This window comes from Lupinus angustifolius, chromosome LG11 (assembly GCF_001865875.1).
Source record: "Lupinus angustifolius cultivar Tanjil chromosome LG11, LupAngTanjil_v1.0, whole genome shotgun sequence".
NCBI lineage: Eukaryota > Viridiplantae > Streptophyta > Magnoliopsida > Fabales > Fabaceae > Lupinus > Lupinus angustifolius.
In genome coordinates this window covers 28,158,045-28,221,553 of record NC_032019.1, presented here as the reverse complement: position 1 = coordinate 28,221,553, position 63,509 = coordinate 28,158,045, and the positions used below count along the sequence as shown (strand labels likewise).

Here is a 63,509-nt window from a genome sequence, read left to right as displayed (position 1 = left end):
GATTAACGTTGTTCAAAAATGTAACTGATTCTGTTTTCCAAGTTTTTCACTTTCAGCAACTTTTCAAACAGTTAGGTTAATCGATTAACGTATGCCTTAATCGATTAACAGCATATTTTGATATGTATTTTTAAATACAAAAACTCAAATACGTTATGCACTTAATTCATACATGTTTAACACTTAGTTTATGCCTAGAATGCACATATACATGTATTTGTGTGATGCATGAACATATTATGAATGACATATCTCAAAGATGAAATGATTTAAAAGATTTATGCATATGAGACATGTATTAGGTGACCTAAGCCTTAGACTCAACTTAAACTAGTTTCTAGTCTAAGCCTAGTACCAATCAAAAGACTTAAGAATGTTGATTTGTTGGTGATCTTCAAGCTCTTATTAGCACAAGTTGTCCTCATCAAAACTATGACATATAAAGAGAGCTTTCCAAAGTGTTCCTCTTGACATGCACACTTTCAGCTAACTCTCCCAACGGGCATTTTTTCCGTCCACAAGACTCGAACCCGTGTTCTTGCTTAAAGGGAATCAAGCATGTACCACTTGAACCAACGTCCGTTGGTATTTTCCTTCATTTGTTGAGTAAGATATATCCTTACACTAAATACTTCTTGTTAGTGGAAATATTTAGTAGTATAATATATCATTTTCTTCGTCCTTTATGTACACCTTGGTTTCTTCCCTCAAATTACCAAATCTTACAAAACACACTCTCTCATGATCAATAAATAATAATGGTCACTTTAAAAATGTTATGAGTAAAATATGTAAAGGTTTATACACAATGCATCATTCATCCGTATTATTTGTTTTTAAGAGTTAATGACTATTAAATATGAATACTAGATAATATATTGACGGTGTAAAAAACTTATATTATTTGTCCATACATTTTTTCACAAAAAGGACCTCATACCACTAATTGCCATGAATGAGAGTTTTATTTGATATTCCCCGTGAATTAAACTGTGAAGCTTTACAACTATCAACAAGGAAGCTGAATCATATTGTTCTAATAAATTACTTAGTTCATATCGTTAGAAACCATAAAATGAAGCTGTAAATCAATTGGGTGGCATTTACTAAATTTTCTTTTAACAGATAAGTTGCAAAATAATATATAAAAAGTGATAGCAAGGTTTTTATTTGGACGGCAGGATTGTGGAACTTTATAAGTGATTGGAAGTTAATATCCAAATGATGTGTGTGTATCAAATCCTTTAAATTGCATATTGTTCTTTAGCTGAAGCGACCCATGCAAGATGTTTGGTTAGAAGCAATCAAATAAAAGGGTACAAGAGTAAGTACAATAGAAGTCAAGAAAACTTGTTAACATGATTTAAATAATTGTGCGTATATTTTTTGAAGCGTTGAGCAGCTACCAAGATGTTATTAGAGAATAACGATTACAAGCTCTATTATACTATTGGGTCAAAGGTATCTTAGCACTACGCTAGAATAGCACAACAACAGTGTTTAAAATTGTCATTTAACAACGTTTTTGTGGCGCTTTCTATGTGAGCGTAATATTACATAAGGTTATATTCAATAGCATTTTTGTAGCACCATAGAAAATAGACAATATATCGCCCAGACATTCTATCAAACACATGACGAGCATGTCCAACTACACCACATTTACAATAGATTTGTTAAATCACCAACAACTTCAACTACATTCAACGTTAACAGATTCTAATATTATAAAATAACATATGAGTAATGGGATCTTACACAAATTGTTCATTTTTCTCCTCCAATGTTCACCATAGCCAAAAACCTAGAACACCATAGCTGCATAACTTCACAACAAATAAAGATCACACTATTAGTGAAGAGAGAAATAAAAGAGCTAAAATAAGATAACGATTTACCTTATGCTTGAATAGAGAAACCAAAAATCAATAACTTCACAATAATTGCATAATTTCACAACAAATAAAGATAACACTATTAGTGAAGAGAAAAATAGACGAGTTAAAATAAGATAATGATTTAGCTTATGCTTGAAGAAGAGAACAACCAAAAATCGATAACTTGCTTGAAGAAATAAAAAATGTAACTTATAGAGAAGAAGAAAGGTAAGAGAAATAATAAACAAGCGTTTATTGGAAGAAGTGTTGTTAAATATATGAAGTTTTAATAGCGCTCGCTTCAATAAGTGATATTAAAGATAACACATTTAGTAGCGCTTATCGAAGAAGTGTTGTTAAATATATGAAGTATACCTTTAACAGTGCTTGCTTCAATAAGCGTTGTTAAATATAACACTTTTAACAGCGCTTTCTTCAATAAGCGTTGTTAAAGATAACATCTCGGTTAACCGCGCTTATTGAAGAAGTGTTGTTAAATATATGAAGTATGGTCTTTAACATCACTTTTTTCAATAAGCGTTGTTAAAGAGAACACATTTAACAGCATTTGCTTAAATAAGTGTTGTTAATATCTTCCGCCTTACATTTAAGTGTTCAACACATAAGTGTTGTTGAATGAGCGTTGTTAAATACCAATTTTGGTGTAGTGTAGGTATATTTGGATTGATAAAGCCTTATCTTATCTGAGATTAAGATAGTTTCATTTTACTTGAATTTATCTATAATTTATGTTTATCCAGTTAGTTAGTTAGTTATTATTTGGGTTTATCATGATATTGTAACAATTTCTACTTATATAATAAATTGTTTGGACTAACTCATATTTGAGTTTGACCAATTCTTTACATTCATAAATTTCTACATGATATCAAAGCGGTTTTATCCTCTTTGATCTGTTCAGTCACTATTTCGCTACCGAGAGCCGATTTCATTCATTTTTATCTTTCTTCAACCTAATAATTCTAAATTTCATGCAAAAGTCATCCAAATAAACAAATATCAAAATGCTCCAAAACAACTTTCTTCCTTTATAAATATATGGTAATCATTACAGAGATGATCATTCTGATGTTGATTATACCGATGTGTTCTATTTCCATCGATGTTTATTCTAGTGGTGCATTTTCTCCTATTGAAGAATTATGTCCATAATGACTTATTTTCTCATCGACAATCATTCTTATGGCGATTATATTAATGATTTCTCTTCTCCCCAACAATCATTTCGGTGATGCATTTTTATCAGAGTGGTAAATTATATTAGTTGTGATTGTATTTCACATCGAAATCATTCCAATGTTAATTCTATATGCAGATTGTGGACTTCACAACACCTTTCAACAATTTTTATGGAGTCCATATAATTATTTTATTAATTTCATTTTGAAAGAAATCATTTGTAATAAGCTTACTAAGTTTTAGCTTAAGGGGTGTGTTAGGTATATTTGGATTGATAAAGCAATATCCTATCTAAGATTTAGTTATCAATTTCATTTTATTTGAGTTTATCTATAGTTTATGTTTATCATGTTAGTTATTATTTAGGTCAATATTATCTTATCGTTTATAACAAAAAATTTAGATAATAAATTACTTGGATTAACTCATATTCAAGTTTGACCAATCTTTACTATCAATAAATTTCTACAAGGCCCATACTTGTTTCTAACTTGTGCTTCAAAATAGTGCTAGTTATGATAAAAAAAAAATTGAGTCTAAATATATAACATTGGTTTATCCCCTCCATCATAATCATTGGAAATGTAGGACTTCTTATAATAGTACATTTCATACAAATCACAACAATCTCCATGTTGATTGAAATATCTCGCTCCTAAAACATCTACACAATAATCTCCACCTAAGTGTTCTACCTTTCTCAATGTCAAAATCTCTTTAACAACTCCACATAAAATCTCAACACCCATCAACATAAGTCTTTCTGAGTATCGATACTTGGTGATGTTATCAAGAACTTATATTTTCAAACTTGTAGTAGAGCTTCTCATACCATCATCCAATGGAACACGACGTCTAGCTCTCTATTTCTAGGAAGTCATTCAATATTATGGAAAGCGCCAACCACTACCATTGTTGTCTACACCAAAAAATCATTGTTCAAAAGAACTAATATACTCCACCATAAGGAGTATACCAAGAGTATATACATTGTGTCAATATAAACCAATATGTTTGTATCACACTCTTTCATCCAAGCCAATACTAGTGTCATACAGAACATCTCTACCAATGCATGCATTACACCTTGTTGTTACTTTAAACTTTTATGAGTCTTTAATGATTCATAAGAATCCTTTAATTACGACCTTGATACTATGATATTCACATGCGATAAAAGAAGAGATTGAAGAATACCTGGTTCCATTTTAGTTTTTATTTTACTGCAGTTTCTGGTTGTCTTTGTTTTCACTTCATCGTCTTCCCTTTATGTCTACCTTGATGGTTAGGATCTCACCTTCCTATACTCAGTCACTAATATTTCTCTAATTATCACTATGTACTTCTACTCATAAGAGAGAAAATAAATGACATGATTTTTCTAATACATAAGTGATTTATTTATAGAAAGATTTAGGAGAAGTTATTGGAGAAAATAACTTATCCATTATGAAGGAAATTACACCTGAAGTAAGAGGGGGGAGAGTTAACCAAAATACCCCCACTAATTACCAACCACCATCACATTAGACACTTTGACTCAAATTAGTAACTTCCAAGAACATGAACTACATAGATTATTAAATTAATCTAACAATCTCTTACTTGGTTCATTTAATGAGTTGAGGATTCATAAAATAACTTTAATTGCGCACTTTTATTGAACCTTACAAATCATCGTCCTTAATTGTATTGAAATGGTCGAATCATCGTCCTTATATGAGGTAACCTAATCATTTCCATATAGACAATCACCTCAGCTAACTTTAATTTGAATCTTCATTTACATTTTGAAAAACCATCAAGTTATCTCATTATAACCATACAAGTACATTCTTTGATATGGATAATATAAACTTTAACTACAGAAACAAAACATTCATTTGAATTAAAAAATGTGTCATACAATGATAAGTAAACATTTATACATGTCTATAGACATAAGGTACTATCACATTAACAAGGAATTATCTACAATGTCCATCCTATCAACATAGTCAGTGTAAATATTGGGCGACAATCCTTTAAAAAACAGGTCCCCTACCATCGGATCGGTACAATATACTCTTTAAACACTTTCTATTTTTGCACTTCTTCTTTAAGTGATAGGTAACTTAAAATCCATATCTTTGGTGTATTTGGAATACTTGTCATTCTTAGAAAGGAGACAATTGCAGCTTTACCGCAATAAAACTTTAGTGGCAAGTAGTGACGAACCTAGGATCCAAAGTCAGGGTGTGCAACATGTTGAAAATTCAAATAATAAATATCATCGATTATAAAAAATGAAAATATTAATGTCAAAATTACAAAATTATACAGATTTAGTCAAATAAATTACATATTTCATAGTTAATCTCTGTGTGATTTTAATTTATATTTTGAAACCATTGAATGATCAATTATTATTGAACACTTCTTGCTAAATATATATAAGTCACTAGCAATTATTTGTCCATGCATCTCATATTTATTATGCAATTTATTTTTTACAATTTTCATAGTTGAAAAAACTTTTTCTGCAGTTTTATTACTAACTTCAAAAGAGGATAAACTAATGGGTAAAAAATGTATCTTTCACTTTGAATCAACTTATCTTATAAGATTATTGATTCATTTCAAAGAAGCAAATTCAACACTTTCAATATGTCTTTGTGTTTGTTAAATTTTGTGGATGAGGTTATGAGTATCACTTGTTCTTCTAATTTACTCCTTTTATTTTAATAAATTTCATTGTTGATTAAAAAAAGCAAATTCAAAATTGTTATGCATATTAATATATCAATGATTAAATCTCAATTTGATTATCAAATATCACTAAATTAATCATACAAAGAAGCACATGAGTATTTATCTCAGAAAAACTAGCATAAAGTTTCTTAAGTTACGGATCCATAATATTATAAAATAATTTAACAAGTATGTTTGTAAGGTTACAACTAATATACATATTTTTTAAATCTAGGGTGTGCATTTGCACACCTTCAAGTATACGCAACACCGTCAATGGCGGCAAGCTACACTATTTACAATGTCAAGCCCTAAAGTAAAGTTTCATAGCCACAATGCATGATTTATGGCCTTAAAGTATATTACAAACTCAACCTCCATATGGATGTAACAATTATAGATTGTTTTCTACTTCTCCATGAAATAGCTCCTCCAACCATTAGAAAGACATACCCAAATATAGATTTCTTTGCGTCCAAACATCATGCATAGTCTAAATTTGAATAACCAATCACCTCAATATGATCTGACCTTTTATATGGGAGCATGTGATCCTTAGTGCCTTGTAAATATTGGAGAATCTTCTTGGCAGCCTTCAAGTAGTCCATTCAATGATTACTTCTATATTAGCCTAACATTCCAACAACAAAACTCATATTAGACAAAGTACATGTCTGAGCATAAATTAAACTCTCAACCATTTATGCATAGGGAATATATTTCATTTCCTTACATTCCAAATCATTCTTTGTAAGTTGCTTTTAATTGAATTTGTCCTCTTTCTATACTGAAACATAGATGTGAAGCACTTTTCCATTCTAAATCTCTATAGCATTTAATTCATATATCCTTTCTGAGACAATCTCAATAATTATTGTGATCTATCACAAAATATTTCTATACTATCGTAATAAAATATCTCAACCATATCCTTAATTAATAGAAAGAAACTTTTTTAAGAATATCCCTTATCATTTGCAACAAGAATAATAACACTTTATCATTCAAAATGGGGACAATGTGATTGGAAGCAAATAAAAACCAATCATATCCATTGATTAGTATACAAAATGCCATGATATAGAGTGGTTCCTCACATAGTCACATGTGACAAACAACCCAAATAGGCTTACATTACTACATAAAATACAAAAAACAACATAGCCCCAACATGGAAACTAGAACAGTACAGTAATAAAGACAAGAAATTAACAAGTGGATTTAAGGGTCATATATAATTAGACACGAGTCCCAGTAGCAGGAATAGCTGAACCCTTATGCATTGGGTCTCCAACACCATAGTCATTGTCACGGTATCCTGGACCATATCTGCTGTTGAATAAGCCTGCATGGATCAGCAACAAGTAGAGTAGTTGTGTGAAAGTGAGGATCATTATGAAGGCCTCCACTATCCTTAACCTCCACCCTCTATGCCCTCCTATATTTATCTGCTTGCAAGCCAACCTGTTACATTGCACACAACTTTTGTTACCTTCCATAATGTAACATATCTACTCTATAATAAGTCTGTGAACTTATGATATAACCATATTACTCTAATAATTTTAGAATATTATGAATCAAATTAATAAGTTGTTTTAGCCCAAAATTGAGCTCGAGGTTCTTTTGATTCTGAATGTTGCAATTATTGTCACATTCCTGTTTTGTTTTTTAATTTCAATTCAAGAGCTCTTATTCGTTTCAGCGCCTTTACAAGGCCCCAAAAATGAACAAATGAACAAATTCCTTTTCTTAAGATCATTTACAAAATTTAATTCATTGATAACCCAACATTAACTACTTCAATTTAATAATAAAAAAAACATATGGTACACAAATTTAGAACTTACATAGTTATGATGAAAGATTTAAGGAATGGATTAATAAAAAGGTTAAAATTCAAATATCAAACACTACAAATACTAATATACTAACATTATTATTTATAAAAAATAATAATAAGAAAAATAAAAATAATAATTTCAGAGATAATTATTATAGACCAACTGCTACAGGAAAAAAAAGTAAATATCAATCTGCTAAAAACTTTAGGACTAAAAAGAATAAGTCCCTATGGTATTATTTAGTAGTGAAGGATTTGGAAGAAATGTTAATTCCATTATTTATAAATTTATATAGTATTATGAAAAATGTTATTAAGAAATTATTCAAAATAAAACAAAACATAACAACACAAGGGAAATATGGTACTGATTATAAGTAGCATTGGCAATTAGGGTGACCTTATCCGTTCTGCCCATGTCCACACAATGCTCACCAAAATTAGGGTGGGTATAGGCATGCTCGTTTTTAAATAGGACATGAAATATCATGTCATGCCCGCTCTAAACATGGGCAAGGCGGACTTGCGAGCCGCCTTAAATTAAAAAAAAAAATTTAAAAATGACATAGTACTTGATTACATGGATACAAGTGTGACAGTGTAAAAACACAAAACATAACATCTTGTTTTGCATAAACCGGACATACATTTAATTTATAAGATATTATATTTTGGAAAATTGCTACATTCAAGTGGTGAGAACATGAATTACTGTTGTCATACTTGACCCATCAAATTTCTTATTTTAGTGTTCATTGATGCTCATACGCCGCCCTGTCCACCCATTTGAAATGCCCATGGACAAAAGGGGCATGTTGGGCGAACATTTTAGGGCAGATGGACACAATTTTCATGTCTTGCCCGCCCAAAATGTGCGGATGGGCCCATGGGCTTTGCTCAAATTGCCAATGATAATTATAAGTATGGTTTACCCAAAGGCCAGAGCAGTGACAGCCCAAGCAATGAGTGCTGTGGCCCCTGCAGATGCTAAACTGTCACTCCTCCACATCCTTATGTGATTGCCGCCAATGAATTTGGACACTATGCCCAGAACAGCTGCAAGTATAGAAAATGTCAAGAAGAACATTGTTGCACCGTTTCCTCCAAAACCTGAAAGAGGAACATTATAGGTTCATTTTGCAGTGTTGTTAACTTCATAAAGAAAAAAAAGAAAGAAAAGAAAGCTACATTCCAACAATTTAAATATATCACATCAATACTTCTCCGTTTTATTCCTTAACATACCACATACTAGGAATGTGTTAAGGTTCTTTCTTGTCATACCACTTCACACAATCAAATCATACCACTAGCTAATTTCTTAGTTGAGACACATTAATTCAAAGTTGGATTTGAAGTTACAGAAAATAAGTGACTTTGTGTTACATGAATCAATCAATGCATTGGTATATAATAGTTAAAAAAATCATACAGGTTAAAAGGTACCAAAACATTCTAGAGAATTTTATAAGCATGTAGTAGAAAAATAATAATTATCTTCTAACCAAATTGCATGATAGTCCTAAATAAAACTTATAAGGTAAAATGTTAATGTAAGTTATAATGAAGGGTTTGAGAAAAAACATGTGTCAATGTTAGACGCATTTAGGTGGGGATAGTCCAATAAATAGAAGTCATAAGGTAAAATGTTAATGTGAGATAAGTATATGCCTATATTAGATCCTTCACCCTACCAAAACTATTCCTCCAAGTACTATCCTCTCAAAATATGTTGTTTTCATATATCTTCAACTTTCATTTCTATTATCTAGTAGAACCCAGAAGTAGTATTAGAACTACATTTGGTCCTAGTAGTAGTAGGCATAGTCACTCAATTATTATTCGGCACGTGATCCAATAATAATATCATATTATTCCAAATAAATCTTTTAGTATTATCTTTTACCAATACTAAAAGATTTCTAGCAACCACCTATATTTTTCTAAGTTCTTCATATATGGTCTCACTTAGGTAAAAAGTACAAGCCATTTAATGACAAAAAATGGAAGACATGTGGTCTAGGCTTTTAATTTCTTGAGTACGACCCCAGAAGATTGAGGTGCAATATGGAATTCATATTAGAAGTTTCTAATAAAATGGACAAGGAGACCAACACATAACTCAAGAGCTAGCAAGAGTCCCTCTCTGAAGTCCTCTAAGCTAGCAAGGAGACCAACACACAACTCAAGAGCTAGCAAGACTTCAAGGCCGACAAGCAAATTATTTCAAGAAAGAGCCATGAAATATGTTAGAATTTACATATAATTCTATAAGTATATGGCAAGAAAATTAATAATTATCTTGTATCTAGTTCTGCATTATAATAGAGAAGCTTCGTCTAAAAACTTTTATATTAGTTGATGATAGTTCTATAATTAAGACTTATAAGTTTGGTATAAAGAATGGTGGTAGAGAAAAGTATGCGTCTATACTAAACTCTTCAATCCGGCCACCAAAACTACTCCTTCAATTATTGTTCTATTGAATATATAGTATCTAAGTCTATGATTTATCTCCTCCATCTCCAATATTGAACTATCAATATGGAAGACAGTAAACTACATCTTAAAATATGATAATAAATTTAAAATACAGATATACGATAATGTGCATAAGTAAATTAGATAAAATCACATAAACTTACTGGGGTGATATGTGGTGCCATTGATGAACCTGTTGAGGCACCAACTAGCAAAGCCAAGAACAAGAAAATACATGATCAAGTTAACAAACAGCAAAGGAGCTGCTACATTCCTTCCAACTGTAGCCATATTTCAGTAACTAGCTAGTAATGTTTGGTCTTCACAGATATTTCTAGGGATAAAAGCACAGAATTAATTACAAAGATTTCCACTTCACAATGATTGTTTTCACTCTTTCTGGTGAGGCTCAGAGGCTTGTATTGTAAAGCACTATATAGAGATCTCAGAGGGATGTTAAAGACACGTGTCAAGCAACCAAGTTATGCATGTGTGTTTTCGTGTACAGGTGTTAGGACACTTGTCAAGTGTCACTATCTTTCCACAAATCTCTTGCTCCTCTCTCTTGGTATCTCGAAGTTTAACAAAATGGTGATTTAAATATTCAGATAGTTATAAAAAAGAAGAAAAGAAACACAACGCTTTCCATTTTTTAATAACTGAAATTTAATTTCTGTACGTAAAGAAAATTATTTAAGAACATATTAAACTCCAAAAACTATTGCATCACTATTGAGGGATCTTGCAAGCTAAGATAGGCTAGTTTTTATTTATTTATCTTTATGGATTTGTATGTATCAATATTTATTTGTGTGTGACTTTGTTAAAGGGTGAAGAATAACTACTGGTTGGAAACTTGAGTAGCACATGTTGGAGGAAAAATCATTCTTATCCAATAGGACTTTTATATTTTGAAATCATTCCCTGTCTTACAGTTGAGAGCTTAAGCACTTGTCTCACTGATATTAAATTCAGAAAGTTGTTGTTATTCACGTATTATATCATCAACAGATAAAGTACAATGCTCCAAGTTGGAGCCATTTTCAGACCACTTGAAGGACAAAAGTGGAGAGGGTTAATTCTGAGAAGAAACATTACTGCATTAGTTTAGGCTTTAGGATTTGATGTGATAAAATAAAAGCTTATAATTTCTACATTTAAGACTTTTTTGTTATTAGTAATTTATTGATAAAATTTCTGGCATAAAACATATATATATATATATATATATATATATCTACCTTTCTCAATGTCAAAATCTCTTTAACAACTCCACATAAAATCTCAACACCCATCAACATAAGTCTTTCTGAGTATCGATACTTGGTGATGTTATCAAGAACTTATATTTTCAAACTTGTAGTAGAGCTTCTCATACCATCATCCAATGGAACACGACGTCTAGCTCTCTATTTCTAGGAAGTCATTCAATATTATGGAAAGCGCCAACCACTACCATTGTTGTCTACACCAAAAAATCATTGTTCAAAAGAACTAATATACTCCACCATAAGGAGTATACCAAGAGTATATACATTGTGTCAATATAAACCAATATGTTTGTATCACACTCTTTCATCCAAGCCAATACTAGTGTCATACAGAACATCTCTACCAATGCATGCATTACACCTTGTTGTTACTTTAAACTTTTATGAGTCTTTAATGATTCATAAGAATCCTTTAATTACGACCTTGATACTATGATATTCACATGCGATAAAAGAAGAGATTGAAGAATACCTGGTTCCATTTTAGTTTTTATTTTACTGCAGTTTCTGGTTGTCTTTGTTTTCACTTCATCGTCTTCCCTTTATGTCTACCTTGATGGTTAGGATCTCACCTTCCTATACTCAGTCACTAATATTTCTCTAATTATCACTATGTACTTCTACTCATAAGAGAGAAAATAAATGACATGATTTTTCTAATACATAAGTGATTTATTTATAGAAAGATTTAGGAGAAGTTATTGGAGAAAATAACTTATCCATTATGAAGGAAATTACACCTGAAGTAAGAGGGGGGAGAGTTAACCAAAATACCCCCACTAATTACCAACCACCATCACATTAGACACTTTGACTCAAATTAGTAACTTCCAAGAACATGAACTACATAGATTATTAAATTAATCTAACAATCTCTTACTTGGTTCATTTAATGAGTTGAGGATTCATAAAATAACTTTAATTGCGCACTTTTATTGAACCTTACAAATCATCGTCCTTAATTGTATTGAAATGGTCGAATCATCGTCCTTATATGAGGTAACCTAATCATTTCCATATAGACAATCACCTCAGCTAACTTTAATTTGAATCTTCATTTACATTTTGAAAAACCATCAAGTTATCTCATTATAACCATACAAGTACATTCTTTGATATGGATAATATAAACTTTAACTACAGAAACAAAACATTCATTTGAATTAAAAAATGTGTCATACAATGATAAGTAAACATTTATACATGTCTATAGACATAAGGTACTATCACATTAACAAGGAATTATCTACAATGTCCATCCTATCAACATAGTCAGTGTAAATATTGGGCGACAATCCTTTAAAAAACAGGTCCCCTACCATCGGATCGGTACAATATACTCTTTAAACACTTTCTATTTTTGCACTTCTTCTTTAAGTGATAGGTAACTTAAAATCCATATCTTTGGTGTATTTGGAATACTTGTCATTCTTAGAAAGGAGACAATTGCAGCTTTACCGCAATAAAACTTTAGTGGCAAGTAGTGACGAACCTAGGATCCAAAGTCAGGGTGTGCAACATGTTGAAAATTCAAATAATAAATATCATCGATTATAAAAAATGAAAATATTAATGTCAAAATTACAAAATTATACAGATTTAGTCAAATAAATTACATATTTCATAGTTAATCTCTGTGTGATTTTAATTTATATTTTGAAACCATTGAATGATCAATTATTATTGAACACTTCTTGCTAAATATATATAAGTCACTAGCAATTATTTGTCCATGCATCTCATATTTATTATGCAATTTATTTTTTACAATTTTCATAGTTGAAAAAACTTTTTCTGCAGTTTTATTACTAACTTCAAAAGAGGATAAACTAATGGGTAAAAAATGTATCTTTCACTTTGAATCAACTTATCTTATAAGATTATTGATTCATTTCAAAGAAGCAAATTCAACACTTTCAATATGTCTTTGTGTTTGTTAAATTTTGTGGATGAGGTTATGAGTATCACTTGTTCTTCTAATTTACTCCTTTTATTTTAATAAATTTCATTGTTGATTAAAAAAAGCAAATTCAAAATTGTTATGCATATTAATATATCAATGATTAAATCTCAATTTGATTATCAAATATCACTAAATTAATCATACAAAGAAGCACATGAGTATTTATCTCAGAAAAACTAGCATAAAGTTTCTTAAGTTACGGATCCATAATATTATAAAATAATTTAACAAGTATGTTTGTAAGGTTACAACTAATATACATATTTTTTAAATCTAGGGTGTGCATTTGCACACCTTCAAGTATACGCAACACCGTCAATGGCGGCAAGCTACACTATTTACAATGTCAAGCCCTAAAGTAAAGTTTCATAGCCACAATGCATGATTTATGGCCTTAAAGTATATTACAAACTCAACCTCCATATGGATGTAACAATTATAGATTGTTTTCTACTTCTCCATGAAATAGCTCCTCCAACCATTAGAAAGACATACCCAAATATAGATTTCTTTGCGTCCAAACATCATGCATAGTCTAAATTTGAATAACCAATCACCTCAATATGATCTGACCTTTTATATGGGAGCATGTGATCCTTAGTGCCTTGTAAATATTGGAGAATCTTCTTGGCAGCCTTCAAGTAGTCCATTCAATGATTACTTCTATATTAGCCTAACATTCCAACAACAAAACTCATATTAGACAAAGTACATGTCTGAGCATAAATTAAACTCTCAACCATTTATGCATAGGGAATATATTTCATTTCCTTACATTCCAAATCATTCTTTGTAAGTTGCTTTTAATTGAATTTGTCCTCTTTCTATACTGAAACATAGATGTGAAGCACTTTTCCATTCTAAATCTCTATAGCATTTAATTCATATATCCTTTCTGAGACAATCTCAATAATTATTGTGATCTATCACAAAATATTTCTATACTATCGTAATAAAATATCTCAACCATATCCTTAATTAATAGAAAGAAACTTTTTTAAGAATATCCCTTATCATTTGCAACAAGAATAATAACACTTTATCATTCAAAATGGGGACAATGTGATTGGAAGCAAATAAAAACCAATCATATCCATTGATTAGTATACAAAATGCCATGATATAGAGTGGTTCCTCACATAGTCACATGTGACAAACAACCCAAATAGGCTTACATTACTACATAAAATACAAAAAACAACATAGCCCCAACATGGAAACTAGAACAGTACAGTAATAAAGACAAGAAATTAACAAGTGGATTTAAGGGTCATATATAATTAGACACGAGTCCCAGTAGCAGGAATAGCTGAACCCTTATGCATTGGGTCTCCAACACCATAGTCATTGTCACGGTATCCTGGACCATATCTGCTGTTGAATAAGCCTGCATGGATCAGCAACAAGTAGAGTAGTTGTGTGAAAGTGAGGATCATTATGAAGGCCTCCACTATCCTTAACCTCCACCCTCTATGCCCTCCTATATTTATCTGCTTGCAAGCCAACCTGTTACATTGCACACAACTTTTGTTACCTTCCATAATGTAACATATCTACTCTATAATAAGTCTGTGAACTTATGATATAACCATATTACTCTAATAATTTTAGAATATTATGAATCAAATTAATAAGTTGTTTTAGCCCAAAATTGAGCTCGAGGTTCTTTTGATTCTGAATGTTGCAATTATTGTCACATTCCTGTTTTGTTTTTTAATTTCAATTCAAGAGCTCTTATTCGTTTCAGCGCCTTTACAAGGCCCCAAAAATGAACAAATGAACAAATTCCTTTTCTTAAGATCATTTACAAAATTTAATTCATTGATAACCCAACATTAACTACTTCAATTTAATAATAAAAAAAACATATGGTACACAAATTTAGAACTTACATAGTTATGATGAAAGATTTAAGGAATGGATTAATAAAAAGGTTAAAATTCAAATATCAAACACTACAAATACTAATATACTAACATTATTATTTATAAAAAATAATAATAAGAAAAATAAAAATAATAATTTCAGAGATAATTATTATAGACCAACTGCTACAGGAAAAAAAAGTAAATATCAATCTGCTAAAAACTTTAGGACTAAAAAGAATAAGTCCCTATGGTATTATTTAGTAGTGAAGGATTTGGAAGAAATGTTAATTCCATTATTTATAAATTTATATAGTATTATGAAAAATGTTATTAAGAAATTATTCAAAATAAAACAAAACATAACAACACAAGGGAAATATGGTACTGATTATAAGTAGCATTGGCAATTAGGGTGACCTTATCCGTTCTGCCCATGTCCACACAATGCTCACCAAAATTAGGGTGGGTATAGGCATGCTCGTTTTTAAATAGGACATGAAATATCATGTCATGCCCGCTCTAAACATGGGCAAGGCGGACTTGCGAGCCGCCTTAAATTAAAAAAAAAAATTTAAAAATGACATAGTACTTGATTACATGGATACAAGTGTGACAGTGTAAAAACACAAAACATAACATCTTGTTTTGCATAAACCGGACATACATTTAATTTATAAGATATTATATTTTGGAAAATTGCTACATTCAAGTGGTGAGAACATGAATTACTGTTGTCATACTTGACCCATCAAATTTCTTATTTTAGTGTTCATTGATGCTCATACGCCGCCCTGTCCACCCATTTGAAATGCCCATGGACAAAAGGGGCATGTTGGGCGAACATTTTAGGGCAGATGGACACAATTTTCATGTCTTGCCCGCCCAAAATGTGCGGATGGGCCCATGGGCTTTGCTCAAATTGCCAATGATAATTATAAGTATGGTTTACCCAAAGGCCAGAGCAGTGACAGCCCAAGCAATGAGTGCTGTGGCCCCTGCAGATGCTAAACTGTCACTCCTCCACATCCTTATGTGATTGCCGCCAATGAATTTGGACACTATGCCCAGAACAGCTGCAAGTATAGAAAATGTCAAGAAGAACATTGTTGCACCGTTTCCTCCAAAACCTGAAAGAGGAACATTATAGGTTCATTTTGCAGTGTTGTTAACTTCATAAAGAAAAAAAAGAAAGAAAAGAAAGCTACATTCCAACAATTTAAATATATCACATCAATACTTCTCCGTTTTATTCCTTAACATACCACATACTAGGAATGTGTTAAGGTTCTTTCTTGTCATACCACTTCACACAATCAAATCATACCACTAGCTAATTTCTTAGTTGAGACACATTAATTCAAAGTTGGATTTGAAGTTACAGAAAATAAGTGACTTTGTGTTACATGAATCAATCAATGCATTGGTATATAATAGTTAAAAAAATCATACAGGTTAAAAGGTACCAAAACATTCTAGAGAATTTTATAAGCATGTAGTAGAAAAATAATAATTATCTTCTAACCAAATTGCATGATAGTCCTAAATAAAACTTATAAGGTAAAATGTTAATGTAAGTTATAATGAAGGGTTTGAGAAAAAACATGTGTCAATGTTAGACGCATTTAGGTGGGGATAGTCCAATAAATAGAAGTCATAAGGTAAAATGTTAATGTGAGATAAGTATATGCCTATATTAGATCCTTCACCCTACCAAAACTATTCCTCCAAGTACTATCCTCTCAAAATATGTTGTTTTCATATATCTTCAACTTTCATTTCTATTATCTAGTAGAACCCAGAAGTAGTATTAGAACTACATTTGGTCCTAGTAGTAGTAGGCATAGTCACTCAATTATTATTCGGCACGTGATCCAATAATAATATCATATTATTCCAAATAAATCTTTTAGTATTATCTTTTACCAATACTAAAAGATTTCTAGCAACCACCTATATTTTTCTAAGTTCTTCATATATGGTCTCACTTAGGTAAAAAGTACAAGCCATTTAATGACAAAAAATGGAAGACATGTGGTCTAGGCTTTTAATTTCTTGAGTACGACCCCAGAAGATTGAGGTGCAATATGGAATTCATATTAGAAGTTTCTAATAAAATGGACAAGGAGACCAACACATAACTCAAGAGCTAGCAAGAGTCCCTCTCTGAAGTCCTCTAAGCTAGCAAGGAGACCAACACACAACTCAAGAGCTAGCAAGACTTCAAGGCCGACAAGCAAATTATTTCAAGAAAGAGCCATGAAATATGTTAGAATTTACATATAATTCTATAAGTATATGGCAAGAAAATTAATAATTATCTTGTATCTAGTTCTGCATTATAATAGAGAAGCTTCGTCTAAAAACTTTTATATTAGTTGATGATAGTTCTATAATTAAGACTTATAAGTTTGGTATAAAGAATGGTGGTAGAGAAAAGTATGCGTCTATACTAAACTCTTCAATCCGGCCACCAAAACTACTCCTTCAATTATTGTTCTATTGAATATATAGTATCTAAGTCTATGATTTATCTCCTCCATCTCCAATATTGAACTATCAATATGGAAGACAGTAAACTACATCTTAAAATATGATAATAAATTTAAAATACAGATATACGATAATGTGCATAAGTAAATTAGATAAAATCACATAAACTTACTGGGGTGATATGTGGTGCCATTGATGAACCTGTTGAGGCACCAACTAGCAAAGCCAAGAACAAGAAAATACATGATCAAGTTAACAAACAGCAAAGGAGCTGCTACATTCCTTCCAACTGTAGCCATATTTCAGTAACTAGCTAGTAATGTTTGGTCTTCACAGATATTTCTAGGGATAAAAGCACAGAATTAATTACAAAGATTTCCACTTCACAATGATTGTTTTCACTCTTTCTGGTGAGGCTCAGAGGCTTGTATTGTAAAGCACTATATAGAGATCTCAGAGGGATGTTAAAGACACGTGTCAAGCAACCAAGTTATGCATGTGTGTTTTCGTGTACAGGTGTTAGGACACTTGTCAAGTGTCACTATCTTTCCACAAATCTCTTGCTCCTCTCTCTTGGTATCTCGAAGTTTAACAAAATGGTGATTTAAATATTCAGATAGTTATAAAAAAGAAGAAAAGAAACACAACGCTTTCCATTTTTTAATAACTGAAATTTAATTTCTGTACGTAAAGAAAATTATTTAAGAACATATTAAACTCCAAAAACTATTGCATCACTATTGAGGGATCTTGCAAGCTAAGATAGGCTAGTTTTTATTTATTTATCTTTATGGATTTGTATGTATCAATATTTATTTGTGTGTGACTTTGTTAAAGGGTGAAGAATAACTACTGGTTGGAAACTTGAGTAGCACATGTTGGAGGAAAAATCATTCTTATCCAATAGGACTTTTATATTTTGAAATCATTCCCTGTCTTACAGTTGAGAGCTTAAGCACTTGTCTCACTGATATTAAATTCAGAAAGTTGTTGTTATTCACGTATTATATCATCAACAGATAAAGTACAATGCTCCAAGTTGGAGCCATTTTCAGACCACTTGAAGGACAAAAGTGGAGAGGGTTAATTCTGAGAAGAAACATTACTGCATTAGTTTAGGCTTTAGGATTTGATGTGATAAAATAAAAGCTTATAATTTCTACATTTAAGACTTTTTTGTTATTAGTAATTTATTGATAAAATTTCTGGCATAAAACATATATATATATATATATATATATATATATACTAGTTAAACACTATTGTGCTTATTAAATAAATTCATCTTCGTGGATAAAAAACAAAGAAGAAGTATATTTGATTGATGATTGTATATTGATTGATTGGATTGTATAAGTAAGAGCCTAAGATATATATAATTTGAGATTGTTTGTTTTAATGTAACTAACTAACAAACTCTTAACTAAAACCATCATATTTAACATGTGCTAGAAAAAGAAGGCAAGATCAAGGGAGGTTCTAGTACTAAAACAAATCTAAAGAACACTAATCAAACAAAACAAATCTGATGCACTAATGCACCAAGGTGTGCAAGGCAAAGCTACAGTGATGCACCAAGGTGTGAAAGTTGCGTGTCATCCTTGGTGTAAGTCTACTAGTGCGTGTAAGAGCCACGTCTCCTTCGTCCAAGCTGAGGTTCCTGCATCCATATTGATTCATGTTGATTCAATCAAAGCTTGGTCATTGTGAACCTGTTACAATAAAAGGTATATCATACCTAATAAGGCATGTGCATAACATATAACAAACAAAGCAACATATATAATACCCTCCCTTAAGCTGGAGAGAAAATATTTTCTATCCCAAGCTTGCATAACAGATAAGAAAAAGGTTTAGGTTCAAGAGGTTTGGTTAACAAGTCTGCAACTTGTTCTTCAGTAGCAACGGTTAGTAAGTGAAATAGTTTATTTTGAAGCCTTTCTCTAGCAACATGACAATCAATCTCTATATATTTGGTTCTTTCGTGAAAAACAACATTAGTTGCAATGTACCTAGCTGAAGCACTATCACAATATAGGAGGGCTGGTTCCTTCAAAAATATTTGGAAGTCTTGAAGAAGATAGGTGAGCCATTGTATTTCACATGAAGTAATGGAAAGAGCATGGTATTCAGCTTATGAAGAAGAACGAGAAATCGTGTTTTGTTTCTTAGATTTCCATGAAATCAAGAAATCTTTCAAGAACATGAGATAACCAGAAATAGAGCATCTTGTAACTGGGCAAGATGCTCAATCAGAGTCAGAAAAGCCCTTTATTTGAAGCATAGAGGTAGTAGGGTAGAACAAACCTTGGCCAATAGTGCCTTTGATATAACGAAGGACACGAGTCATTGCCTTGTAATACTTAATGGTAGGAGTAGCCATGAATTGGTTGAGTTGTTGAATGGCAAATCCCAAAGCAGGGCGAATGTTAGTGAGATCGAGGAGTCTTCCCACTAATTGTCTATACATTATATATGATGAATACATTATATATACTACTTTGTTTGTTATATGTTATGCACATGCCTTATTAGGTATGATGCACCTTTTTATTGTAACAGGTTCACAATGACAAAGTTTGGATTGAATCAACATGGATCAACATGGATGCAGGAATCTCAACTTGGATGAAGGAGACTTGGCTCTTACACGCATTAGCAGACTTACACCAAGGATGCCCTAGTCTAAAATGTCAAGTATCAAAATCAGAAACATGTTTATTTAGAGAACTAATAGTATGAGGTGGTTCATTAGCAATCATATGATCTATGTTCAGGATGTATAGATTGTTACAAGCTTCAGCAAGTCCAATCGTCTTCAAAGAAATCATATCCTGAATAAAACAAAAGTCTTTATCAAATACAAGTTTCCTCTTTAGAGAGCAAACTAGCTTATGAATGGAGATCAGATTATATTTAAAACTAGGAATGTACAACACATCATGAAGAGTAAGGGTGTTGTCAAATTAATGGCTCCTAGATCTTAGCAAGTATAGTGATATTATTGGGAAGTTTAACATGTATAAATGTAATGTGATTAAGCCTTGTGAAGCTATATGCATTATTGCTAACATGGTATATTGATCTGCTATCAATCACCCAAGAATTGTAGTCAATGTTATTACCTGATATAGAATGTTGGTCATTACTGATGGGTTCATAGCTAATCTGATTGATTTTGTGCTCATGAGTGGTGTCTATTTGAAGTGATTGTTTTTGCTGATTATGGTTCTTCTCTACAAGTCCTCCTTCAATCCTTCTTTATTTCACTTCTTGGTCTGCAAGTATACTGTTGATGGAGTTATTCTCTTGTTTGGACTTGAATATGAAGTTGGGAGGAAAACCATGTTTGAAATAACAGGTTTATGCAGTATGCCCTCCCTTTTCACAGAAACTACACATTTTATTGTTGTTGCTTGAGACTTCCAATAATTCTTGTCCATGTATTGTTTTGGTATGTCTTTGTCATTTTATTGTTGTATCCAACATTCCCTCTGTCTGCATTTCTATTTCCTTGGTTTCTCCAAGACTGACTTGTATTGATGGAATTGGTAGTATTCTTGTTGTCTCTATATACTATTCCTTTGTGTTGTCTCTCTTATTGTAGAACCACTGAAAACACCTTAATCATAGATGGTAATGGTTCCATTAGGAAAATTTGTGCCTTTACTGTGTTATAGTGATCATTAAGCCCTTTTAAGAAAACACATTATGCATTCAGATTCTCTATAGTTCTTGATTATCATCATCAAATTGCAACTGCATTTTGTAGTGCAGGTACATCTTGGCAGTGGCTTCAAACCCTCTAGTTCTTCCCATGAGGTTTTCAAATCAGTATGAAAAATGGATACATCTCTTTATCCTTGTTTTATGGAGTGGATTTCTTGCAAAAGATCGTATGTTCTAAAGTGATCTCCCTTGGAAAATCGTTCCTTCACATCTTCCCAAAGATCTTGAGCATTGTCTATATACACAATGCTTTGTGCAATTGGCTATTTGAGTGACTTTGTGATCCAAGAAATGACCATAGTTTTGCATCTATCCCAAGCATCATAAGTTGGGTCTGATTCTTCTGGAGTTTGTATCCTACCATCCACAAATCTGAACTTGTTCTTTGATGAGAGTGCCCTCTTCATGGATCTTGACCATATAGTTCCTTCCATGTAAATTAGCCTAAGATTGCTTATAAAATAAGCAATGTAACTAACTAACAAACTCTTAACTAAAACCAATATATTTAACATGTGCTGGAAAAATAAGCCAAGATTAAGGGATGATCTATTACTAAAACCAATCTAAAGAACACCAATCACACGGAACAAATCTGATGCACTGATGCACTAAGGTGTGCAAGGCAAAGTTGTAGTGATGCCCCATGGTGTGAAAGCTTATGTGTGCCATCCTTGGTGTAAGTCTCCTAGTGCGTGCAAGAGCCAAGTCTCCTTCATCCAAGCTGATCCATCTAAGCTGAGGTTTATGCATCCATGTTGATTCAATCCAAGCTTTGTCATTGTGAACCTGTTACAATAAAAAGGTGCATCATATTTCTATTATTTGGATTAAGTATACAATGTTATAATTACCGGTCCAATATATTCAATCTAGATAATTTATCTACTATTTGTGAAACATCTATACACTCAAATATGAAATTTTTATCCAAACAACATCAACATGTGATGTAATTGAATTATAAAAAGTAGTAGCAGATCACAAAAAAACAAAATTAAATAAGAACATTAGATTGATACGTGAAATCAATAAAAACTTTTAGGTTGATAAATGATGCACATAATAATTTAGTAAAGTTATATATACCACTATTAATTTCAAGGTATGACGTTGATTTAGGTCTACTTCTTTGTCATGGGTTCTTTGTATGGATGGACAATGAGTATCCTGTCTTGCATGTGTTTGTGTTTTTGGCCTACGAATAATTAAGACCGGGGATTTTGAGTCCCGCTGCTGAATGGGTCTGAGACTGACAATGAGGTATCTAGACTCGTAGATACTCGGACCTGTTATTCCTTACTAAATCTATATATTTAGCAATATGATGTTAATCATAATTATTGTAATATTATATTGTTAATTCATGATTGTGATTGTTATGTTGTTAAATAGTAATGTTATATTATTAAGCAATGATGTCATATTGTTAATTCATATGTATGATGTAATGTTATGTTGATTGAAGAGTTCTGACTAAATAATTTTTCCATCATAATGTTGAAGTTGTTTTTATGTTTGGTTGAGTAAAATGAGTTGTATTTAATAGTTAGTTTAAATGGTATTAAATTAAGTTTTATAATTTTTTCTTTTTTTGATTCTCTAAATAACATATATGATTATATGAAATAAACACACAATTGCATAAATTACTTTTAATATTTTTGAATTTTTTGGCACCAGTTGAGTGCCAAAGGACATGTGGATAGTAGATCCAGCAAGCATCCTCACAAGTCCGGGAGAGTCTAAGTTTACAAATAAAGCAAGAGACAAATTCGGATAATGCACTTCGTAGACCTATTACTTCCTTAGTTCTTTGATACCTTGGTATAATATATTTGGTTGTTGTGGATGATAGATCAATGGAGTGCATGATTATATATTATGTCCTTAGAAAAAATCTTAGTGTTAAATAATATATTTTAGCTAATAATGTAGATGCATTAACTTAGAGATCATTTGTATACACATTTATTTATGTCACTACAAGTTTGTGGAATGCCTTTTTCTCCCACGTAATGTTGTAATGCAAATCACACTATGCCAGAATTGTCTTTTAATAGCACACACTCAACATCTCTCATATGTCCAATGTTGTTAAATGCATGAGAGGTGAAGTTTATGGGTACAACAATCAATAACATTGTGTGAAGTAGGTGTCGTTGAATCTCTATATCCAACAATGCTCTAGTACGTAAAATAGAAAGGACAAAATTAGATGGTCAACCTCGACCTATATATATTCACCGTCATCATTCTCTTATCTCATTTTCTCTCTTACTTTAGTATATAAAATATACGAGAAAAATTAGGTGTTCACAATCGGTCCTTTTTATTTGTTGCTTAGTATCGGTAATAAGCAAAGTGAGATTTGAATACTATTGTGATAAGTAACTAGTAAATAAATGAAAACTAATCTTGTTGTGTCGGAGAGAAGTTGCCTCACAATGCTTCCTTATCTAAATGTGTATACCAATTCTTACTTTGCAAGGAGTATCTAAGGTTGACATTGCTTGGGTTCCACGATCATAGGTCAAGAACACAAGCCAGTTACTACTAGAATATGGAAGTAATAATAAAAAGTATCAAGAATGTAGGTATGGATACTACCAAAACATGGGAGCATGAATAAAAATAAACCACTTAGAGTGCATGTCAAGATAATGCTGAAACTTGAGATCAAGAATAAAACAAACAACGAAGAGCACATGTTCGAGTATTGTCGGAACTCTAGAACAAGAAATAGAAAAAATCACCAAGAACTCAAGTTAGAGTACTATCACAACTTCTGAAAAGAAAAAAAAGATCACTAAGAATGCATGTCGGGATACGGTCAGAGCTAAGAAACAAAATTATTAATAAACCACCAATAATACATGTCGAGATACTATCGTAACATGGGAGAAGGAATAAAAGCAAACCATTAAGAATGCATGTTGGGGTATTGTGAGAACTTGGGAACGAGAATAAAAAGAAACCACCAAGAATGTAGGTCGAGGTACTTCCTGAATTTTAAAACAAGAATAAAAATAACTAAGAACGCAAGTCAGGTACTTCTGAAATTTGTGAACAATAATAAAAACGAGCCACCAAGAGCGCATGTCGGGTACCGTCGAAACATGATAACACAAATAATAACAAACCAAAAGAGTGTAGGTCGAGTAGGTATTGTCAGAACTTGGGAACAAGAAATAGAAAGAAAATATAAACCATACTACATGTCAGTCTATTATCGGAACTTCAGAAAAATATAAACCACCAAGAATGTAAGTTGATGTAGTGTTGTAACTTTGGAGTAAGAATAAAAAACTAAGAATTGAGGTCGGGTATTGTCCTAACTTGGTAACATGAATAAAAACAAACTACCAAGAACATAGATCGAGTTACTATCATAATTTGGGAACAAGAATAAAAACAATCAAGAACACAAGTCGAAGTACAATCAAAACTTGAAAACAATGATAAAAAAAGACCAGCAAGAATGAAAATCGAGGTATTGACAAAAATTGAGAACGAAATTAAATACAAATCACCAAAGAAGGGATGTAGAGATACTTCCATAACTTGAGAACAAATAAACAAACTAACAAAAATACAAATTGGGCTTATTGGGGTAATGAGAAGCCTAGGAACAAGAATAAAATTAAACCTCCAAGAATATTTCTTTTAATTCCTAAAGAATATTACTTGGAAAAATTTCAGGTGTTTATTTATACAAATAAATGGGTTATGCCAATAAAGATACGGTTAATACCAAAAACAAATCCAAAGATATGGGGCCTGTTATTTAAAAAAGAAATTGGGGCCCTAAAGCAATCATATACTCTGCTCCTCTAGGACCAATTAAAATCAATTTAAATTGATAGATACAATTTAAATATTAGAATCAATGGAATCTCAGTTAATTACCGTGTGTGGATTAAATAATTTTCCCCCTCAAATTGATACGGACCAAATCATAAACACCTGTAACTGGTTAAGTTGACGTTAAGGTTCTGAGATTTTCCAAATGCGTTCTAGATATCTTGTTTTCCAATTTTAAGCCAACTATTTCAACTCGTATAAATTCCCAAACACTGCCACTTAATTTGGTAACGCAAAAACTTGCAATAACCAAACAAGATTGGGAGGAAATAAAACACAAATTATAAAGGATGTAATAATAATAATCATAATACAAATTAAACTCCTAAACTTTAAGGTAAATATCTATAAAAGCGAGATAATTAAGAATTTTGTGAATGTTTTAAAGCAAAACATTTTATTTTGATTATATCATCAAGTATAAAGCAAGCTATTCATTGAGGCCAGAACCCCTGGGCTACAACAAGAAAATGAGATACAAGTATTATTATATCCAATATAGGTATAACTTCTTTTTGTAACACCCAATAGTTTCCTTCACCAAATATGGCTAGTTTTTTGCAGCTGCTTTGCTTCCTTTTCCCTATGCACAATAAAACATAAAATGCTTAATTTTTTTAACCCAAGCACAAAATATCATAGTCATGATTAAACCCACAATGCATCAATTTTGTCACACCTAATGATATATGAATGAAATGATAGTTTCTAAAATAAGATACCTTTTTCTTAGAATCTTGAGACTTCTGTGGTGCTTTCTTTGAGCTTGATTTTGCAGCTGGACCCTTGGATGCACTTTTACTAGCTTTAGGAGGAGTAGCTTCTTTCTTGGTCTGCCCAAAAAGTTGGGTCCCAACAGGTTTATCAGCCTTCATGGATGACATATTGCTTAAAATATCTTTAAGTTAATGAGAGACTATATGCATGTGAATTTATGTGTTGTTCTTGTGCATACAAGCTTTGAAATACAATGCCTTTTATAGGAGTCTAAAGTCACTAGGTAATGGTAGAAATGGGAGAATAATTTTAATTTCAATGAGAAGTTGATGATTGTGAATTAATGGTGGAGAGTTACCGAATGGAATAAATGACATGGAAATCACATTGAACACTTTAGAATTAGATGCTTATGTTTAATAAATTTAATCACATTATCTTTGATGAACCATCCACAATTTTGGGCAATATTTGATTTGATTCGGTGTTTGGAATATGATATACTCCATTTCAATTTTTATTTTGTTTATAACATTTCATACAGGGAACTGATTAATGATTTTAAAAAATACATAATTTTGCATTATAAAATTAAAAACTCCATTTTTATAAAAAATTAACTTCATCATATTTTTTCCACAATACATGTTTCATTTTGCATTCTTTGCTAATGTCCTTGTGTTTTCGTCATATTGTGATCATAAATTAATGTTTAATGAGAAAATTGTTTATGGCTTTAATTTAGTGGGACAAAAGTAAATGAAATAATAAATTAAAATCAACAATGTGTTGGTCTAGTGGTATAAGGTTATCCTAGATCACAGAATGATCAAAAGATCAAGAGTTTGATTTTTATTAACGACAATTGTTAGGAGAGGCAATAACAACCCTTTAAAATGAATTAGTTATTTACCCAAAGATGAGATAATATTATTGATAAGTACCAAAAAAATAACAAATTACAACACTTGTAAGTTCTTAAAGCTTGATAAAGTTATAGTGTTATACTCAATTTCTTTGCATGGTTTGTTATTTATTTTTTGACATGACTTTATTTGCTAGGCTTGATCAAGTTCACCCTTTAGGAACACCGTGAGGAATCATTATTTGTCAGATTCACAAATGAGTTTAAAATTTATGTATTGATAGTGTAAAGTTTTTTATACTGTCAGCATATCATCCACCATTAATTTGTATTACTTTTGTTTGAGAGTCAATAGTGATTAAATCAATGGCGAATAATTAGCTGACAATGTAAAAAACATTTACACTGTCAATGTATACATATTAAATCCTTCACAGATAAGCACTAGCTACACACTCCACTGTAAATGGAAATATCGTGATAACTAGATTAAAACTAGCATGTATGTTATTATGTTAAGAGTGACTCGTCCTAACTTTTAAAATATTACTCATCTCTTTTAATTTAAGAGTTGTACTTTTATGTTAATTTTATACTTAGATAATAATTGGGTCATGTATGATAATTTGTAAATTTTGTCATATCATTGTATATTGTATATGTCATATTTCTGTTGTCATATCATTGTATATGTCATACTAATAAGTTACTTATGTATTTGCACGGGACAGTAATTTTTTGTCGCATAATTATAACATACATGTTACTCGTATATTTTACATGAGAGTGATGAAGAGATTTGAAAGCATGATGTTAACATATATTGTTGGGTTTATTCAAATGTGAAGTCCCACATTGGATATGCGGGGAGGAGTGATAAGGTGTGGCCGGAGGCTCCCCGGTCACAGTCTGGTCCAACATATATTGTAGAGACAAAAAACATAAGAATTAAAGGGCCTAAACATAACAAATCAAAAGCAAAATAGTGAAAAACAATGAGAAAATTATAGAAGCTCTTTAGACAATAAAACTTTTAAAAGGCAAGAAGCAAACCATAGGTATGAGTAACTAAAATATTAAATGACTTCTTAGTATTGATAAATAATATATGTATTACTTTGAAACATTCTTAAAAGATTGTGTAAATTCTCAATGGTGAACATATAATCAGTTAATTGAACATATAATCAGCGAAGAGTCTTATGTAAAAATTTAAACAATAAATAAAATCTTTAAATTGGAACAATAATAATTTAAATCAATAATGATTTAATACAAAAATGATAATTAAATTACTAAATATTTTAATTTCTTACCTTTGGGAACTGGAAAATTGGTAAAGAAAAACGTTTCACATATGAAAATAAGTAATTAACTAAATGTTAATCACTTTATAATCTATATATTTGGTTGACTAATAGATACAATAAAAACTTATGTTGTCCATTGTTAATATTGTTTTTTTAAGATATATTCCCTATTGTTACTATTTAATATTGCAATAGTAATATGTCAATATTATAATTAAATCTAAACTCTAAAAAATATATACATAATGAGCATTACTTAAATTAAGGAATCAAAAATAATTAAAACAAATATAAATCAAACATGTATTATAATATATACAACTTTATATATTTTATGATTGTTTTTAATATAATGAATGTAGAAGAATCAGTTTCATTATCACAATTAAATCAAATCAAATATATGACTTTATTTTAAGCAAAAAATATTATTTTTTAATAAGGGTCAATGATATTCTACATTTATATCTATAATGAGCCATCTAAAATTAAGGAATCAGAAATAACTTTGATTGAAATTGTATTAATATTTGAATTAGTCATTTTCCTGAGATTATTATTCTATTTTTGGTGGTTGATTTTTCCCACAGGAAAGAGTTAGAAAAAGACATTGTTATACTTTATATTGGTTTGTATGAAGATGAAGGGCATGAGACTTTATAATGTATTGAGCAACACATCATTATCATATTAATTTAAAAATCAACAATAAATTTATAACTTATTATTATTTGACTATAAAATAAGATTAATTTCAAAAAATGTATTATTATTATTTGACTTTAAAATAACTACAAACAAATAAAATTCAAAAATTGTTACTATTGTTACGACTCTTAATAACAGTAACAAATACAAATAATAGAAAATTATTAATATTCTTTTTTATTATATTTCTTATTAAGGTGTGGCCGGAGGCTCCCCGGTCACAGTCTGGTCCAACATATATTGTAGAGACAAAAAACATAAGAATTAAAGGGCCTAAACATAACAAATCAAAAGCAAAATAGTGAAAAACAATGAGAAAATTATAGAAGCTCTTTAGACAATAAAACTTTTAAAAGGCAAGAAGCAAACCATAGGTATGAGTAACTAAAATATTAAATGACTTCTTAGTATTGATAAATAATATATGTATTACTTTGAAACATTCTTAAAAGATTGTGTAAATTCTCAATGGTGAACATATAATCAGTTAATTGAACATATAATCAGCGAAGAGTCTTATGTAAAAATTTAAACAATAAATAAAATCTTTAAATTGGAACAATAATAATTTAAATCAATAATGATTTAATACAAAAATGATAATTAAATTACTAAATATTTTAATTTCTTACCTTTGGGAACTGGAAAATTGGTAAAGAAAAACGTTTCACATATGAAAATAAGTAATTAACTAAATGTTAATCACTTTATAATCTATATATTTGGTTGACTAATAGATACAATAAAAACTTATGTTGTCCATTGTTAATATTGTTTTTTTAAGATATATTCCCTATTGTTACTATTTAATATTGCAATAGTAATATGTCAATATTATAATTAAATCTAAACTCTAAAAAATATATACATAATGAGCATTACTTAAATTAAGGAATCAAAAATAATTAAAACAAATATAAATCAAACATGTATTATAATATATACAACTTTATATATTTTATGATTGTTTTTAATATAATGAATGTAGAAGAATCAGTTTCATTATCACAATTAAATCAAATCAAATATATGACTTTATTTTAAGCAAAAAATATTATTTTTTAATAAGGGTCAATGATATTCTACATTTATATCTATAATGAGCCATCTAAAATTAAGGAATCAGAAATAACTTTGATTGAAATTGTATTAATATTTGAATTAGTCATTTTCCTGAGATTATTATTCTATTTTTGGTGGTTGATTTTTCCCACAGGAAAGAGTTAGAAAAAGACATTGTTATACTTTATATTGGTTTGTATGAAGATGAAGGGCATGAGACTTTATAATGTATTGAGCAACACATCATTATCATATTAATTTAAAAATCAACAATAAATTTATAACTTATTATTATTTGACTATAAAATAAGATTAATTTCAAAAAATGTATTATTATTATTTGACTTTAAAATAACTACAAACAAATAAAATTCAAAAATTGTTACTATTGTTACGACTCTTAATAACAGTAACAAATACAAATAATAGAAAATTATTAATATTCTTTTTTATTATATTTCTTATTGTTACTATTTGAATACTACAACAGTAACATTGCAATATTAGAATCAAATTTAAACTATAAACAAAATATGTTCATAATGAGTTCTAACATTAAGGAATACATATTTGTTGTGATTTAAAAATATTTCATATTACCTATTATATAATTAAATAATAAATTTATATTTACAATGAACATGATCTAAAATTAAGGAATCGGAAATAACTTTGATTGGAATTGTACTAATGTTTGAATTAGTCATTTTTCTAAGATTGCTATTCTATTTTAGTTGTAAAATGTCAAATCATTTATTAGCTAAAAATATAGTTGATACTTTCAGAACTAATAAAGGAAAGTTTAAAATCACAAACATATATATTAAAATTTATAAATTTTCTTTGGTACAATTGTACGGTTACAAATCCTTTTTTACAATTCAAATTTTATGAAAACATATTATTACACTATTACAATTCAAATATTATAATGATTGTACTTTTATATTATATATTGTTATATAATGATTGTACTGCATATTAATGTTTCTTAATGTAATGGTTGTATTGTAATTGTGTGTATGGAAAAAGTTAATTTGCTAAGCGTTTTATTGATTTTATATTAAATAAATGTTAAAGTAACGTACATGACCAATAAATGTTTCATAACGTAGTGAAAAAATTAATTAAATAAATTTTAAAATAACATACATACAATAAATGTTTCATAACGTAATAAAAATATTAATCAAGAAAATATTGATTATACGCTTATATCTACGATTACAGTTCCTTTTTTATAATTTGAATTTTATGAAATATATTATTACACTATTGCAATTCAAATATTATAATGATTGCACTTTAATATTATATAATGTTATGTAATGATTGACCGATTAATGTTTCATAACGTAGTGAAGATATCAATTAAGCAAATTTGCACACGGCATAATATCAATTAAGCAAATTTCTCCCTTGAATATGCATATTGATATGATAACATTATATTTTTTATGTCTGTTTGAAAATAGGACTGTAGGACTTTGTTTAAATTGGATGATTATTTCACTTTATTGATGATATTTGTAACATCCTAATTTTCATAACAAAAAAAAACGATATTATGTGGAAGTTTTGAAAATTACATGATCATTAATAAAAAAAATTTAGTAAAAAATATTATTAAATGTCATTTAATATAAAATAAAATACATTAAAAAGATTCATTGGATTTTTATAAAGACATTGGTCACTAAACTAAAAGAGTGGAGTACAATCTACAAGTCACCTAGAACTTAATACAAATTGTCTAAAAAAATCAAATATATGATTGTGGGAATGGGTCTTCAACATAGTTCAAATTCTTAGTTATTAGAAATTACACCAAAAAATCTTAATACATATTATTAGAAATTTTGTTGTGGGTGAGACTTCACCCTACCATCTAACCACCCTATAACTCCCATTTTTATTGATGGTGTGATTCGAACCCACAACCTCCTGCACTCCATTCCTTACGACCACCCTCTTCACTATCAAACCACCTTATGACTCCAAATCTTAATGCATATTAACCCATTATATTACACTGAATTATAATATAATAAACATTTAGCATAAAACATGACATATCATGACAAAATAATTTGCAATATGTGACATTGTTGAAAGAGTTTTCTCGATTTTTTATTTTTAGGCATTAAGTTTTTGATTTATTTTATTTAATGGGCATGTCGATTCTTTGCTCGCTATCTTGGCTTTGTTGGAATAAATTCCAACGCCGGTATAAAGGTTTCAAGAATGTTTCTTTAATAAAAAACTTAGCTTTATTGAATTATTAACAATTTCATATCATCTCGGCCTTGTTGAAATAAATTCCAACGCCAGTTTAATGGTACGAATTTAACAAATTAATACAAGTGATAATGGGTGATATTTAATTAGTCAGTGACTTTATTTATTTACTCCCTTTTCGGATTCATTTTAACCATACCATAAAGGTCGATCTCATTTTATTAAATTAACCATACCATTTCTTATGAGAGGTTGGTATCAAAGAATAATAAAATGACAAAAAAATAAAGTTAGAAGTTAATCGTACCACTTATTTCGAAGGGTTGGTATAAAGAATAAATAAAGCAATAAAAATAGTTAGTTGCAGAATTTAAATGACAAAAAATAAATGTTAGTTGTGGAAACGTAAATGACAAAAAATAAAAGTTAGTAGTTAGATCACTCATTATAACTGTGTATTTTTTCTTTTCACAAATATACAAGGTTTCTTTTTTTGTCAACAAATAAAACTTATAAGTTAACACTTTACTATTTTACATTTGCATCTCTTTCAAGATTCAATTGTAGTATAGTATAGGGTTATGTCGAACCACAAGGAATTGCCTAATAGAATATTATTATAAACATATTATATTACTAGTAAGGTTTAAACGTATTTTTTATTTGGTTTTGTTTATGAAATATTAACAAGTAAACATAATCATAAAACAACTATTATAAACAAATTCTTGAGGAGAAAATTGATTGGAAATATGAAATTATTTTTTTACTTGATTTTTGAAAACATTACAAGTTATGTGTTATACTTTCGGTTAATTTCACACATCATTTCTAAATCATTCATATAGTGTCATAGAGTGATAAGATGATTTGCAAACCTTATGTAATGCACTAAATAATAGTGAAGGATCACTCGTCGGAGTAGGTTGTCACACCCTACTTCAAGCTCAATTAACATTATTTAGTCTTGAATATAAGTTGCTTAAAATAGACGTTTGATGTGACACGTGAACTAAGGTGTATGTTATACTTTTTAGTTCACTTGTCAATACTTTAAGAAGAAGCATTTTGGATCTTTAAATCAAGTTCTAGGTGATCAAGCTAAAACCGCATTAAGAACTTCATAAAGAATCAAAACTTAACCAAAAAGTAATAACTTGAATGCATTAATTTCAAAAGATAAATTAAAGATAAGAAGTTCCACCATAATCCAAGTCAATTTGTAGGAGTATGAGTCATCTATCCAAGGATGAGATTTTTTTGTACCAAAATGAGATTAAAAAATTATGTTTTTGCATCTCATTTGTCATCTCCTTTCTCCTCTTGAATTAAGAAAGAAAAACTATAAACTACACTTACCTAAACTACTTTGGAGTGGAAATTCTCCAAGAAAATTACAAGAAGAAGATGTAGAAGAAGAGAGAATCCAGTTTGGGAGAGAAATGGTGAATTAGAATGAATTAATTTAGCCTTGAAGTGCCTCCTATTTGTAGGATTTTTCTGCCACCGCCAATCAACTCTCTTCCACCGCCAAGCTGCTCACCAAACCCTTCAGCATGAGTTTGGTCACTTGGCCAAGCAGCTTAGTCACTTGCTTGGGGCTGACTCACCCAAGCTAGTTGTGAGCTACCTATGAAAAGTCTATGGAGGCTACTTGAAATGAGGTCATGGTTGCTTGGTGGCTAAGTCAACTTGACCAAGTTGTTGGATGCACACTGTCAAGTTGCTTATTAGGCACCACTAAGCTGCGTGCTTGAGCAGCTTTGACCGTGCTGATGGTGATGTGGTCTGGTGCTTGCTGATCTAGTCAGGTGTGTGGTTCTAAGCTGGGCGGTCGAGGTGCTCCGCTAAGCTGTCTACTTGAGCAAGTTAGCTTGTGTCAGGCTTGTGTTCTGACTGTGCCATGCTTGCGTTCTGACTGTGCCATGCTTGCGTTCTGACTGTGCCAGATTGGGTCTGACTGTGCCAGATTGGGTCTGACTGTGCCAGACTAGTGTCTTGGTCAGCTGGACATAGGCTTGGTTCAAGCTAAGCTGCTTAGTGAGCAGCTTCAAGTTGGCTCCAAATTTTCCATATAGGTCAAGTCTTGTTGAGTCATGCTTAAGCACATAGCTTGTCACGTCAAGCTTAAGCATGTCACTTGATAATCATTTTCGGCCTAATTTAAGCACTTTGTTTTTGTTCGATTAATTCTTCTCTTTTCCGCCAAAATCCGCCAAAATACATTATAAAAGAAATACACAAAGCATATATACAAGATTGTGATATTTTATGCACAAAGTGTTGAATTAGGTTGGTTTTCTCAATTTATCCAAGGATAAGTGTCATGAAAAGTGTATAAAAATTAAGTATTTTTGACACTTATCAGACATTAAATTCCTCGAACTCCTATTAATGACTAAATGTTTGCACACAAAAATTTAGTTGAAAGGGCTTGCCTCTTACTCACACCGCAAGTTAGTACGAATTTTGTTTGCTTGTGCTTATAGACCAATCAACGGATCCTAAGACCTCCTCAACAGAAAACAAATAAACAACATTGTTGAATCATAGATCTCATTAGTCGTCAATAAACTGAATCATAGATCTCCTCAACCATTAATATAATTTAGTCATAGATCCCCTCATCAATAACATAATTGGGTATAGCCCCTCAATAGTCAAGATAATGAGTGGTCATTCTTCATAAGAAAAAAAAATTTCATACAAATAAAATTTAAGATATCAAATTCTCAACCCTACTACATAGTTAGACTTTATATAAATTATTAATATTAATGATTAAATAACAATAAAAACAATTATGTAACTTTGCTTTAAATAGCTATAAAAATATTCAATATATGGAATAATAGATTTCAACACATTCAATATTTAAAATATAAATCATGATATGTAAAATTTTGAAACATAGATAAATTTTGAATAAAAAAATTATTGTATGTTTCTTAAGAGGAGATGATTAGTGAGGGAGCAACCACATAGTGAATAATATGTTAGAACTGATTGTCATGCATGTTAAAATGGTAGTAGGCATAGATAAGAGAGATTCTTGATGAACAAGAAAGAATGAGAAAATGTTATTGAATTGAATTGAATTCCAAAGTTACATTGAATCATCTATATAAAGGGAAGAAAACACTAACTTCCCCAACCAAATTAACTAACCGACTAACAAAAAGCTCAACTATTTTAACATTCCCCCGCAAGCTGGAATGCATCAAGCATTCCAAGCTTGAAATAATTGTGTTGAATACGATGATATACTCTAATACCTCCTCTTGCTGATGAGCGAATCTTCATCTCCCAGTCTTGAAATCTGAACGTGAAGCAATACTGACACTTAACCACCATTTGGCAGAAGCAATTTCATCCGATTCTTAATCATCTATTTGATAGAAGCAAACCAATCATAATGGATGAAAGAGAGAAAAGAGATGGACCTTAATCTTGATCCTTATATGTTGCTTCAATGAGAAAAAAAATTATACACTATAATGTTGTGTGTTTAATGAGAGAGGGATAAAGAAACTATAGTAATAAAGAAATGAGAAATAATTGGAAAGAATATGATATAGCTTCCTTAATTTGATGATCAACCACTGTGTATGGTTGGGCACACACTGTTACATGATATTCTTGTTTCTTGATGATGTTCTTAGTCTTCCCTATCTTCTTCAAGTTGTTGGAATTCCCCTTCTTGATAAAGATAACAAGTTCTTGCAGTAGCATCATATTGCTTTGAACGTATTAAAACAACATAACTATCATTCCGAGTCATAGAACCAAAGAACGGGTAGAGAAGATATATTGGCCAGGGGGAGATATCTTGTATCATCATCTTTAGTGTCATCCATTCAGAAACAAATTACAATTGCAAAGAACCAATCTTTCCATAAGCATGATCAATCCACATTGTAGCATTGCCAATGGATACAAATGGTGGAACATTCTTTGGACTTTCATTTGGAAGTTGACCATTATTTCCACTCGAAGAGACTGGAGATAAAAAGAAGCAACTGGAAGAACTTAAGGAAAAGTTTGAAGGTCTGTGCAAGGTGATAAAGGATGTATTGGGTGATAAGGTTGAATCTTGGAATTGAAGAATGATAAGCGGAAGCAATCAATCAGAGAGAAATAATTAGCCCTGATACCATGTTAAAATGGTAGTATGCATGGATAAGAGAGATTCTTGATGAACAAGAAAGAATGAGAAAATGTTGTTGAATTGAATTCCAAAGTTACATTGAATCATCTATATAAAGAGAAGAAAACACTAACTGCCCTAACCAAATTAACTAACCGAATAACAAAAAGCTCAACTATTTTAACAATGCATAATAAGGGAAGATATTAATGATATATAATATACATAGTTAAGTGTACATAATCTTTTTTTTAAATAATCAACTACAAATGTAGATTTCCCACTAGAATGAGAGATTGGAGGAAATATTACTTATGTACATATTTTTTGGGTACATGTATGTACATATAATTATAGAATAGTATAATTAATATTATTTATATTCTTGTACTTCTTTCACTAAGTTTAATATTTCAAATTTATTAATGTTACTTATGCTTGGCGAGGAAGTCTGTCTCTCTTTCCTTGTTTTTACCTCAAATTAATGTTATTTATTTAGATTTCTTAAACTCATGCTCAAACTGTCATGTAATCTCCTTTGCAATAGATCCTTCCAAAATAACTATTTGAAAAGTGGTTCTCTTACCCAAAACATTAACCACACATTCACCTATCAAGAGTGATACTTTAACTTACATCAAAACTCTTAAGAAATTGTATTCATGTTATGTTTTTCATGTTCAATTCTCTTTTTATCAAACAAATACTTAAGACAATTATGGTAACTAAACATCCCTAATTTCACAACATACAAGGTAATTTCATAAGTCATTCTGAAGACAAAAAATAAGGTTGCAAATTCGAAATAGCAAGTAGTGTAGTTTTTCATTTGTGAAGCCTAAACTTCTAAGAGACATAAGTTATCTATATCTTCTTAATAACATATACTAAACAAGTATTGATCATTATAAATCAGATCTCTAAAAAACGAATGTTGAACTATCTATTCTTATGCTCAATAAATTTTTCTTGTCACCCTTAGGTCCAATATAAGACACATTTTGTTAAACCAAACCAAAGGTCGACTAAAAAGATAGGTGTCATTAATAAACCACATATAGTATTCACTTAAAGTAAGAGAGCTTTTAATCTTGATAACTCTTTTAGGTTATTCTCACTGCATCTCCATATAAATATTACTTGAGCTTACAAATACGACATGAAAAATCATATGTACAAAAAAGTACCTTATTCTTAAACAAATCACATTTTTTGGCACCACATATAAATTTATCTTTTTCCATATATGCAAAACTAATTTCACATGATTTTTATGGTGTTAGGGGATCCTAAAGTATATCTAAACATCATCTATACAAAACTATTTCTACATATGATGTAAGGTAGTAATTTATCTAGAAACATTTGAAAACTCATATTGTTTATAAATCTAATATAATTTAATAATTTTACATTATTCAAATAAATAAACCAAACAATATAATAAAATTATAACAAATACTATATCTATATAGAAATATAAAACCTGTGCATGCATGATATATTATAATTATTTACGTTCCATAAAGACATAACGTACAACTAGCACGCGTCGTATTTTCTTATAATTTGTACCTTTATCAAAACTATCATCTTTTATATAACAAATTTAAATATTTTAAATTAAACATAAAAAAATGATGTATTAATTATGCATAAATTTTTACACTAATAATACATAAATATTATATTTAGGAGTATTTGATATATATTCTACATTAGTATTTTCTGGCGATCAGAAAACTTAGGAGTAACTCATTTCAATAGTACTTTTATCTACACATAATCTAGAGATTGAATCCAAAACATTACGATTAGGTGCCTTTTATATCAAATGTTTTTTGTTACTTAGAAGATATAGCATTAAAAATTTTGAGTTTTTAAGATGATATTTTCTGAAAGCAAGAACTATCTTTTTAATTTTTTTAAAGAAACATAAAGTTAGAAATTATTTAATGAAAATAATAAAACTATATCAAATTTCAAAATATGTTTAATATTTTTAAATAAATTTCAAATAAAAAATGAATTTTTATTTTTATCACATATACATTAAACTCACATGTTAAATTTTCTTAGATTTTAAGAGCTGTGTTAAAAAACGAAAAAAATATATAAAATATATTGAATAAATATCATGAAAAATTTAATAAATTTAAAACTTTAGATTTATTTTCATTTATTTTATTATTAACTACTTTCTTTGTTGAAAACTGCCCTAAAAAGAAAAAAGAAAAAAGAAATGAAAACCAGGAACAATATGCATTTTCGGTGTGTTTACAAAACGTACATTCTTATACCACAATTTCCACATAAAAAGACTCACGAGTCTAGGGCAACTGATGTAATACTGTGAAAATTTCATATATTTTATTAATTATTTAGTTTTGACAAAAATTAATTTTAGAAATTAATCGGCAATGAATTAGGCTAAACTGTAGTTGAGTGTTAGTCTTATTTTGTGAATTCCTATGTTGTGGTAAATTTTCGTGATTTTCTGTGATGAAATGTTTTTGGACTGTTGCGGGTCCAAATTCGCCCGAATTCGGCCCAAAATGTGTTTTTGAGTTCTGTGGCTCGGAATCGAATTCCAATTACACCTTTGGCTTCGAAATATTATTTCGAGTCAGGATAGACATCAAGTTTATCCAAAACGCATCTCTAAATATTTTTCCACTCCGAATTCGGCATTTCGAAATTTTGACTGTAATCGGAAGATTTTAATATCCAACCAAGTATTAGCTGACAATACTCGGGCATGGACTCATCGTGAATGTTTCACCAAAAAGTCACCTCATGTTCACAAGTGAAACTTGCTGGACAAGCAAGCAAAAATAATCATCTTTTACACTAAACTCATTAAACCCTTCATCTAACCTTTCACCATTTAATCTTGGAAACTCTTGGCTTGCCTCTCTAAAGTTGATTCATTGCACCTTAAAAGAACCATTTAACTTGGATAACCCTTAGCATTTCATTTCATTTTTCTCTTCTTCATTTAGATTTTTCTCAACAACTCCAAGGTAAGTTCTTAGTTCTTTGTTCCTAATCTCTTAGAAATCTAGTCGTTCATTGTTTTCGATATTCGAGTATGATGTTTATGCGTATGTTACGAACATTTTCGACCGTCAAAATTTTCTCAAAAACCTTCCTATCTCTTGTTATACGCAAGAGCACGAAAAATGCATTTTCGTGAATCTAGAAATTGTTGTTTTGAAACCATGAAATCTTGTTGTTCATGGGGCTGTTTTAGTGTTTGAAAATATGCATGTTATTTATGTTGATGAAATATGATGATTTTGAAATCAAAGAATATTTTAAATCGAACTGTCGCTTTGATCATGAGACCAATTCTTATAAAAAGGTGTTGAAATGATCATGAACCGATAGGAACCGAGAACGAGACTTTCAAGGATAAATGATGGTTCAAGAATATGAATCTTGGACCGGATGGATGAAAGTCTGAGATGCTCTTAGAAGGGATTAAAATGATGTTTTTATCTTAGAGTTAGTAGGAAAGCGATTTAACTCGCAAATCATTGATTTGTGTTTTGTGTTAGTTTCGAGGCGTTCGAAGTCAGACAATCGATCGATTCACGGAAAGGGAATCAACCATGCTACAACCCAAGGTGAGATAGAATACATCATGACATAGTGGTGTCCGAATATGACACCCAAATCTCCCAACTATCTCAAAAGTTGGGAGTTATTTCTGTTTTGTTAGACGCTCGTACTTAACCAAATGATTTCATGTATGGATTAAGTACGATGTATCTTTAGGCTGAATGCCCCTAAGATAGCTTAAAATATCAAGTATTGTGGTAGCTATCCATGAAGGAACACCACTCGAGAAACTAAAATGCATTGGGATCGAAAACACCGACGAGTTTCGATCCGGTAGCCCAAAAGGGCGAGGAAAATGGTCCTGGTAACTGGACCTCCTCGCCCGAGCGAGCTGTCCTCGCCTAAGTGAGGGAGAAACAGAGAAGAATTGTTCTAAATAGTGCTTAGGCGAGCAACCCCTCGCTCGGGCGAGCGTTTCTCGCCTAGGCGAGGGCTAGAGGGCCACGCTCGGGCAAGACCAGACATGTATTTTGGCCAGTTTTTGGTGTATTTTTAGCTTGAGCGACAGTCCCCTCGCTCGAGCGAGAACCATGTAGGAAATTGAGTATGTTTTGATGAATTAGTCGCTTGAGCGACAGTCTCTCGCTCGGGCGAAAGGCAAACATAAATTGAGACTATTTTTGATTGATTTATTGCTTAGGCTATAGCCCTAGCTTGGGTGTGAAGTGTATTTACACTTGGGAAAGACTATGGCTCAGAGGATTGAGTCTGATGCCCAAATCAACAACTTTTACTATTACTTTTGGTTCTTGCGCCTTATATGGACAAGGATTGCGACGAGGATGTCGTGAGCAAGGCTATGTCTAAAAAGGATTACATGATACCACACAACAGGTCGTCTAACCATAAGAGGCTTGGCCATGTAGCCGTCCAGGGTAATTCAGCGATGGTTCGTAATGATAACGTAAGATCGGGTCCCACAAGAAGCATTTCTTTGGCAGATGTCTTAGGATGGACCGCTCATTTTAAAAGACTAATTAAAATATTTAATCGACTAACTTCGGTTAGTGTGCATATTCATTATAAATAACAAAATAGTGGAGAGGAAATTTAAGGGAGACGAACGAGCTCCACGATGTTGAGAGGGACGGCGATGGCGGTGATTCGTCAACAAAGTCTTGAGGGAGAGTTTAGGTGAGAAGAGTCCCCTGTATTCCTAGATGAGGTATTCTGTTGGATCGGACAGTTCTCACAGTGCAAACTAGACGATCTTTGACAATCCCTCTTTGCAATCATGATCAATGAGAGGGATGCCCATAAAGTGTTTCATACGACACTGTCCTGAAATGGACCGTTCTTCGTAATCGATCACTCATATATATATATATATATCCTTGCGAGGAATAATTTTTGGTGCGATCAAATCGGCTTGTTATGGGACCTGTACTTTTAGTTATTTCTGAATAGTATATTGGGAGGATATTGGTGTAAGGATGGATTAAATAAGCATAACATTCATACATTGAGATCGTGGATATTAATCCCCATGATCCGAGTTATAACTGCATTCATCATTGTGCCTTATGTTGGTGGTCTATATTGTGTATATTATGTGTGTCTTTCTAGATGTGATATTTCGTGTAATTCCATGCCGTCAATGAATTATATTCATTAGATGTCTTACTCTCTCTTCTTTTATTTTCTTTCTTCTTGTTCTCGATTCGCGTTCTCGTTCAGATGGACCGTACAGCGAGGTTTTGGAGCAACTGATTCTCGATGTCCTAGAAAGGGGCATGGAGTAGTGATGGACATAGATATACCTATACAAGCCCTTGTGCCTTAAAGCTAGAGATGGTTTGTGACGGCTCTACGATGCGCTTTCCTTCTCAGCATGCAAACTTGGAGGCTTCATTCACCTTGCCTGCTTGGAGATTTGCGCCTACTGCGCCATCCATTCAGTCTATGATCCCTCACAGACTCACCGAAGTTGGACCATCTGCTCGGAGACGGAGTAGGGATGATTTTCCCAGTTCCCCACTAGGGAAGGGAGCTGCTATACCGACGCCGCCCAATATTCCGGCAGAGGCGGGAGTGGGAAGAAAGTCACAAGGTTCGTCCAACAACTCGGAAGAGGAGCGAGAAGCCGAAGAGGAAGACTGTATGGAGTTGGTATGTATAGAGGACTCCATTGAGGTGGTGGACCTCTCTTTCGATTATGAGACGGAGGAGGATCCCAGCGAGTGTTCTAGTACACCCGCTAACCCCGGAGCTAGTCGCTAGTGGTCATTTCTATTCCTAGTTACCCTTGAGGCGAGTATATGTGTAGGGTACTTATAATGTTCTGAATAAACCAGACTATTGTATATATTTTAGTTTGGATTAAGATGTATTCCGCTTTGCCTTTGTACATGTTTTCAGTTATTTCAATAAAGGACCATTCCACGAATTATTGTTGTCTTTTCTGAATTTTAGGTTACTAAATGTAATGTCCCAAAAAGGACTTAAATGTAAATGAAGAGTTTTACATTATAAAAAAAAATTACCCATTTTTGGGTAATATTGTTGGAATACTTTTTGGGGCGTTACAACTGACGTGGTCAACTTATCTCTTTTGTTTTTATTTTCAGTTTATGTAACCACTACCTTAAGCAAATTTAATTGGTTGATGCACTTTGACCGTAATATTATGATATTATTATAGAAACTTGGCAATCGGATTGTTGAGTTTCCTATATTTTTTCTGGTCCACACATAACTTGCCATTGGTATTGGAGTTTTCCTTTATTATTTTTATTCCCTTCACCAAAGTAGGCAACTATTTTAGAGATTTTGGTGGAAATTATATTTTATTGAAATCTACACTACAAGAAATTTGCCATATACCTACAGACGAAAGTCGTAGGTAAAAGGTTAAAAAACTGTAGGTCTAGCACAAAAAACTTTTACCTACAGACGTTTTTGCCGTTGTATTTAAGTCGCTATACCTACAGATTTTCATTGTCACTATAGGTTTTAGTGATGTCTGTCAAGAGCATAGGTATAAGCTTTAACATATACCTTCGGTTCTGTCCATCACTAAAGGTATTTATACCTACGAAATTTCTCTGTCACTATAGGTTTTAGTGATGTCAGCCACTACTGTAAGTATAAGGCTAAAACTTATACCTTCAGTTTTTGTCCATCACTATAGATTAATATGATTTTCTTATACTACAGTTTTATTCCATTAGTATAAGTATTGGCGATATTAATAGAATCATACATATACGCACAGTCTCATTTCAACTTATTTTAGTGATTGATGGTAATATGAAATCATAATATGAATATATAATGGAAAAATAAATATTTAAACACATCATTGTATTTAAAATTAAAAAAAAATCAAAGAATCCAATGAAATACATGACTTTAAATATGTCCATTTAATAATAACATAACTACATATAGCATAGGCATAAAAAAGTCTTATAATCCTAAAAATTACACAATTTGGATCAAGTCCATCTTAATTGATACAAATAGTGTTTCCAAAAACAAAACAAAATGGTTCATTTCCCAATTGGTTGCATCAAAATGAAATTAGTTGTCTAATCTTCACCTGCAAAAAATAAAAAATACATCAATGAATGAATAAAATAAACCTATGGAAAACTCTAGTAATAAACATATTCATTATCTTCATTATAATCAGAATTTGGAGAACCAAAAGAAGTTGGGATAGTAGAAGAATCTTGAAACTATTGAAAGGGAAAAGAAAAGAATACAAGTTCACATTCAAGTGAAGTCGTTGTAATATGCAACTCAATTGTATCATTTATGGTATAAAGATTGAGCATATACTATATGTAATATGACCAATGACCAAAATATGTCAAACATCATGAAGGAGTTAACTTGTATTCTTTTCCTTTCCCTTTTAGTAAAGGAGTTAACCCAAATTACACTTTTTGCATTGTGTACTAGATGGATGTATTAGGATTTAGGATAGTTTTTGTCTACATGGTCATGCATTAGAAGGATAAGACCATGAACATTGAAGTTAGAATTCGGTCTTCTAATTAGTTTCTTGAGACTTCCTAGATATTTGGGTAAATTTTAGAGACTAACGCAATTAGTGCACAAGGGTGGTATTTGATCACATTCTATGGTATAAAAACAATCACATCTTTTGTAAAATATCTAACTTAAGCAAGGAAGGAAGAAAAGTATAATCTTGAATCTTGTCTGAACTGGTCTTTGACAAGGGGAATCTAAAATAATTCACACTTCTAGTACTTCTTTGATCAAACAGAAAGAAAGATTAGATAAAAATTTATAGAGTTCCCTAAACTCTCCTTTAGGATCTAGCAACGAACAGAGACCATGGATAAGTTAAACTAAGTTATTCATAAGCCAACTATGGCTAGACATAGTCACGTCAAAGTTATTATTGGGCTATAGATGTAAACTTGTAATTGCGCAACTTTATTTGATAAATTATGTGACCAATGATCATATCCACATACCTCTATTTGAAAGGCAATAGAAGTAAATCCATGATAGTATGTATACCATCATTTTATAGGCTACCTAGCGTTATCATGTTGTGCAATCAGAGAACAGAAGTCTCTAATTGTAGTATAATTAAAAAAAATTGTAGTATAATTAAAAAAAATTAGGGTTTAAATAAAATAATTGCAATAGTGCTATCAGAGAACAGAAGTCTCTAATTTTGTGAAATTTGAACTAAGAGATGTTTTGATAAAATTGTAATCACAAGCGAAAAGTGTAAATAAATTTGGTACCTGAAACTTGTTTCAATCTGATATATCAACAATTGCACTTGTGGCAATGCTCGAGAAAGAACTCAAAATATTGATCACTGATTTCCCTATCAAGTTAAAAAAATCAAAACCTAAGCAAAAATTGACGCATTATTAAATTATGTAAAATAATCATAGAAAAACCTTGTTTCAAAATCAAAAAAGCAAGAATCAAAGTCGAAATAAAAGTAGGAAACAAAAATTGGTACTGGAAGCTTGTTTAGATCTAAGATTGGAAGAAACATAGATTTCTGAATCACATATTGAAATCCTAATATGAGCATGAAATGCTTTTCTGAAAGAGAAACGTGAAAGAAGATGGAGAAAGAGGAAGGAGGAAGGAGAACATGAAAGAAGATGTATTTCTGAATACTTTTCTGAACGAGGAAGAGAACATGAAAGAAGATGGAGAAAGAGGAAGGAAGAAGAGGAAGTAGAAAGGGGAAGGAGAAGGAATCTAACTTGCAAATATAAAACATGGAAACACTTTCTCCATCTTGCTTCTCTCTACTTTTTTCTAAAAACATGGATACTTTGTATTTTTTAGTAGTGGATAAAGTGAGAGGATTGGGTGAGAATAGAAGGTGTTGGAAACTAGAAAGTCAAGGTGTCTAAGAGGAGAGGAAGGGTTTCGGATATACTCATGGTCTAATATGAATATATGTAGGTATATTTTTCTTATTCCTATGGTTGTAGTGGTTGTCACTAAAAACATACGTAGATATACAGGAGAGACAATCATCTTATTGAGAAGAAAAGAGAGAAAAAGGATCAACATTTCATATTTAATAATAAAATTAATTATTATATAGTGATGGAATGAACATATGTACGTATATGTAATTTATACCCACAGTTTTGAAGTCAATGTTAAGACATATAGCGACAGAAAATATTTTCTATAGGTATAAGGTATATATACCTACAAAATATATTACGTCACTAATACATATAGTTACCAATCTAGATATCTGTAGCTATATTATATATATACCTACGATGTTTCTATGTGCATAGATATATTATATCTATACTTATAGTTTTATTCGTTGTCACTATAAGCATTCGTATGTATATGGCAAATTTCTTGTAGTGCTAGACTCGCCAGCCTGGTTGTAGATGAGTTTAGTTGAAATGTTTTTGAACAACAAGTATAGAAATTATCAATGGCATTGGAGTGGTATGTTGTTTTAATCCCAATAATAATATTGCAGGAAAAAAATGTTCAAATTCAATCATTAGTCAATCATTCGCATTGATTTTAAAGTTAGAATTGGAAAAGAAACTTAAAACTACTCAAATTAAATGATAAGGTGTGTACATATTTGAAAGGATGTGCAAAAGAACTGGGAAATTTTCTTTGCACTACTTACACAGACTTTAAAATATATGTGAAATGTTAATACATTAATCATTTTCATTACCCTTCTTTATTTTATTTATTTCTTGAAATCAAAATTTGTTTTAACACAATAAGTTAAAGTAGATTCCAAAATCATGGAAATGATAGGCATTGAAAGAGGGGGAATAGTTGAATCCGTAAGTGATAGATTAAGATTATATTTAGCATCACTAGCTAATAACTAAAGTCTCTAAGTAAAGTGACAACTTATGTATTAGATGATTGAATGTGAACAATTTTTCTTCCTTTTATAGTGCAGTCTTATTGGGATAAAACAACATAACACTTCAACCATTGACGATTTCTATCCTTGGTGTTCAAAAAAAGAATTCAACTAAACTCTTCAATGAGGTTGGCGAGTTTAGATTTCAATAAAATATAATTTCCTCCAAAATCTCCAAAATAGTTGCTAACTTTGGTGAAGAGAATAAAAATAAAGACTAAACTTAGTTACAGTACTTTAGGTACTTGTGGTACTGATACCCAACCATATTAGGATGTCTGTAAAAAAATCCAACTCAGCCTTAAGTCAATTAACTGTTAAGTCACATCTTGTTGAATATTTGTAATCCATAAGCAAAGTAAGCATACACATTGTTAAAAGTAACTGGGCTCATATTCTTTCTATTGGGCCACTTTATGTATGACTTACTATAAATGGAAAGAGTTGGCTAGGTTGTTTGTTAATTAACAACCAGATTTACAGAAAAAGATAGTCTTCTTCATTTTCACTGTTCTTCTTCATTTTCTCTTCTTCTCTCTGTGATTTTTCTTCTGTTTTTGTTTTGGCATTGCGTGTTAAAAGAACATTTATGTTCCAATAGTGGTATCAAGAGCAACAAGATCTAGAACCTTTAGAGCTCACGACTGAAACCAGAAAGGAAAAAAAGGAGATAAGCAATTGACCCTAGAAGAAAGAGGTGGAAACTTCAAATGGATATGCAATGAATCTTTCCATCTTTGATGGAAAGAATTTTGAACATTGGAATATCCAGATGAAAGCAATTTTTGGCTTTCAAGAGTGTCTTGAAGTTGTGCAAGATGAGGTTCAACCATTGGAAGAGAATCCTACTTATGCATAGAGACTGGAGTTCAGGGAGGCTAAGAACAAGGATTGTAAAGCAACCTTCTTGATACATCAGTGTGTGAGCTCATCAAACTTTGAGAAAATCTCAGTTGTTTCATCTTCAAAGGAGGCTTGGGAGATTTTAGAGAAATGTTACTCTGGTGGTGTGAAAGTGAAGAAAGTCAGATTGCAAATGAGGAGGAGGCAATATGAGTTGCTCTACATGGAAGAGCAAGAAAATGTAGCTAACTATTTCACCAGAATTTGAAGCCTAACTAATCTGATGAAAAGTTATGGTGAGAAAATACCTGAACAAGGTATAATTGAAAAGATTCTAGAACCCTCTCTACTAAATTTGATCATATGGTAGTTGCAATTGAGGAGTCCAAAGATCTTGATATCCTCAAATAGATTATCTGAAAGGCTCCTTAGAAGCTCATGAGTAGAGATTCTTAGAAAGGATGTGTGATAGACAATCAGAATAGGCTCTAAGTGTCCAATTCAAGAAAAGAAACTTTGGACACAATGACAAACAAATAAAAGAAAGTGGAAGATGGCATACAAACAGGAAGAATTAAACTGAGAATATGTAGTTGTATGGCTAGGGACCAATCAAACTTAACTCAGTCAACCAGGGTTATGATTCTGAAACAAGAAATACCAAGAAATGCAACAACCATAACCTTACTATTAGTGGAAATAAGAAGAAAGAAAAGAGCAAAGTTTAGTGTTTCAATTGTAGAAATTGGGGCCATTATGCATCAAAGTGCAAACTTAATAAGAAGAACAAAGATGAAGAGGCCAGATTGACAGAAAGGGAAATCTCTGGTTCAGAGATGAGTGAATCAGGAGAAATCTCTGGTCTAGAATTGAATGACACAAATGGTGCATTGATGGTTACAACAAAAGGAGACCAACAATCTTTATCAGATAGCTAGTACTTGGACACTAGTTTCTCCAATCATATGACTAGACACAAGGAGTGGTTCATACCCTTTCATGATTCTGTGAAAACCAAGGTGAAATTTGCAGATGATAGCTTCATCACTCAGAAGGAATTGGGAGGATCATGATCAGAAAAAATGAATGTATGGTTTCCTACATTTCTAGGTGTTCTATATGCCTAAAATGAAGAACAATCTCATTAGCCTTGGAAAATTGTTAGAAAAGGGCTACTATATGAGATTGGGAGATAGAATGCTGAAGATTTACAAAAAGAATATGATCCTAATCTTAAAGGCCTCACTCTCAAACAATAGGACCTTTAATATTGGTATCCATGTATGTGACAACATGTGTCTGGAATCAATAGCAGAGGACACTTGGATATGACATCAAAGATTTGGGTATTTGAACTTAAGAAGCCTGAAATTGTTGAGAAAGCAAAAGATGGTAGTTGGATTGCCTGATGTAAGAACTCCAACAAAGTTGTGTGAGGAATGCATCACAAGCAAGCAGACCAGAAATTCCTTATGCACTCAGATACCAACAAAAACCACCAAACCCTTGGAGATTGTGTATACTGATGTGTGTGGTCCTATTGAAGTCCAATCACTTGGAGGGAACAACTACTTTGTTACCTTTAAAGATGATTTCACCAGAAAGCTATGGATTTTTCTGTTGAAGAGGAAGAGTGAAGTCTTCAACAAATTTAGGAGTTTCAAGGCACTTGTAGAGAAACAATCAAGCCACAAGTTAATGTTACTAAGAAGTGATGGTGGAGGAGAGTATTAATCTCATGAGTTTCAGAGCTACTGTGATAAGGAATGCATCACTCATGAGATAGTTGCACCATATACCCCTCGACACAATAAGACACTTGAAAGGGTCAATAGGACTATCCTAGATATGGAAAAAAGCATGTTGAAAATAAAGGGACTACCCAAGAGATTTTGGGGTGAAGTTGTAGCCACTGCAACATACATATCAAATAGAAGTCCTACAAAGAGGTTAAAAGGCTCAACTCTTGAAGAAGCTTGGACTGGAAGTAAGCTAAGTGTGAAACATTTCAGAGTGTTTGGCTCAATTTTTTTCAAGCATGTACTTGACAACAAGAGGAAGAAATTGGATGATAAAAGAAAAAAGGCTAATATTCCTAGGATATCACTCAACTGGTGCATACAAGACTTTTGATCCAGAATCAAACTCCATCACTCATTGTAGGGATCTTAAGTTTGATGAGACTCAATCATGGGACTGGAACTCAATTGGCACAACATCAAATAAGGTAGGCCATGTTGCCATTGACAGTACTAATGACACGATAGAAGAAGGCATAACAAGTGAAGGAAATGTAAATGTTGTTGAGAAACCTCAAAGACAAAGAAATCTTCCAACAAGACTAAGAGACTATAAGGTATTCTCCCATGCAACAATAACATCTGAAGGTGATTTTGTGCATATGGCCTTATTAGCTAAAATGGAGCCAATCACATATGAACAAGCCATCAAAGAAGCTTGTTGGATTGAATCCATGAAGGAAGAGATCAAATCCATTTAGAGAAATGATATATGAGAACTTGCAGAATTACTTAAAGGAAAGAAGGCAATCTTAGTGAAGTGGGTTTACAAGGTAAAGCTGAAACCAGATGGATCAATGGTCAAACACAAGTCTAGATTCGTTGCAAAAGGTTTTTTGCAAAAGCTAGGACAAGGCCATGATGAAGTATATGCACCAATGGCAAGGATTGAAACTATAAGGCTTGTCACAACCATTGCAAGCTCAATGAACTAGACAATATGTCGGATGAATGTTAAGTCAACCTTCTTGAATGGGCCACTTGACAAGGAGGTCTTCGTGTCACAACCACTTGGTTTTGAGGTGACAGGTCAAGAATATAAGGTCTACAAGCTTAATAAGGCACTTTATGGACTAAAACAAGCTCCTAGGGCATGGAATAAGAGAATATACATCTTTATAGTGAAACAAGGAATCCTTAGATGCACAAGTGAACATGGGATCTACACAAAGAACACACCCTCTGAAGCATCAATCATAATCTGTTTATATGTAGATGACTTACTAATCACTGGCTGCAAAGATGAAGAGATTGAACGTATAAAGAACAAATTCAAGATGAAATTTGAAATGTCTGATATAGGCCCACTCTCCTACTTTCTAGGGATTGAATTCACAAGAATAGCAAAATGAATACTCATGCATCAAAGAAAGTACACTACAAATGTGCTCAAAAGGTTCAACGTGATGGATTGTAACTCATCTGCAACACCAGTTGAAACAGGAAATACTTTGTGCAGAGGAGATCCTGAAGTAGAAGCAGCGAATCCAACTCTCTATAGACAAATGATAGGCTCACTTAGGTACATCTGCATTCAAGACTAGATATAACCTATAGTGTAGGCCTAGTTAGTAGATACATGGAGAAACCTAATCACTCTCACATGGCAACAGTAAAGAGAGTCATTAGATACCTAAAATGGAGCCCGAATTATGGAATACTTTTCCCTACTTACAGTGACAGGAAAACTGAAAAAATGCAGGGTTACGCACATGCAGACTGATGTGGTGACAAAAATGAAAGAAAAAGCACTACAGGCTACCTCTTTAAGTTTGATGAAGCACCTATAAGCTGGAGTTCTCAAAAACAGAAAGTGGTGGCCCTCTCATCATGTGAAGCTGAGTATATTGCAGCATGTTTATGTGGCTGCCAAGCACTATGGCTACAAACTCTACTTAGAGAAGTTGGAATGAGCCAAGAAGATTACATGTTGTTGCTTGTAGACAACAAATCAGCAATAAATTTGGCAAAGAATCATATAGCTCATGGAAGGAGCAAGCACATAGAGACCAAGTATCACTTTCTAAGAGATCAAGTAGACAAAGAAAATTCGAGATTAGAATATTGCAAGTCTGAAAATCAGCTTGTTGATATCCTCACAAAGCCACTAAAGAGGATTAAATTCGAGATTCAAAGAAGGAAATTGGGCATGCTTGACTTAGCTAGTATGAATTAAGAGGGTGTGTTGAATAATTGTAATCCATAAGCAAAGTAAGCATGCATAATGTTAAAATTAATTGGGCTTATATTCTTTCTATAGGACCACTTTGTATATGACTTACTATAAATGGAAAGAGTTGGTTTGGTTGTTTGTTAATTAACAACCACAATTATAGAAAAAGAAAGTCTTCTTCATTTTCACTGTTCTTCTTCGTTTTCTCTTCTTCTCTCTGTGATTTTTCTTTTATTTTCATTTTGGCATTGTGTGTTGAAAGAACATTTTTGTTCCAATACATCTAAATCTTATGGCTCTTGAATCTCTCTTCCCTGTTGTTTCACACCCTGTTACTTCACACATTCCTCTTTCTTTATTCAATTGGCAAATATCTACCCAATAGTAACAAAATTTAACAGAACTTGTTCACATAAACCCCACCTTTGTATTGTGTGTGTCTAGCACAATATTTCCTTTTCCCCATTTCTTTGGGATGAAACTTTTCATTTGTCACTCTTTATGAGTTGCACATGATGTTCTTTCATGTGAACTTTATCCATGAATTCTCAGCTTTGATTTCCATAAAAAGTCCAAACAAATTTTAGGAGTTGTTAGAATCTGTGCAGATTTTCACCATATATGTAGCTAATCCAAACATCAACATGATTTAAATGTGAGAGAAAAGGATGGGAACAATTATGTCAGGAGCTTCTTGATGGGATCGAAGAATAGTTTGAATAAAAATAGATCGCATAAGTGATGAGTAAGACACACCAAATGGGAGTAATGTAGAAATTAAGTTAACAGTGAATTGAATAAAGAGAGAGGAATATGAAGCAACATGGAAAGGAGATTCAGAGTCACAAAGGCTAGATGTGACTTAATAGTGTTAATTAACTTAATGTTAACTTGGATTTTTTTACATGTGTCCTAATATGGTTGAGTATCCGTACCACCAGTACCTCAGGTGTTATACCTACATTTAGTCCTAAAAATAAAAGGAAAAATCCAATACCAATGGAGAGTTTAATAAAATATGGTGATAAAATAAAATCTACACTGAAGGTGCCAAGTTATATGTGGAGCAGAAGAAAATAGGAAACTCGACAATTCAATTGTCGAGTTTTTAAAAAGTGCACTACTTTGATAAATAATTTAAAAGGTACACCAAAACCGTAATATTATGGCCAAGATACACCAACTAGATAAATTTGCATGCAACCTTAAGCTAAAGAAAAATAAAATCAAGTTTTTGATAAGTGCAAAAAGTATACACTTTTCACCATCATTTTATGGCACTTATCCTATGCAAATTGTAGAAAAACCAACTTAAAACAATACTTTTTAGATAAAATATCACAATTTTGTATATTTGTGTTTGTATTTCTCTTTAATGTGTTTTGTAGGTTTAGAAAGAAAAAGAAAAGAGAATAAAGACTCATGGTCCAAGAAGAAAAAGAAGTCAAACTCAAGGTGCTCAAGCAGGCAGCTTAGCGTGGACCAAGCTACGCTGAGCTGGCTTGGACACCAGCCTGGCATGGTCAGACCCAACCTGGCTCAGTCAAACCAACCTGGCACAAACCAAGTTGCTCAAGCAGGCAGCTTAGCGGACCTGCTTGACCGCTCAGCCTAGCACCAGACAAAGCCTGACACGGTTAGAACACAAGCTTGACACGGTCAGACACAAACATGGCACACGCCCAAGCTGCTCAAGCAGATAGCTCAGCGGTGCCACATGTGTGCTCAGCGGTGAACCAGACACCTGACCAGGTCAGCAACCACCAAGCCACGTCTCATTCAGCACGGTCAAAACTGCTCAAGCAGGCAGCTTAGCATTGCCACATGTGTGCTCAGCGGTGTGTACCCATAATTAACTTAGTCATCAATAAACCATGAAGTCATCTATGACCTCACTTCAAGTAGCCCACCATAGGATTTTCAGAAGTAGCTCACCATAGCTGGTCCTATAGCTCACAATTAGCCTTGGTGAGTCAAGCTTAAGGAGGTGACTAAGCTACTTGACCAAGTGACCAAACTCATGTTGAAGGGTTTGGTCAGCTGTTGAGCAGTGCAAAGAAGCAGTTGAGCACCCAGCACCTTGGCCTATATAAAGACATGAAATTCTCATTTGTAAGCATTGTACATACATTCTAAATTCTTCCTAGTTTATTCCTCTTCTTTCCTCTATATTTTCTCTCATTTTAGGTAGTTTTTAGGCTATTTTTAGAGTAGTTTAGTTTATAATTCAAGAGGATAAAGGAGAAGGCAAATGAGATGCAAAAATCCATTTTGTAATCTTATTTGGAACTTAAAGCATCCAATCCTTGGATGGATGGCTCACGCTCCTAACAATTTCATTTGAAAGTTGATTATGTATTTCTTCTTCTTCTTTTATTCTAAATTTGAATTTAATCATTCAAGTTGGTGCTTTGGTTAATTTTATTTGTTTGAGAAGTTCTTAATGCTCTTTTTAGGTTGATCACCTAAAAATCGATTTCAAGTCATAAAAATTACTTGTCTCAAACAATGAACAAATGAACTAAGAAGTAGTTGTACTACTTAGTTTATTTGCCAAGTTAAACATGTTTTTCTTAAGATCTTATATTCATTACTACTTCAATATTAGAGTAGCCAAGATTAGGGTGTGACAACCTAGTCTCTTTGTGGACGTAATATTGTGTAGTAGTGAATATAAGTGATCATCATTCTACCATTTTAGGATATACACTAAAAGGAGGATTTCAGACCTTGGTGTTTGGAGTTAATCAAAGTAAAACATAAGAACTTGTCTAAGTAGTTCAAATACATAAGAAGTTGAGAAATACTTTCATCATTCAAAATGATCTTGTCTCCTTAAGAATTTGTTAATACTTAGTTTATATTTCTTGTGAAGTGTTTATGTGCATATCAAATCAAATAAAACACAACCAAAATATGTTCACTCATTATTTGTGGATTGACATATTCATATGATTCATTATATTAAGCAATTCATTGTGGTTCGACATAACCCTATACTATACTACAATTGAATCTTGAAAGAGGTATAAATTGTAAAATAGTAAAGTGTCATCAATAAATTTATTTATTGAACACCTTTTAATATACAAAAGTGATGAAGCTAACTAACTAACTTTTATTTATTGTTATTTACATTCTATTTACTTTCCGCATTTTATTTATTCTTTAATACCAACCTTCCTTAAGGAAGAAGTTTGGTTTATTAATAAAAGGAACCTGAAAGGGAGTAAATAAATAAAGGTCACTTAACTTTATCATTCTTTTGTTCTTTATTTATTTGTTTCTAACAACTAACTATTCATCACTTTTGTACATTAGAATATCATTAAACCGGTGTTGGAATTTATTCCACAAAACCAAGATGGTATTCAAAGGTACTTAATAATTATGTAATAGGTGATTGCTTCGATATCATTGTACCGACGTTAGAATATATTCTAACAAAGCCGAGACGGGACAAAGAATGAATAACTTATTCACATGATTATTATAAGTAAGTAGTAACTGCAATATTATTGAAACCATTATACCGCCGTTGGAATTTATTTCAACAAAGCCGAGATGGCGAACCAAGAATAAAACCGAGTTCACTTACTTAACCAAATAAAGGAAACACACCGAAGAGAAAACTCCCTTTCAACAAATTGATGTCGTTGTCGGGGACAATTTGTTGAGGGAGAAAACCTCTAAAAAAAACTCTTTCAACAAATATACATATTAAATGCATTTTTTAATATAAAATTATTTCTAGTTTGTAAATGTGCCCTAAAGGCAATATGTTACCATTTGTTCTATTTTCTATGCTAGCATCCTTAACACATTAATTAAAAATTAGTAACTTTGTTTTGATGAAATAAGCAATATATATGTAATATTCATCAGATTTGGACATTGATCAGTTGACCCTTATTATTTTTAAGAAGAATACTAATGAGTGTATAAGGATAACATATAATGATTTAGAAATTAAACACTTTGTACTGATATCTTAAATATTCTCAGAATCATTAAATTATTAGATTTCATGTAAAAATAAGTATTTATTGAATCCTTAAATATTAATTTTTGGGCAGTTGTTAATAAATAATTACTTTTTAAAATATGTTTAAGGCACTAATGACAAATCATAAAAACTGAGAGTAAGAAACTGAAAGATTGTTAATTTTATTGGGAAAAAATATACATAAATCTTTATTTTTTACTACATTAATTTTCAATAAAACTCATTCTATTTTGATACTTTGTACCAAATCCTTAAATTTGAGGTTAACAAAACCAAAATTTGAAAGTATCATTACTTGACGAAAGAATAATCTTTAAAGCACAATAATAATTGTAAACTAAAAGTGTCTTTACCATAATATTTTTATGTCAATTTTAAAATAAATTCCAAACCACATACATGGAAAACTCAATTAATGTCCACTACAACTAATCAGGTCTCTTAAGCATGATTAGTTGTTTGACCTTCTATGATAAATGTTTTGTTATTTCATTCTGGTTATAAAATGCATATCATAATCAGGAAGAGGCGGCAACGATTGATATATATCCGAGCAAAATAAGCATAATTCACGCATTCTCATGCCTCAGTCTAACAGTCGAGTAGTCAAAGCTTGTGAGTATTGGTCAGACATAAACAACAAGATAGTACAAAACTATTCCTGACACTCTACTGCTACGTCACTTGCATGACACAAACCTCTGCTACATGCCACATGCAACCTTTGCCCAAATATACCTTTGAACAACGCATAGAACAAACTAATATCGTAATGAAAAATATCAGTGTGAGCGTACGTCAACTATCCATAGAATACAGATCTGCCAAAGCCACCTGGCATGTGAAAAGTAGTTTTCGCTTGTTTGAGACATGACCAACAGACAATTCGGTCGGTCAGATTAATAGCATCTACGAAGGAATATTCATCTCACTTCTCCATTATAAATAGGGGTTCTCCCCTTGGGGAAGTTTACTTACTTACTCTTTCATTTTATCTCTTGCTTATTATTCTCTAATACTCTACATATCTTTCACATATTGACTTGATCGTTAGATAATCTTTTCAAATATCTTCCACAACTTGTTCAAACACTTCTCAAATGTTACAAGAAGATTCTCAATAGATTCCTACCATCCAGATCCACCTTCTCAAAACTAAAGAACGTGATATATTAATTGCAATAATATTTCCACTTCGAAGGAAATTAGTCTTCCACTATCAGTTTAAATATATCGTTAACGTACGTTTAAAAAAGAAAACTTGAACCCTATTTTTCAATATATTAACTCTATTTGTCAAAATTAGCTTATAGTTGTGAGAGTAATTGAAAACTTATATATGTATGTATGAGGTAACTAATTTAAATTTTAAAACATTTTGAAGGGTAAAATTGATAGATAAATTATTGAAAGCTCATTTCATTTTCTAAACGCTACTTCAACTAGCTTTTTGAAAATGAGTTTTTCTGAAATTTGCTTTCGAACATTAAAAACTCATTTTCAAAAGTTACAAGTCATTTTCATTTTTTGTTTACTTAATAACTCTAATAATTTATTGACTAGTTCAAAAAACTACAAGCTACACAAAAGCTCCAAACTCATGTTTTAGACTAGTATCCTTCTTTATCTAATAGTTACTATTAACTTTTTATAGTCTTTCTTTCTTCTTTTTTTAACAATCCATTTTTCATATATACAAGCAAACATCTTTTAGCTTATATCCATGTAAAATAAACCTAATCATTTATCAAATTTGCTAAACATGGATACTTTTTAAACACATCAAATAAAACATTTTTATACACATAAAAATAAATCAAGAGTTATTAATAATTAATAATACCCAAAAACACTAAATTATAGTAAAGTGTATTATGTTATGAAACAAATTTTATTTGTGAAATTCTGAAGTCACATCCAATTCTGAAGTCACATTTAAATAGTTATTTTGAAGAAAACTTTTAGCATGTTAAGATAGATTGAGGACAAATATTTTAAGTTTTGTTTGAGAGAGGGAAAAGGAATGAAAGCGATAAGAGGGTAAGGAGAAGAGAAGACAAATTCAAGTAAATCCCTCCCTTATTTGAAAGTGTGAAATTTAGATAGGAGGTGGATGAAGGTTAATGTAATACAAAAATATTATTTTACTTTCCCTATAAAACATCAAATATATGTTATGTATTATATAATGTATAACAAAAGGGCATAAATGTAATTAGAAAATATTAATAAGGATAGTTATGTATTCAATATTGTTTTTCTCCCAAACACCCTAATTTGGGGACACCGTAAAATGGTATAATGAAGGGTTTTGGAGAGTTTTAAAAATTATCCAAAATTCTCCCTTCTCTAACTAAACTCCCAAAGAAGGGAATCCCCTCCTAAGCCCTCCCTTTCCTTTCATCCCCTTCAAAATAAGTCTCCCAGACAAGACATTAAAGTCATGAAACCTAACTTAATCTTGGTGACTTTTCAAAACCCAAGTCACTCTAACTTTAACCTAAGTATTATGTAATATATAATATAAAAGAGGTAATATCAATAAATCATGAATAACCCATTCACCCAAATATCAATAAATCATGAATAACCCATTCACCCAAATATCAATAAATCATGAATAACCCACCCATTCACCTAAATCCAAAAAAGCATTATAAAATAAAAATCGAAGGAGATATTGATAGCAATGTTCAGAGGCTGAATGTATATCCCATAACACAATTTTAATGAGTGAGACTTTCTCCATTAACAAAAAGAAAAGAAAAAATAACATATATTGATATAAGATTATATTTTTACCCCTAAAATATAAAGGAAAAAAGTAATTTCTCTCTCCATTTTAATTCATTAACCTTATTCCTTTTCCCTCAAACTTATGAGCATTAGTTTTATGGGTGAACATCTGCTATGCCAAATAGTGTCTCATTTCATGTGCCACAACTTGTGATTGGTCAGAAAAATAATTAATTATTAAAATTTTAATTTAAATATATTTTTTCAGCCAACTACAAGCAGTGGCACATGGAGTGACACATTTTGTGGGACAGCAAATGTACTCTCTAGTTTTACACAATCTGCAATCTCATGGGTTTAATATTTAAAAAGTATTAGAATTTAAATAAAATATGAAGTATTATGATTTAATATGCTTTATTGATGTTCACATAACATTAATAATTTTTTATCAACTTATTTATTTTTCCATTTTTTTACTTTTTATCTAGCTTTTAATTTGCAGTTAAGGTTGAGCAGGACCCAACCCTACGCGTTCATCCCACTTCGCCCAATTATAATCATACATGAATAAGGCTGGGTCTCATCGGATCAAGGGTGTGTTTAAAAATTAGACACAATCAATATTTAGAAGTGGGTAAGAGACAGATATGATGTGACCCAAACCTGTCTCATGGTTAGTCCTTCATTATGTTTGTATGTGTCTCTATTAAACTACATACAGAGCAATAACATCTCTTAGTTGAAAATATCACTAATTCCCTAATTTTATCATATATACATTATTATTAATATATATACACAGATAACAAAAAATAATATATACACATATTAACATATTAGTGACCATATCAATATTTAGGATCAAATTAGTTTTACGTCAAGAACAAAATTCAAAACATTTAGGATCAAGACAAATCTTACCTTGCCCATCTTGCCTCATGCTCACACATATTGTGGGTAGAGTCTTGCCATTAATACTTCGAGATATATATTGATATTTCTTTTCTTTGTATATATCCCCTTCTCTCTTTCTCTTCTTTCTCTTTTTTCTCTTTTTTCCTCTCCCTGACAGACACAGTCTCTTTCACTCCCATCCTACCAAAAACTAATAGAACCCTAAAACACAACAACAACAACAACAACAACCACAGTACTGTGTGGTTTTATAATTCCAAATCAAATTCAATGGCTTCTTCTTCAGACACCGCTTCTCGTTCATCTAGTTCTGCGGCCGATTCCTACATTGGCTGTTTGATAAGCTTAACCTCAAAAAGTGAGATCAGATACGAAGGTGTTCTTTACAATATCAACACCGATGAATCCAGTATTGGTCTTCGTAATGGTATTGTTCTTTTCCCTTTTTCAAATCTGGGTTTTCTTTGTTTTCCACTAATTTTGTGTCTATATGTCTCAGATCTTTCATTTTATGATAAAAATTTGATTTTTAATTTTATTTCTTGTTTCTTTAGGGGATTCTGTTCAAATTCTGAAATGGGTGTTGGTTATTTAGCAGAATTTGTTGAATTCTGTATTGAATTTCGAAATGATATTTTTGCTTCCGGTCATTGTGTTTTTACCTATCTGGGATTAAGGTTTCTGAATTGTTTTTTTAATAGGTAATTCATAGGGTGTTTTTGTTCAAAAGATGGTTTGAAAATAACTGTGTCGTTTAGGTTTTATGCTTGCCGTATGTGTTCGATGAAAGCGAATTTGAATCTGAAAGCTTTGTTGTTTGCTGCCTATTGTGTGTTGTTTTCACTGCTCTGAGAGCTTTTGATAATCTGTCTTGGTCAGGTTTTATCATTTCTTATTCTTCTGATTGTTTCACGACGGGTGAGCCTCGGTGCAAAGTTAATGTTGTTTACCTTGTAACCTGGAGGTCATGGGTTCAAATATTCGAAATAGACTCTTTGCTTGTGACTTGTGAGGGTATGACTACGTACATCTACCCTCCCTGTACGAGCTTCGTGCACTTGGCCGCCCTTTTATTCTTTGACTGTTTTGGGTGATTGTCACTGGTTGGTAATTAGGGTTTTGGTCTGAGCTTGCTCATTCGTGAGAATCACACAAAACAATGAAGGAATCACAGTCGACAAACCTACAAATCAAGACAGATCTTAAAAAGCTTATAGGGCAGTATAAAGACAGCAATGAGCAGCGGACATCACAACTTTCATATTTGAATTCACATTGCAAGCAAAGAATGTTTAGATTGCCAATTTTTTGGAAGGAAACATAAATGGAATGAATAGTATTAAAGTCCCCTTCAAGAATTGAAGTCGTATAGATTGTATTTTCCTCCAATGGGTGGTTAACCGTTTGGAAAGTATATTAAGTGACATACCTATTTCTGTAGAAAAAATTGTCGTACATATGTTCAGAACACAAGGAAAAAGTTTTCCTGGAATTTTACTAGAAGGGTGGCCCAATGTTCAAGTCTGTCCACCGTTGTGGGGTCCGAGGCTGGTTACACGTGCACAGCCATACCCCGTGTTTGGGAGTTTGTTTTCGTGATTAGAACACGTGACAACCATGTCACAAGTGGGTATCCATAATTAGTCAAGCCAAAGTAGACCCAGTAAACCACATAAAAATTTTAAGCAATTAAAGTCGATGAGTTCATTTTGATTTTGTATTTGAGACAATCATGTCGAACTCGAATTACATGGTGGCAACTCTAACCATATTATAAGGCTCCTCTTCTTGGTTTTTATAATTTTCTTTAAGATAAAAGCCAGAGGAAAACCTTGTCACAGCAGTTGGAGTTGTTCGTTATGTGACCCGGAAGTGATAGGTTGTTATTTTTTAAAGAAAAGGTTTTTGAGGAAAAAATAGTAGGACCAAACCAAATCACAACTGGGTTGTTATTAATCAAGGAAAGCCAAATTGAACTGAACCTCGTAAACTGATTAAAAACTGAAAACAATTATAATCAATGTGTTCAGCTTTGTTTCAGTTTTTATTTATGAAATTGAAATCAAAGAAAACACATCCATAGATGATTCCAATTGTATAAGCAATTAAAACTGATGGGTTCAGTTTGGTTTTCAGTTTTCATTTAAGAAATCAAAATTGAAAGTTGCCATAGACTTTTCGTTAGTTCTTTACTATCACAAGCTAGCTTGGTAGAGTAATACTTCTGGTTTTGTTTGGCAGTGAGATCTTTTGGAACTGAAGGAAGGAAAAAGGATGGTCCGCAAATTCCTCCAGGTGACAAGGTGTATGAGTATATACTGTTCCGCGGGACTGACATCAAGGTAATAAATCTGGATGATTTATTTTTATTACAAGACACTATTTAAATGTTATTGGATGAGGGCTTTGAATGATTTATTTACTGTTAATGTAATCAACCAAACTTCTTTTATAATTCTTCCTGCAGGATTTACAGGTTAAATCTTCTCCACCTGTTCATCCTACGCCATCAGTGAACACTGATCCAGCTATTATTCAGGTTGATGAGTAACTACTTGAATACATAATGCTTCAAATTAAATTAATCTCATCCTAATTTGTGGAATTTCCTTGCAGTCTCAGTATTCTCGCTCAGTTACCACAACTACAGGCTTACCATCTTTAAGTGGGCCTTTGACCGGTCCTAGTTCTCATTCCCCACAACTTGGAGTCCCTGGGTCAAATTTTCAAGCGCCCTTGCCTTTGTATCAACCTGGAGGGTCATGGGGAGCTTCTCCGCCCGCCCCAAATGCGAATGGTGGTGGGCTTGCCATGCCAATGTATTGGCAAGGATACTATGGTGCCCCAAACGGGCTTCCTCAGTTACAGCAGCAATCTTTGCTTCGACCACCACATGGCCTATCGATGCCTTCGTCTATGCAGCAACCAATGCAGTATCCCAATTTTAATCCCTCTTTACCTACTGGACCTTCACATTTACCAGATATCCCATCATCTTTACTCCCTGTGAGTACTAGTTCTCATAGTGTATCTACTTCTGTGCCACCGTCAAATCTTCCAGTAACGTTGCCTCCAGCACCTTCTGCTATTTCAGCTCCTGAACCTTTGCCAGTATCAGTACCAAACAAAGCACCAACTGTTTCGTTTTCAGCAGTGTCACTACCTGCTAACTCACCATCGTTGACTCCTTTTTCCAATGATAGTCTTGATATCGGTGCTGCAGTTCCATCAGTCAACAAACCCACTGCAATTTCAGGTTCAAGCTTGCCTTATCAGACTGTATCGCAGATGACTCCTGCAAATGTTGGATCATCAAACTCTATCCATACTGAAACACCTGCCCCTTCTCTGGTAACCCCTGGTCAATTGTTGCAGTCTAGACCAGCTGTAGCATCTTCATCTCAGCCTTTACAAACATCTCATAAGGATGTTGAAGTGATTCAGGTATCATCAACATTACCTCCAGAGGCATCTGTGCCGGTTTCTGCTGAAACCCAGCCACCAATACTGCAATTGCCAGTGAATTCACGGCCCAGTCACAGGGTACATTTTTCTTTCTATTTCTCTTTCTTATGCCGACACAGACACACTGATTGTGGTTTTAAATATAATTAGTCTGGTGAAGACTGGACTCTTGTAAATTAACTGGAGTATCTTCTCTTTTTTAAATGGAAAACTGTCATAAATGAATTTTTGATGATCCTCCTTCAATTTATTTATGTTCTTATATTTATCATTAAGTCAATTTATTCATATACCATTTATACAAACTGCATATCGGCAAGTATGGGGATTTACTGTCCTATTAAATTATCTTTTTACCATCTTGCCTTTTGATTAAGGACTCTTGAGTCTTGACAAATTTGGTTTCACTTTCTTCAGCATGGTGGAGCTCCTACCCAAACTCATCATGGCTATGGCTACAGGGGACGTGGAAGAGGAAGAGGAGCTGGGGTAAGGCTCTATTTACTTTTTTATTTAAGAGGAAGCTGGAAACTTTTTAGCCCCTTTACATACTTACAGAATCTGAGAACTTGCTAGAATGCTATTACAATTATTTTTCTTTTCTTGTACTAAATTGAATGTTTTACCAGATAATTTTGAGATTGTAATTATCCAGTCAAGGACTTGAGGTTTTGAAATTTTGAATTAATGCTTTGGCAGGGTATGCGCCCAGTTGCAAGATTTGCTGAAGACTTTGATTTCTTGGCAATGAATGAGAAGTTCAACAAAGATGAAGTGTGGGGTCATCTGGGTAAAAGCAAACAATCAAACGAGAAAGATGGGGAAGAAATTGCCAGTGATGAATATGGCAGTGAAGACGAGGGTGATGGTCATGTATCAAAATTGGATGCTAAGGTATTGTTTACCGTTTTGTATGTAACTTAATGCTGTCGAATATTATGTAAATATTTTTTGTTTTCTCAATTCATGACTCTGATTTTATTGGTTTCCACAGCCTGTGTATAATAAGGATGATTTCTTTGACTCACTTTCTTCCAATGCACTTGACCGTGATTCGCAAAATGGAAGAATCAGATATTCTGAGCAAATTAAGATCGATACTGAGGTAATGTCTATCTTGTTTTGTCCTCATTTCCGGATTATGTTCTCAATTAATTTGTTGATTTGTGGTGCAGACTTTTGGTGAATTTTCAAGGTACCGTGGTGGCTGGG

General features: G+C 31.9%; 3 protein-coding genes across 4 annotated transcripts in view; 1 reads left to right on the top strand and 2 right to left on the bottom strand.

The window, feature by feature from the left end:
• LOC109360189 lies at window positions 6,904-10,512 on the bottom strand. The gene is made up of 3 exons (XM_019604911.1): window positions 10,296-10,512; window positions 8,583-8,760; window positions 6,904-7,271 (listed from the first exon to the last, which is right to left on the bottom strand). The coding sequence occupies exons 1-3, from the start codon at window positions 10,420-10,422 to the stop codon at window positions 7,046-7,048; spliced, it is 531 nt and encodes a 176-aa protein (XP_019460456.1). The 5' UTR covers window positions 10,423-10,512; the 3' UTR covers window positions 6,904-7,045.
• On the bottom strand, window positions 14,504-18,112 carry LOC109360188. The gene is made up of 3 exons (XM_019604910.1): window positions 17,896-18,112; window positions 16,183-16,360; window positions 14,504-14,871 (listed from the first exon to the last, which is right to left on the bottom strand). Exons 1-3 carry the CDS (start codon window positions 18,020-18,022, stop codon window positions 14,646-14,648), a joined length of 531 nt encoding a protein of 176 aa, XP_019460455.1. The 5' UTR covers window positions 18,023-18,112; the 3' UTR covers window positions 14,504-14,645.
• The window catches only part of LOC109360904 (protein decapping 5-like), a 5,027-nt gene continuing 474 nt past the window's right edge, over window positions 58,957-63,509 (top strand). The window contains exons 1-9 of one of the 2 annotated variants that reach the window (XM_019606114.1): window positions 58,957-59,047; window positions 59,089-59,259; window positions 61,074-61,174; window positions 61,300-61,371; window positions 61,449-62,375; window positions 62,715-62,786; window positions 62,997-63,191; window positions 63,292-63,402; window positions 63,473-63,509. The exon at window positions 63,473-63,509 is cut by the window's right edge and continues 474 nt beyond it. In XM_019606114.1, the coding sequence (XP_019461659.1) occupies window positions 59,103-59,259; window positions 61,074-61,174; window positions 61,300-61,371; window positions 61,449-62,375; window positions 62,715-62,786; window positions 62,997-63,191; window positions 63,292-63,402; window positions 63,473-63,509 (1,672 nt within the window). In that variant the 5' untranslated portion in view covers window positions 58,957-59,047; window positions 59,089-59,102. Of the gene's footprint in view, window positions 59,048-59,079; window positions 59,260-61,073; window positions 61,175-61,299; window positions 61,372-61,448; window positions 62,376-62,714; window positions 62,787-62,996; window positions 63,192-63,291; window positions 63,403-63,472 lie in introns of both variants that reach the window. The other variant, XM_019606112.1, reaches the window with a different exon arrangement.

What these genes read in the sequence shown, in the direction of transcription:
- LOC109360188 (XM_019604910.1), bottom strand. Translation starts at nt 18,022, where the DNA reads ATGGCTACAGTTGGAAGGAATGTAGCAGCTCCTTTGCTGTTTGTTAAC. An exon ending in TGGCACCACATATCACCCCA is followed by an intron (nt 16,361 to 17,895) that starts GTAAGTTTATGT and finishes TTCCTCTTTCAG; the next exon opens with GTTTTGGAGGAAACGGTGCA. An exon ending in GTCACTGCTCTGGCCTTTGG is followed by an intron (nt 14,872 to 16,182) that starts GTAAACCATACT and finishes GCAATGTAACAG; the next exon opens with GTTGGCTTGCAAGCAGATAA.
- LOC109360189 (XM_019604911.1), bottom strand. Translation starts at nt 10,422, where the DNA reads ATGGCTACAGTTGGAAGGAATGTAGCAGCTCCTTTGCTGTTTGTTAAC. An exon ending in TGGCACCACATATCACCCCA is followed by an intron (nt 8,761 to 10,295) that starts GTAAGTTTATGT and finishes TTCCTCTTTCAG; the next exon opens with GTTTTGGAGGAAACGGTGCA. An exon ending in GTCACTGCTCTGGCCTTTGG is followed by an intron (nt 7,272 to 8,582) that starts GTAAACCATACT and finishes GCAATGTAACAG; the next exon opens with GTTGGCTTGCAAGCAGATAA.